The sequence below is a fragment of the Pieris brassicae genome, chromosome 11 (genome assembly GCF_905147105.1).
Source record: "Pieris brassicae chromosome 11, ilPieBrab1.1, whole genome shotgun sequence".
Classification (NCBI taxonomy): Eukaryota; Metazoa; Arthropoda; class Insecta; order Lepidoptera; family Pieridae; genus Pieris; species Pieris brassicae.
Window position 1 is genome coordinate 5,253,929 of NC_059675.1, and position 60,948 is coordinate 5,314,876.

Consider the following 60,948-nt stretch of genomic DNA (forward strand, 5'->3'; position numbering starts at 1 on the left):
AGGTGTTCAATGTAAAGTATAAAATTGTGGTTTTCATAACACTTTTACGCTGAAAAAATGCGATCATTTCGAAGTATCAAGTGTGAATTTTAATATTATCGTCTCGATATACTTTAATTGTTAATAAATTAGTCAATAATAAAGTAAGTAAGTGTACTTTGAAAGCTAAACGTATAAAAGTTGATTTGAACTATAATGAACTGTTTGCTGTTTACAGTTACAAAGTATATGTATTTTTCTTTGCTAAATGTCAGAAAATACTCGGACTATCAGGAAATGTTCTGATCGTGGCAATTAGCTGTTGATTTTTCTTGTTGCTTTAGTTCATCATTGAGATTCCTTCTATTCGCTTACAGAATCATAATTCATTTTGACTCGATTTGTTTTGTTATTATTTAATTGTTTCATAGTTAGGAATCATTATTTAAGGAATAATAGTAGGAAAATTGTTACGACCAATAAGAGTAGTGCAAATACCTCGAGTGGGTTCGGGGCGCCATCTCGACTTTGGACATTGCCGGGAACGCAGGGCAGTACTGATTGAGTATTCAGTGGAGCATTCTGGTGTTGAGAAGTTGGGTTTAGTAGAGTGTGATTAAAAGTGAGAACGTTGCCCTGAAGTCACAGCTCGTTATAATTTAAGCTAAAGTGTTATTTGTAGTGTAAAAAGGAATCAATCTAAATTTAATATTGTACAGTCTGTGTCTTTTGTGCTCGGACTTTACCCACATGACGCTCACTAAACCCCCTAATGACGATGTCGTGTCGGTCTTTCCCCGATACATATGCATATCATAGTATATTCAGCCAGAGTTTACTGTTTTTATATTGCATCAGCACCCGTCACCGATGTTTTTTGTAAGACAAACAAACAGAGAAATTATATTGAAATTAAATAATAATACACATATATATCAGGATTTAACGCATTGCATGTGTGTGCGCATTTAACATTCGCTCGAATGGTGAAGGAAAACATTGTGAGGAAACCGGCTTGCCATAGACCCCAAAAAAAGTCGGCGACGTGCGTCACCTACTTACCTATTAGATTAACAAATGATCATGAAACACATACAGAAATCTGAGGCCCACACCTAAAAAGGTTGTAGCGCCTTTGTTTTTTTTATAGGGAGTTATTTTTATTACGTTTATTTTTCAAGAATATTAATTAGAAATTAAACACTTACTTTAAAAAAATAGATCATTACTTCCACTTCTTCTAGTCTTTGTTCGCACATAAAGTCACAAGTATGAGGGAGCATATGCAGGGGAAAATAAGCGTAAGTTGTTACAATGAACTGTGGGATTATTGAATGTTTCGTAATATTTTCCTACTTTAATAGGCGGATTAAGGGGAAGTTTTCTGATCCAAAACTTTTACATGATAGTTATTAGCGAAAACTTATGTGGAGTCTTAAGAAATAAGGTCGGCCAAGAATAATATACTATATTAAATTACATTCTCTACAAAAGGGAATCTAAAGAGCAACGATCTTATCAAAAATATTATCCTTAATTATGCGCCTCGATGTGATATTGAGATATCATAATCTATCGTACGTAATCAAACCAACATACTTAAGTTAATTAATTTATTCGAAGTATGTTTTTACATTTATGCATAAGGTAAAATTGTAATTTGAAGTAATAGAGGATACAATTAAATATCCTCCACTGCTGCAACTAAAAGCGAGCATGGCTGTAAGTGGTAAACGGAGGGCTGGAAGTTTTTCGTTTCAGTGGCAAGGAGATATTTTAGGTCAAAGGAGTTCGGTGTATGAGAGGTGAGGACACAACTAACACCTGAAACTGAGATATTTCTTATGTGTCACTTATTCATTTAACAGTGTATTTGATTATACTAGGATCTTTATCATCAGGGCGTTATTCACTGAAAAATAATGTATAAAAACTGAACTTTCCGTACATCAATAACAAGCCTAGTGTTAGTGGCAGGGTCGTTATAACGAATGTACAAACCGATAACTTTGTAATTGAAATATGTCAACGAATGTTGTTACAGCCAAGAGACGGATGTCTTTGTGTTCCCGGATGATGGACAGATAGTACGTCATTCAGAGTACATCCCTGTCATACGTTGACCATATTCGCTGTCCACATTCCATTTCCGCAGGTGCTTATTGCTTTCGAATTTTCAGTTTTCAAAAAGGTTCGACAGTTGAAAGTCATACCTTAATATTCCTATTATTTATATATTCATTATAGTGTCATAAAGTGATAAAACAGTCTTATAGTTTATAAGAAATATGTATTAAGTGTTTAATGAACGAATGAATAACAAAAATCTAATATTTTTGTACTAAAATAACATTCCTTTATTACTATTAATATAAAAACAACATTCCTATCGTAATATTCTAGCAAAAACATGATAAGATTTAACCTTTGTACATTGTTTAAACGTTGAAATCGTTTATTGTTTCGTCATCTATTTACTTATAATCAAACTGGATTTCGTTAACACTTTAATACGTTAAACTATTTATACTAACGAGTCTCAACTGTAAGGCTTCTAAATATTATATATATATATATCTATATTATTTGGTTTTCTACTCTGTGACATAAATAAAAGCACTCGCACGTTAATATAAAAATATTTGTGTTATACATCCTAAAGCAAATATCGTTTTGTTACGATGAGTTTATCAGTAAAAGTTAAAACAATACTTAAGCCAGCAGTCATAACTCCTGCGGCTATTTATATTCAGGCGGCGAGTTACTGAGAGAAGCAAATTTTTACAATTGAATCTTGAGAACAAGCCAGTTCCTGATACCCACTTATGTGCTGAATTCGTATTTTTAAAACTAAAGCATGTGTTTTAACAATAATCAATATTTTTATTATGTCCTCTACATTATTTATCTGATCGGATCCTATACGAGTTGATGCAAGCTATCATTTATTTATTTACACTTCGTTACCATAATATACAAAATCATACATATAAAAAAAACAAAGAAAGGAGGTTACATAAGTTAGTAGGCAACGGGCGGTCATTTCCGTGAAGTTTAGTCTTCTTCGACAATTTTTATACTGCAAGTGTTTAATTCCCACTTTACTTGTATTCCTAACAATGTCATGTTAATAATACCTATGTGTCGTACACATTAGTCAATGTACAGTAAGTATAATTGTATTATAATTTAAATATCTAAGAAGATTTACGCATAAATACCATAACTGCAGATATAAAGCTGTTTTAATTTCGGTCCTATAATGAAAGCAAATTACCAAGCTAATTAATGAACAATATATTATTATACATAACTATAAAATGTAAGATATTTTATGATTCATTAACTCTCCCTCTTATTATGTACTTTCCCAGAAACGATTTAATGTCTTAATTTACCTCACAAAGAGAAATTAAATAGCTTGTTAAAAGCTTGACATGACAAAGTGCTCGTACAACTTTTAGCTTCATGAGCCTAACGTACATAAATTCTGTTAATTACGCTCGTCACTTAGTGTTAATTATTTAGATAAGATTAGAGTCTTTGAAGTTTTTAATGTATATTGTTAGTGTGTCTCACTTTAAATTATATGAATTTAAAAAAAGGAATCGCTTGATGAAGTCAAAAGACGAAATAGCATGCACGTCATCAAAGTCTGGGGATAAAAAGAATTCCTGAAAGTAGAGATACAAATATACTTAATGAATAAGTAGATGGTATATTATTCGAACACAAACAAAAAAATACTTGTCGAGGCGGAATGGAAAGTAATATTCTAGTGGAATTTAAAACTAAACGACAAGATAAGATCTACAGAAATAAGACTGAAAACAAAAGGTATTGATGCACTATCCCATTGCATAAAACTTAAGAGGGAATGACACACCGCTAGGGTGAACAATGACAGATGGAAAAACAGGGTAACAAGGTGCACGGTGGTCTGACAAGTTTAAAGAAGTTCGGTGGTGGCAAAATAATGCTCAAGAGAGAGAGAGGTGGTGGGAGGAGGCCATTCCTCTTTAAGAGGGCCTTGAATGAAAATTTACCTCTAAAATAGGTAATAATTCCAAAGTTTACTAGTGTACGGAAATCAATTATAGCCAACTTAGATCAGGCCACGCAGCTGATATGCAAATTTCTATAATATCTTCTAAAGCATTTACCTTAATACAGGTACCTAGCTTAATGCGGCAGTTAAGCTTGGAATTTAATTCTAGATTTGCTCGAGATTATGACACGTACAACTTTAGCAAATAGCTGCGAATGCATTACACAACGCTTAAGGATTAACGCGACGGTAGATAGTTTTGCTAAACATTTTATAGATCTTTTGTTTCTGGCTACGGGCTTCTGGTATTTTCGGAGACAGTTGCCATTATTTATTTTCATCCATACGCTTATGGATTTTGCAAATATGTCTCGTTTAATGACAACATGACAATGAGAAAACTGCCTCAGTGTGAATTTGACTTCAATTTATAGTTTTTGTAATGTATAATCGAAATCGAATCGAATAAATATACAATATTAAATGAACGTGAAATAACTTTACTTGTAACCAAGAAGCTAATTAGCTACCACCATACAGACGTTTATATCATAATAATATCTACTTTGCTGTTGCGAAACTCACAGTTTCCATCAGAACTCCATATTTTTCAACTAAGTGTAGTCTGTTGTTACGTGCCAAATTTCATCCAAAATTGTTTACATGTTTTGCGACGAATGAAGCACGAGTGGCATTGGTAGAAAATTGTTAAGCTTTACCACGTTAAAAAGCTAACATTTTTTTCCAAAAACTTTTAAATATTCATACAGATATATAGTAAGCCATTAACAAACGTTTATACCCGAAAGGTATTATCAATCATCACAGGTATTGATTAAAACGGAAATAGTCTGAAATATGTAGATGTATGATAACCAGGCTCCACATTGCACTCCATTTTATTCTATTTATATTTTTTGAGAGAAGAATAAAGCATAACATTTTGAACAAGGATTTCATACATTTCGCTTTAGTAAGTTAACTAATTTCACCTATTAATGTTTTATGTACATAATTGAGTAGGTGTCTACTGTATATATTCTACTCAAACCGCTCGGCAAGCAAATGTTTTAGAAGTATTTGCAAATGTACCGATTTTCATCGATATACGCTGTCAGCGTATTTTTATTTGAAGATTTAGTTTCGATTGTCCAAATCTACTAATATTAACAGAATATATTATTTCCCACGCGTCTTTGTTAACCTGGGAACATCAAAGCTAATATAATGATCTAAACGAACAAATGAGACTCGAATTGCATAATGTATAGTATTGTAATGTAATGTATTTCTATTATATTATTTATTATTGAAACTCCATTAATTCTGTAGTATTATTTAAAAGATCCATCAAATTAAAGTAATCTTGTTACTGTCTGTTGGAAACATCGAAAAGAATGTGCCAAGAAAAATTAAACCTAACTATGTATCATGGACTGTTACCAAGATACTTAGTCAGGTTTTTATACTGAAATATTTATAGTTAGCCAGATCATTAACGCTTAATAATGTGGCGTCAAACGAAAAAAAAATTCCACCGGGAAAAATACTCAATGTCCATATTCGTGGCCTTCAAATTATATTAACGTTAAAAGTATAAAAGTGACATCAGTACTTTTCTTAAAATAGAACAACTATACTGATTTAAGTTGTAAGAATTTAAATTAATTCCTAATTAAATAAGTATTCGATTTTGCGCTAGGTTTTTTCTTAACTTATTAATGGCTTTCCTCTGCGTTTTTAATAAAACAGTTTTAAATTAAGCATGAAAACCTTTACAATAGATGCTGCCTAAAAATTGTAATTAAGTTTATTTTAAGAAATAAAGTGTCTATTTTTAATGAAAGACGCAAATCTTTTTCTGTTTCGAGTTTGTGTATACCGTGTCGTATTCAACTCGTTTCCTAAAATTCAATTTTGGGAATTTGTTTCCTCTCCGAGAATGCGGTTCGGAATACTGATGCGAACTCTGAAACTCCGTAGCTATATAAACTTATGTAAGTCTATAAACAAGGCTTTAACCGTAGATAGTAATACTTTTTTAATAAGAATAGTCTGCAAAAATGATTTTATGTATCTGTTTGTAACTTACTTCGCAAAAGAATTGTATAACTTTTACATAGTATAAAACTGCTGGATAAAATATGTCGCAGATTAAACCAATATATGCATAAATATTGGTTGAAAATTTTACATTATTAGTACTGTTGCCTTAATAGTTTAAGAGTGTTACTCTCAACCCTGAGGTCGTGTGTACGAAGCTCGCCATTGCACCAATGGAATTTTCTTTCTAGGTCTAACATTATGCGGAAATTGGCATGTTTTAGATTGGACTACAGAGAAGAAATATCAGGTATAGAAGGCTGATCACCTACTTTCTTATCTTTAAAATAAAAATGATGAACGTCGTCGACCAAGAAGAAGTAGGTAGTAGCGCTACTGGAATATTTATTATTAATGCAAAAACATTTTTATAAACAAAATATTTTTTTTTTTTAATTATCTATCAAACAATACATTGGAATAAGAGCGTTGATTCACCTTGCGTAGTAATGGAGTAACCATACTGACTTATTTTAAAAATTATTAAAATAGGAGTAGTTTACCAACCACTGGAAAGTTAGAGTATTGAAAGAATGTGTGTTTACCGTGTGTATATCAAATATATTAGGAATTATGTGTGCATCATTAGATAAGATTAATTAATGAGTATGTCACAGTACTCAAAATACATAACATTTTTTTCTATGTTTATAATCCACCAACAAATAAGTGTGTTCCATATTTAAAATGACCGTTAGATTACTGGGACACAATTTATTAGAAATTCAAAACTTTTTTCCATTATTTAACGATGATAATTACCCAAAATGCTTTGTCGTGTTGATTAATTAATTGCCTAATTAATTAGCGGCTTATAACTGGGTTTAGGGCTAATGACAAGTCATTTGCAGTACATTATAGTACGTCGTAATATTATGGAGTTATACTTAGCTTTGGCGTAATGAATGGTCACTGCAAGCCATCTGAGACCACTATATTACACACCTAAATTAATACAAACGTATTAACAGTTCACGATTCACAAATGGGGCATAACTGGGCGTCAATATACCTATATATAATATATATATATATATATTCGGGGAAAACGCTTAGCTTACTTTGTAACAAGCCTTCGAGACTCACAATACACGTGTACGAATTTGAAATGAGTAAATTTCAATATTTTTACACTGTAATATGTATTTTTAAACTTATAATAAGTATCATGCAATTATGGGCTATTTGACAGTATGTAATGTAATATAAATTATTTTTAAAAGTAGTATATAACTATTAAATAATGAAGAAATATGTCATTAAAATTATTTATTGATATACGACCGCGAAATGACTAAAACGATCACAGATTAATCGTAGTAGCGCGTGATTGAAAATAATATGACAGAATGACAATTAACACACATAAAACTTGACGTTTACTTACGTGTATAAAATCACGGTACGTTGTAACAACTGGTGTGACGCAATGAAGCAAAGAAAAGCGTTTCGGCTGGTAACTCAAAATATGAATATTTAAACCTGTGATGTAATGTTTTTTAAATCTTGTCTAATAGCCCATTTTTCTGGTTAGTCGCTCGAGTAATACGAACAAAATAAAAAAATCTATGTAAATACAGCGATTTTTATGAAATGTCAGGTTAGCGAGAACTTTTTCCGTACCAGTTTATATTTTATCAATATTATCATAGAAGGGTAAGCCACTCGAAGGGTAGATAAGGCTGCATCATAAACACTGTTACATAGTGACAATCGTACACTCTCGTAAACTTTATCAGTGAGTTTTCCCTTGTTACGTTTTTAGGCAATATATTACCGAAAGAATATTATTTAAAATATCTCAAGAATGTTCGTTTACTTTATGAGTAACACTCATTTAATAAATGTATAATCGTAGATTAATTTTAATTAAATTATTATGAATCTTGTTGATCTTTCTTTGATATATAAACGTTCAAATTCGTCCATTAGACAATTGTATAAATGTAGGACACATTAAAAAGCCTACAATGATATAAGAAAAGATAGTTAACAATTATTTACAAATATATTAAATGAATCATTATTTAGACAAAGGTTACATATCCATTGCACTCCCTTTGCCTCGCATAACCAATACCATTATAAAAGGAAATGGACAACATATATCGGCAGCTTTTGATCTGATACCTTAAATCGGACCGGTCAATTCTCAACTAGTAATAAGTCTATAATATAAATAATTGATCGTGCATCTCATATCGGGCCGATTCAATTTTCATATTTAGTTAAGTGCCAATTATTGTACTAGTAATTAATGGACGCAATTAAAATACCTTTTGGGTGTTTTGGTATTAACCGCTGGCCCTCACTTAATTCAAATAATAATATTTGTATAAACAAAATCAAAGTATAAACACGACTAATGTAATACAATAGAGGCTTTTAAATGATAAAATATTACAGAGGTTTCTGTAATTTTTCGCTTAACGACTGAACTGAAGTTTATATCAACTAAATGTGGGAAAGTTAAACACTGTTTTCGTATGAAACGTTTTTAAATAAACCAAAAATTTCGGGACAGTTTTATCAGTTACTTAGTGAGAAACTGAAATTATGCAAATATGTTATCTTAATTAAAGTTGATTTTTTCAACGCCCGGTAGCGCCAATAAGTTTTCCTTTAAAACTAAAACAGAACTTTCTAGACATCAATGGTCTTTTTCGTTCACTAAAAGTCCAGGAGTTGTTCCGGTTATCTTCTTTGAGTTTTTTCCTGAAGAGGGCGGAGTTATTAGTCTCTTTGTTTGTAAAAGCCCAAGTTTGAGAGGACTCTCAGTCGTGGATGCAGGCGCAACTTACAAGTTTTTTTGGCTTGATTATTATGAATATGACGTGCGCTGGTAATAGATATTGATGTTTGTACAAATAAAATGATAATAGTATCATTTAAACTATGATTAACTATAAATAAACAGCGAACATTCCAAACATTTTTTTATTGTATTGTGATCCCGATATTTTATAAAACTAAAATAACACTGTACTGTTTCAAGGTTGGATCTTGGTTTATTCAATGGCTATGATATTATAGGTTTTATTATGACAATTAATATGAAAGACAAATAAACAGTGGGTAGCGATGCTGAGTAATGCGTCCACCTCTAAAATAAGTTAATTTTGTACGACGACTCAATGGTAAAACTATCCAACGAATTTTTTAATTTAGGAGTGTATCTAAACAGGATTAGTATGGTGTGTTGGGAAAGCACAAATTTCAAGGGACAGTTGCATTTACAGCATACTTTTTTAAAATACAAAAGGTTAAATAACATACTGAAGTTATTGACAATACAGTGTCGCACCAAATCGTTTATTATATTATCATTAAAGTTGTGTTATTAACTATGTATAAAAAACCATGTCTGATTGCTCGATGCCAAAGGCTTGTTCATCATTGCAAGGCTGTGACGGTAGATTAATATTCATCCACTAACCTACCCTCACTTTCTTGTCATACGAAGGCAAACCTCTAATTATGATTTGCTCTAGATGCCGATAACTTTTTTCTGTTATCGGCATGTAGTCACATGTGTTTGTAAGCATGAAAAATCATAGATGCTGACAACAAAAATGTTAAATATTTTTATATTATCATGCCACAAGCATATACATAATTTAATACATTATATCTCTATATATATAAACTTCTCGTGTCACAATGTTCGTTCCCATACTCCTCCGAAACAGCTCGACCGATGCTTATGAATATTATTTTTTTATGCATTTTCAGTAAGTCTGTGAATCGGCTACTATCGATCTTTCAAACCCCTAAGTGATAAGGGGTGTCCACCTCAAATAGAATATTTTTATTTTTTAGACAACTTTTTTTGTTTTTATTTGTTTATGATACAGCATACAAAAATACATACAACCCTTAATTGTTCCCGCTCTATGATTAAGCTCTATTTATATTATAGTAGATAGGCTATTTTTGTTTAAGTAAAAAAAATGTTTCCTAGAATATATATGGCAAATTGACGTTTTCCAGGTCAGCTAGTAAATTTATAAAACCATCTTATTTACTATGAATAGTAAATAAATCTGTGAAAATTAACAAAACAATTCTATTAAATATTTTCACAAGTGCCCTTATATTGTCAGCCAAGCCGTCTGCTAAGTTTTACCTTTGAAAAGTTTTTGTTACTCCTCATCAATAGACTGCTCAACACCGCGCCGCCACCAAATCTTCCAGCCAGCAAACTATTTATTCATAGTAAGATGATGAGGTGGAGGTAAATATATTTATGATCTTTCCCTCGCAATATATTTATGAAAACAAACATACGCATAATGATAATACTCGGAACAAACGCAGGCTGCAATTTCCGCAAACTAGACTTACTAAATTAGTAATTCTGTTTTGGGAAAAGGGATGCTTTTCTTTTATAAAATCCCAGAGACTCTTTTATCTCTACCTCTTAATAAATTTAAGAAATATATTATAGAAAAACTGTGTAAAAGGCGAAAAACGATTATCTTGTTGATAAAAGGGCTTGGGACTAGTGCTAAACAGGCCACTACTACACTATTTGATTTACAATAAGTGTTGTTTGCCATTTTGTATGATGATTTACTATTTTAAAAGTGAACCGATACATTTAGCAAACCTTTGTCTTTTTGGTGAAAACATTATGTATTCAATTTAAATATAGAATACTCTTACTTAAAGGTACTTTATATCATTTTCGATAGGGTTATTTGCGTTTATTTTGTAAAAGTTAACCATATTAGTTATACTAAAATAAAATGACTCGGCAATGCATATAAAAATACTTAAGCTTAAATTTTCTCTTCACTGTATTCTGATTTCAGCCGTCGGTCCTATTGTTGACAACAGGAACGAAAGTAGCAAACTTTATCGCTTTGTGTCGAATTAATTTCACTCTCAATTAGCATAGCTTTAAAATTTAGCAACTTTATTTAATTTGTTAAAGTATTTTATTAATACCACCATTATTAAAACTAGCTAAGTTTGTCGGTTTCCCTCATATTACTGAAATTTAAAATACAAATTAGTGGCTAGTTAATTGTTCCTTAATATTTTGTAAATAATAAATATGTTTTTAATTCCGTAGGGGCTAATAGACAAAAAACACGTTTAATAAAATCCTTTTACAGCCTAAAACCGAAGTAACTCACATACCTACTCAGGTCCAGTTCAGTTTTATGAGCGTGAACAATAACTAGGACACGAGGCAGATATATCTTTGCGTTTATTGCATTGATAATTTTTAAGGACAATTCAATAATTGTTGACACTGGAGGTTCTGGGTTCTAAGTGATCAGTGCCCAGTGTATTACGGTATACAATGATCCTATTGGATATAATAAGTGGTATCGTGAAAACATTAATACAAAAAACACAATTTCCCAGTCTCGGACAAAGTTAGTAGCAATTAAAGGTAACATTCAAACTGGTATAGCGACGTACTAAGCCAATGGAACTGTTAATAAACCTCATGTGCTCTAAGGTCTTAAGGGATTCCAACTAGATTTGTATCTGGTAATAGGTCGCCGTATTACCGGCTATTAACATTGATAGGATTACGCTTTATGAAATACAGCGATTGCTTCGTAATATCTGTTTAGGCTATTAAATATTTTTGTACAATTGAAAAATTTATATTATTACATTGTATATATCAGACTTCTGTTAGATTTCTGGCATTCTCCACCATAATGACTTAGGTGCCTTTATTATTTATGCGAATGAATTAGTACTTTAACGCATTTGATAACTATCTAATTTATGTTACAAATGGAATTTTAACTTTGTTAACATTTCAACACATACGGTTCAAAAAACGTTCGCTTCAAAAAAACGTATAAGTACTGTGTATAAATCAAATTTTATTAAATAAACAGTCTTTTTTCCAGTGTGACATTCTAGTGAATACGAAATAAAATTGTTTTTTTTACCTACGTGGCAATAAGGCTTATATATAACGACTATAAAACCTCCCTAACTACAGCTCATTTCTGAATGCAGTTTCTTAAAACAGTGCAACTCAGTATTTTGCAAGAATTAAAGTCGCGCGCCTTCATAATAACATAATTTTGCACTCGTATAACACTCGAGTTAAACCCGCGTTAAATTCAAGAGTTCATTTCCAGAATAAAGTACACGTTAACGAAAAATAAGCAAGAAAAGCTTGTGAATTACACTTAGCCGGCGGCACATTATAAGAATGAGGTCGGAATGTTGCTAAATCTCCCAAGACGCTATAGGAAATGTTCCCTTTATCTTACACCATCCTGTTTCCGAAGCCCCGTCTTCCGCTCTTGGCCTCCCCTCGGAATGTAGGAGGATTTATTAGATTAAATATTTTGAAATAAATTATAAAATTGTGCAATAATGTAAGGGAACCGGAAGTGAACAGTAAAACTTAATTTTGCGTTGTTATAATGATGACGTTACTTTTGCTTTTTTAAGCTAACTTGGTACAGGCAAAATTAAGCTTAAGCTTTTGCGTTGTTATAATGATGACGTTACTTTTGTACTATCAGTCGGGTAATGTAAGAATTATGTTATTATTATGTTATATTATAACTAGCGATCTGTCACGCCTTTGTTCGAGTTCGATCCTATTGTGGGTTTAGTATGATAATGAGTAATCAATAATAAAAAAACAGTGACACTATAACCTTCTGGTATTGGCCTCAAATTTCTGTATTGAATTCATGATATTTTTAAAAGACTTAGTGTGAGAATACTAGCTTGCTTTAGACCAAAACTTGTTTTTTTCGCTGAGACAACCCGCGTTCATAATATTTTATTTATTACATCTTTAATTACCGTTTACATTTTGTTTTCCTAAGATACTTTTATTTTTTCTTGACACAGTAAATATATTATATGTAACTCATATAAATAGATATACGTTATCTTTAAGAGGACATAGACTATTCGTAGATCGTAGATTTAAAATAAACAATTCCATATTACATTATTTTAATATATTTCTTAGGGCGAGTATTTACATAAATATTATTTATTTTTTAATACTTCGTTGGAGAAATGTAATATCATTGACATAATTAAATAAAAAGGAGGGCAACTGGCTAAATAAGGTAAGCAAGAAGTGCAAAAATAGATAAGACGAATAGTTATTTAGACAAAACTAATGAAACAAAACAAAGCAATTAAAACTTAAGTAAACATTAATCAGGGCAATATAAAAAAAACATATTATGTTTTTATTTAACCAAGCTATCTTGTAAATCTTTAAAAATAAAGATAAATAAGACATATTTGAAATGCTGTTTCAATTATGTCTTTCTGTACCATTAAAATATCTAAAGCTTTCAACAAAAAACAATTTTTGTTATATAAAAAAATATATCTTATATGTAGGCGAGCCAGGCTGTGTCTAACACTAAACTATATTTAACAAATTTACTAAGAACTTTTCAAGACTAATTAGTGACTTTACTGTTTCATTTCTCCCTTGTCATAGTTATAATTCTTTAAAAATATCGACATCGTTCTAGACCGACAACGCACTGATCTGGAAATCAAACCTTCATTATTAAATATTATTAGTTTAGTTAATTTTATATAAAACCATTAAATATTCAAAAGTTACACAAAAAGTAATAAGTTGTTTACATAGACTTAACTAGACTCATAATTCTATTTGAAATGCGCGTAACAAATACATCAATCAGTGTCAACTTTCATCATCCAAAGTTTTAAAACTATCGATAAAATGGTATTAATTGAAACTAAATTCAATTAACTATGTTTTATTAAAATGTAATGCAATACAAGATTTAAAAACCACATTACAGGACCATGGAAATGCAAACCCCAGATGAAACAATATCAAAATGTATAAGGTTGTCATACGTTACAGTAAATTTATAGTTGCCGCAGTTAAAATACCGTAGACGTATAATAAAAAGTGAATTTGTCACTTGTCAAAATTTTCGTACAAGTTTCAAAACAAATGTGTCATCACTGTCGTAAATAACAATAGACGATCGAGACAGTAACAAAACGATTTAGAGAGGAATGCAAGTGTATTGTTTTGTTCCCATCCAGATGGGCTGGGGATTATCATCAATCACCGGCTGCAATTGCACAAGGCCTTTCAGTATGCACACCATGCTATTTGTGTGCCACCGGTCAGGATTAGGCAGCATTAGTTGAATCGAATTCCGTGCTAAGCGCTCTGCGGCCCTATGTGTTACTGTGAAATGTGCCCGGGCTTCGGGAAATGCACTCAAACGATTCCCTAGATGAATTAATCACTAAAAACTTCGAAATCGAAACTTAATTTAACTTAACCGATTTACGCTTCCTCTTAAAATTGAGGCTAGTTACTGATAAAACTTAATTTCGGAAGCCGTTAAAGGTTAAGGACGAATGCTGCTTAAAAGGGGGAAATTTAAAAATAAGTTATAAATAAGTATAAATATAGAGATATTACAAATAAACAATATTCTTTACGACGTGTGCTATTGACCTAAATGGGTAGGTACAAATTTACATAAACAATTCTTCATCGGTATGTTCCAACCTAGCTGTATACAATTTTTAAACTACTCGTAGAATATGTTAAAAATACCGGCTGGTATAGCTTAATATAATTTAAAAAGACGCAGCTTTGTGTCCGCCTCATGACTCATTGGAAAGAACAGGTAATTAATAAGGGTGGTACAACCTCGTGGTAGGCGTTGACCACTCAGGAATGACGCTACGCTGCAGTTCTGCAGTGCTGCCATTTGACGTTGCGAAGTACTCGTCACCTAATTAAATGAACTAAAATTGTACTGCAAATATTCATAAATTCACTTTACTTGTCCATAAAGACTCCATTAGCGAAATAGAAACAATAATACAAGAATCTTAAAACATTACTTGAAGGAAAATCTATTTCTGAGAATATAACCTTTACAAAGATATCTTATAAACAATTTACATTGTGTTAGTAGAGATTTCTATGAAGTAGAAATTTAAAGTGAAATTTCTAATAGAAACTTTTGTTATTAAATAAGTTTAGTTTTTAGGTAATTTAGTAGACTTTTTCATAACTAACATAAGGCGAGTGAATATTTAACCGATATTTTTTAAGATCGGATATAATACGATTATTAGATATATCTGGCCCTTACCCCGCACTCGTCTTTAATTGATATTACTTATTTGGAATAGATGTGGCAGCGTAGGCAAACTGCGTATTCTTAATACATCTTTTTTTCTACAGTGCTGAGTGTTTTAGGTTTATTTTCGTTAAAGCATTTCAAATAACCATTCTTTAAAAAATAATATTTCTCGAAATATTGCGTTTATTTTTATGTATCACTTAGTTTGTTAAATTAAAGCTTAATTGTATATTTCATATTTAGCATATGTTAGGATTAAAATGTAATAAGTCGAATCTTCAAATATATATTTTTTTTATTTAGTTCGATTATTGCTGCAAAAATGCGTTCGCACAAAATTTATACATTGATAGATGTCGCTAAAGAGGTTGGTAAGTTAGATAGAAGGGTTATGTATATTCACCGCAATAATGGCGAACTTTTCGGATCATGTGACGACTGTTTAAGTCGTACAAAAAAATCTATGTCGTAAATGAAGCAATCTTAGTGGTGGCACCTTCCTTGGTAATTCCGTAGTATAACATCAACTTACTATTGGAGGTAAAAGACATTTTTAGAAATCGTTTAAATTTAATAAATAATAAAATGAATTTTGTACTAGGACATTAAAAATACTTCAGTTGTAAAAGACACGGTTAAAAACGTATATTTTCGATATTTATTTATCATTTTCGTTTTTCGTACGACGAGACAGTTAAATAAATACATTCGTTTATGTAAACACAGTAATCGCATATTTATTGAAAAAAGGCACGTAGCGGAAATTGAATTTGTAGTCGAAGGTTGATCTTATAGGTTTTGGATATTTTGGCCACGAGAACAGAGATTACTTATATAGCTCTTACTTTCCTTAGGATCTCTAAATGAAGATGCTATTCAGGGCGTAGTAATACAAATAATAAAGAAATCTAGCGTTTGTAAATAGCTTGGTTCAACAATATTGTATTGATTATAATGACACAGAACATCTATAAACAAAATAGACTTTAGAACAAACACATTTTTTAATTATAATTATTGTACTCTATAGTACGTTACAGAGACTGGTGCGATTCTTGTTAACAAACGTAAAAAATTTAACGTATCAATTATCTTTCTGCGATTGGGGTTACGTAACACGTGTATTATTTTTACATCAAAATCAGTCCCAGACGAAGTATATATAAATATTCCAAAAATATATATATAGATTAATGATAATGTACGAGTTATGTTACTTTATAATGTTTTTATAAAACCATGGTTTAGACAGATTACTCCTAATAACACTTCATTTTTTCTATATCGGAGGCTATTGCGTTGCTATAAGATTTTATTTAATACAATATTGTTTGCTATGTATTAGCAAAGATAAAATTCTAAAGTATCAAAAATAATATTTCAATACGAATTATATTAAGATAAATATTTTATCGGACAAGGGAATTACTGTATTTATCCATTCAAAATATTATTCTTGTTCTTGAAGTTATTGACTTATCTCTTCATATTAAAACTTGTGTAATTTTGTTTAAATTTTGTGCATTGACTTTCCATGTAACACCTATTCAGTAAGATATTTTCGGGTGATTTATACTTGCGAGATGCGACGCTCACGGTGCACAGAATTGCATGCATACTATTTGCTTTAGTTATAAATATATTTTATGAAACTACTAAGTCCACATAAAAGTAATGTTAAATATTATTCAAATTTTAGCTTCAACGTGTTCTTTCACATATCAGAAATATTTATTAATTAAGTTAATAGATTTATTTTATCTACCTTGATGATTCAATATAATTTATAACTTGATTATTCGTTTGCAAGAAGATAATTTTCCATATCAATAATCATAACCAAATATCGAAATTTGTTTAATACGTTTAACTTATTATATTGCTATAACCTGTTTTTTTTTCTTCAAATTATTTCATAAATGAAAACAGCCAGTGTCATTCAAGTTGAATGTATTGGATTATATTATTTGAAATCCGTACAATGCCAGTTTATTTATGATAAGCATCTCAATAATCATATAGAAAAGGTATTTTTAAATTATGTTGCAACGTTAAAGTAATAAAATCCCAGAACACGAAGAAATACTCATGTGGAGAATAATCCGTACTTGCAATATACGGAAGCGCCCTACAGATTTACAAGTTGCACGTTGCAATGAATACTCTGCGGGCTAAATTAAACCAAAATAATAATGTCCCTCTCTGAATATTTCAGCGTGTGTTCTCATTGTTTCTTTACTTTTTTATGCCTGTATTTGTTGTCCCTTGGCGAACCCCGAATATTAAATTACACTACTTTGTATACTCGTTTAACTGTGAAATTAGTTTTTATTTATTGTGTATAAAAAAAGAACGTGTGTAGACTGGAAACACTAGTGCTATAATATTAAAGACCTTAATTATTGTCAAAATGCAAATTAATTTTTCTAACATCCGAAACTGTAATGGTATTATAACAAAAAATGTCAATTTTTTTTCTTTATGATAGGAGTCTGCGTGATATTTGAAAACAATAACATGGTGATTTTTTTAGCGTAGTCGACCCTCAACAGGCTAAAATAGGTATCATAGGGCAGAAGTAGCCATTTATGACCGACCGGTATAGTTAGACTGTACTATAGTTTAACTAAGTGCCTATTTTAATCATAATAATGACTATCTAACATGTATGAATTAAAATCCGTAGAGGTGGTTTGAATTGTCTGGTTCAAAAACTCAATATTAAAATAATGAATTAACATTTTAAAGCGACTGTTTTTATATATTTTTTTCAAATTTGTTCAACCTATACAAAACGAAGCGAATGAACGAAGCGAAACCCACCCGCATTGTTTTATAAAATAACATACGTTAAATGTTAATGTAGTTTTTGTTAAAAATCAATCCATTTGTAGAATCCATTGTCCTACCAACAATAAGACCGACGACTATAGAGGCTTACTAAACACCCACTTATTCAGTTTACGCAGCTGTCGTTATTTGAAGGACGATAATGCTTATTCACTGGCGACTTTGACTTACAATGTAATTTTCACTGGATCTTTGTAGTATTTGCAAAGCGTTTTCGAAGGGCTCCCCACTACATCCTCTAACGCTTCCGGTGTGTGGCTCTCCGACCTGCATGAATCAGAATACAGCAGATAGTAACTCACACCTAAGCTACTTACTACCTCCCTTATTATATTAGCAAAATATATTTTAAAAATAAGAGCTTGTTAGTGTTACAGGCTGTAATCCCTAATGGCTGATGAAACCGGCGCAACAGCTATGACTAGTCATCAAATAATTTTTCCATTCATCATAGATGAAGCGAGCAATTTACATGTATCCTACGAACTATGACTGTCCCGAGAGATGTTGAATTAAACATGAGATTTCAAAACTGATCGGTCAGTTAAGCTTGGTATAATAGTCGCATTTTTGGAAGCTTAATTAGAATCTACATAAAGTTAGAGACTGTTCAGTAGTAGTTCTTTACAATTATGCAAAAGAATATTACATAGAATATTACACTTTCTCCGACTTAACTTTAATCTTTTTAAAATATTTATAGATTTTTTTTTAGTGCAAGACATCAAAATTAATACAATGTAGTTTATGGTTTTGTTCTCTATAATCTCATTTTAAGAAAATTGCTTGAGATAATTTGGTGTAACTCAATGAATACAAAGTTAGTCATTAGAATTAAATGTAAAACACACGGTAGGATTTATAATCATATTTCGTCAAATCAAATACAACTAGCATTATATATATCGCGCACAAATGTATCAAAAGTTTTGTTCGCTGAGTAAGTAATGTAATTTTCACCGACAAAAAATAATGCAACAGTATAATGAGGTTTCATTAATCTTTTTATTTTAAATTTTACAAACTTCTTGCTACTTATAGTAGTGCGTATAAGGACGTAATATATACACTCACATAAAAAGCTGAACAATTGCGTATAGATTCTCACTATTATAAAATAGAATTAATATAACGTTACTCGATTATATTTTTTATCTTCGCATCGCATCATTTCACATATCTATATTGACGACGATACAAAGCGTTTTTAAGTACTTTTACCCGCTTAAAAACAAATAGTGGCGCGGCTGTTAGGGTATTTCACTAATAAATCTTTGGACCTTTTATATAAAAACAAAACGTACTTCATTCTTGAAACCCACCCATGCACTCGAAGGCCCTGGTGTCGCAACAGTCCATGACTTTAACTATATTATAACTGACCTGCTAGCTTATTTCTCCCACGTTCGACAAAAATAATACTCTCCAATAATCTGTCTCACGCATAGATTTCTTAGAAACTTTGATTATTGTAACTAATGTGATTTCTTAACTTGATTATTTAAACATCTTCTGCGATTTCCTTTTTCTTTTTATAATATTGCAGTAACATATCCGGTAGCCATATAATCAAAAATAATATTAATAAGGCATTTTGAGCAGATATACATGCTATATAGTCTTCTGTGTAATCTCTGATCCAACCTAGGAAATACCCTATAGGTGGAGAAATAATGCCCAAGCATAGCATACCAAGTCCGACGGCAGAGGGCACTTGGTCGGCTCTGCAATGCTCAGTTATAGTCAAATTCCTTGCTACGATGACCATGCTCCGTCCGATGCCGTATAGTGCAGACAAAACTAATAAGGATGTCAAATCTGTTTGATATGCTAATACTGAAAAGAAATAGCTTTTATGAAGAATCTCATTTAAATTTATCTATCTCTATCAATGTTATCTTGTTTGATATAAATAATAATATTATTAATACTAGTAAAAAGAATATCGGCGCTAGCGCTTTCTTAATAGGCAAGATCACACAGCCGGGTCGACAGCCGGGTTTGAACCTGCGATCTCAGGACTATAGTCGCACACTGAATCTAATACTGTTTATACATTATTATAAATTATTATCAAACTTAAACTCAAACTAACTTTTTCATATAGGTAAATAAGTACACTTAAGAAGTTAAGAAAAGAAGTTAAATTAATTGTAAATTCACATTTAGTACCAGTTCGCAAGTCAAGGGCGTAGAGCGGGCAAGAACAACTGGCAAGAAACTTTCCGCCACTCTTTTTAATCGCCAAGTATTGAGTCATACAAATTCTTTGAATTTGAGTCATGCAAATCAATCCCAAAGATTAGGATCATTTTAATATTCGTCAAAAATAGTGTTATTATTATTATATCGTTAATTGTTCAATATTTATTTATATTTACTTCAGCCAAAAATATTGACCACTAAAAGAAAATATATTATCTACTTACATAAATACGCCTTTATAATGAATTAACTGGATTAACTTACTCTGCCTGGTTATAATTATCCAAATGGACGTTAAAAACAGCGTCAATCGAGCTGTCAATTTTAATCTAACTTGGACTTGTGGTACAATAAGCCTTCCAAAAATGTCAGCTAATGCCACAGCGGACATACATGTAGCCGTTTCATTTCTGCTCATACCTATATTCTGTAAAAACATAATATCAGCAGACGTTGATTAATTCGTTCTCAAAATTAAATAATATAAAAAAATAATTTTCTATTTTATATAATTTTTTGAACTTATAGTTTCTTTGGTAAAATAATCAATAAACACTAACCAGTAAGAAAAATGGGAACAACATGCTGAAATTCTGAATCGAAATGTACGTTAAGCCTATTCCTATAATAACATTAATGAAACGAGGACTTGATAATAGGGATATGTCAAATAATTCGTAAATTCTTTCCAATGCAGTTTTCTTTAGTTTCGTAGATTCATTTAAGGATCCTGTAAAGTCAAATAATATTAAAAATGAAGAATTACCTGAAATAGAAAGCAAGTCATACTAAATTTTAAACAAATGTGTTGTGTTAATCGATTGTGTTTCATAATGTATTGATTTCTATAGTGTGTTTCGGAGTATATTTAGATAAATTTTCTAAATAATTGTTGGGCATGTATATAGATTAACTTCTTTACCTTTTTTTGATATTTATCTTTTGTTAATTATTATGTACAATGTTTGGTGACACAATAAATGAATATGAATATGCAATAATTTAAGTTAAACTCTAAATAGATAATTAAATTAACCGAAGACTTTTATATTTAACTACTATAGTAGGAGATAAAAAATCGAACTAATATGTATAATCTATCGATAAAGATCATCGGAATCTTAATCTTACTCAGTCACTGTTCTGTAAAACCTGTCAATATATATATATATATATATAGATAAGCTTGACAAGTTTTATATATATATGTGTGAATATCTAATTTATTATTCTGATTAACAAGTACAGAATACAAGTTTATACATTCAAATTACTCTAACTTAGAAATGTTGAAAATACCTTTTTTGAAATCATCAGAAATACCATTTACAGATATTTTTTCAAGTAATTGCGATTTACATTCATTATTTCTATCTTTAGTAAACATTATTGCTGGTTTATCGTCCTTTATATCTTTTTGAGATTTATTAATTTCGATTCTTTCTTCTTCAATAACAACCATCTCTTTTATTTTTTTCATATGCCATTCAACTGGTTGCATTAACATTGTTCCACAAACCTAAATTAAGTACAAAATACACTATTAAAAGCATGTACTTTTACGGCAAAGAAAATGTGAGGAAACCGGCCCAGGAAACTACTTATTAAATAAAAATTATCAAAAAAGCTGAAATGAAAATCTGAGGTCAAGACAATGTTTTAGCACCATACTGGTAACTTTTATAATGCTTAATATGTATGTATTTGGTTCTCTCTTCATATTAGTTAGGGTTTTTTGTTTTAATACCAAAATACTAGTTTGTCCTATAACTTGATCATAAAAACTTAATAAATCAAACATTTGTTGATTCTTTCAGGCAATAAATAAAAATTAAACTTATTGGTGCTATGTTCACCAAGATATGTAAATTCAAAATTGAAATTATTATCATATTAATCGTAAACTTTCTAGCTCTAAATCACCGAAAAATACTTACTCTATAACGCCTTTGTGTTTAACAAGTACTACATTTAAACAAAACGTTTTCGCTGACTACGATTGTTAAAAATTTCTCGGAACGAAGTTACACAGATAATTATTTCGTATCTATTTTGGAGATTTTAATAATACCTACTCCATGTAAACACAGTGCAGAAAGAAACCAACATGCGCCTCTGAAGCCAAATTTATCCAAAGAATATTCCACTACGTGTGGCATTAAAGCTTGTCCAATCCCAGTGCCTGTCATTGCAATGCCCACTGCAATACTCTTTTTCAATTTGAAGTAGCTGTTAATGGCTACGAACGATGCATTTTGTATGAATCCTAATCCTACGCCTGAAATTTTTGAGACAATTTAGGAGTTTGACGCTTTATAGAGGTGAATTTTCATGGATTTAACTTGATTTTCCCCCGAGTTCCTAAAATGTATTACTCATTTAATTATCTAATTTCCAAAGGTACGAAACTATGTGTCTTAATTTAGGGTGAAATCCTAAAAGCCACTACTCGACCAACACGACCAACCTGTATTCAAAGTCATTTATTTGAAAAATGAATAGAAAATCTGTTTAAATTTTTGCACCTACTACCTACACAAAAAGCACGGAAATATAACATAACAAATTTTACTTGTATCTCGGACTGAGTTGCACTACTTCTGCAAAAATTTAATCCCATTAAGACTTCTTTTACCCATATGCATTAACAACAGATTCCAACGAATTGACTTTATATTATAATAATTAATCAAAAATAATGATGTCCTTAACGATATCAAACTTTCAACACATCATAGACTACTAAGAGCAACCCTTATTTTCTTTATCAAACCTTAAAAGAGTAGAAAACACTTTAAAACTTCTTCAAAACTCCTATATATACATTAATAAACATGTCTCCAATATATGCAGGAAAGCAACAAGCATTTACAATCAATTAGCAAGGGCGGCAAGAATTGACTGGGGTTTGCATCGAGATGTAATTCATATTATTTATACAGCAGTCATCGAACCCATAATCCTATATGCAGCAGCAGTCTGGGCACCAGCCACTGAAAAGCTAGGAATCAGAAAGCAATTAAATTCAGCACAACGAGGCATCGCACTGAAGCTCTGCAGAGCTTACCGAACCGTATCACTGAACTCCAGCTTGATCCTCGCCGGACTATAGCCCCTAGATTATTTCAGTCTGAATTGGAAGTTGATCTAGAGCAAAGAGAATCGTGGATGCGTATTCCTCATCCCTCCAAAGAACCTGATATCAAATATATGGCATATAGAGAACAGGAACCTCCTGGGATAGAGGCACCAGCAGAAAAAATATATAAGGACGGAAGTAAAGTAGACGAATTGGTCGGAGCCAGTGTTTCCTTATGGAAAAATGGCGACGAATTTGAGACTTATAGACTGAAACTATCTTCAGGTTGTTCCGTGTATCAAGCAGAACTGGTGGCTATTCTTAAAGCAACTCAAATCCTTTGTCACCCAGAAGCCACCTACGGCGTATATAGTGACTCCCGATGTGCACTCGAAAGCATTGCGGAGGGTCGCTCTTTCAATCCCCTTGTAGTTAAAATCCGTAAAAGAACATAAATAAAGCGCGTATCATCAGCAAAAAAATTGATCTTCTTTGGGTTAAAGCGCATGCGGGCGTGGAGGGGAATGAAAGAGCAGACCAACTGGCAAAGGAAGCTGCGCATCTAGAAGAGGTGCTCGTGTACAATAGATTCCCCATATCGCATTTGAAGGACTGTCTACGTGGAAACACGATATAAAAATGGAATCACAGATATCGAAACGCCGAAACCGCTGCAATAACTAAGTTATTCTTTCCAAACGTTATTTCGGCCTTTTCGATAATTAAACAAATAAAACCAACGCGCTTGATTACCCAGATGTTGACAGGTCACGGTGGATTCTTGTCGTATCTTTGCAGGTTCAGGGTTAGACAAAGTGCTGCCTGTCCTTGTAGCAATACAGCTGAAGAGACGGTGTTGCCTGTTCTGACCGACTGTCCAATGTATGCATACGACAGGTATAACACTGAACAAGCTATGGGCATGGAGGTGACAGAGGCGAGTTTGAGGGAAATAATGTTCAACATTAGGTTAAAAGGCATCTTTCTGGGATTTGCTGTAAAAGCCATAAAAAAAGTTGTTAATAGAAATAGATAGTAGTATTTAATCATCCAGGTTAGGAATACCATACATAAGCTATTAAATACCTTCGACGACTACATAGTCGGGGAATTATCTAGAATTTTTATTAATAAAAAAACAAAGTAACAAATGCAACAAAAGATGTCATACATCAGGCAACAACTTTCTATCAAGAAAGGAAAGGAAAAGGGTAATTAAGTAAATGCGGATGTCAAAAATACATATTATCCTACCAACACACAAATAATCAATCCTATTGCTGGATGGGAAATATACCAACAGTTGAAACAGTTAAACTCAGATGAAAGTCCCTGCACAAGCAACGTCAAACTAATATCCAGAGGAAATGTAATAAACATAGAGAAAGGAGTCAGATGACATAGTAACATTGACAAATATATTGACAAACAGGTTTAAATTACCCATCAGTATCATGGAAAAAAGTATAGGTAATGTCCTCACCTTGGCAAACAATTGTTATTATATAAATCAAATAATGAGGATGAACTTGAAAGATGGACTAACACAACGTGGCGGAAGTTCTGGTACTTCAAAGAGGAGGAAAAAGACATTACTCAATGAATTAAAAATAGTCAAAAACTAGGTGTCAGCTCACCTACAGACTTGATGGAAACAGATAAAGACCTGCCTATTGGCAAAGATAGAGACAGCTGAAAAGGGTTGGAGGAGGCCTTTCCCCAAGAGCAGGGTCAATATCCACAGGCAACTAACATATTACTACTAAAATTTTCTATAATTAGATACTAACAACACTACTCACAACATTTGAAATGAAAATTTAGTATAAAGATTTCTTTATTAAAGATTTTAAAAGGCTTCATTATTAATAATTTGAGGTAGTTTGTAAGTGGAGTTTTATTGTTATTTTAACAAAATTTCCATGAAGTAACATTGTGCATTTTTTATTTATACTCATAAATTCTCACAATTAACTTACCAAAAACAACTCCATAACTCAAACTCAGGTGGACTATGTTTGTCGAAAATGAACTCAAAAATATCCCAGTTGCACATATAAGTGATCCGGTGACACAAACGAATCTTGGTGATTTCAGTTTCACCAAAACCCCCACAAATGGTCCACCGAAGTTTATTACGCAAAGCATTACACTCATAACCATTGCTGCTCCTGTTGTTCGATGACCCATTTCTTTTAATTTGTCGCCATATAATAAACTGAATTGTGAGAACATTGCCTGGTTGAAAACCTATAAATATTTAAAATTAAAATTTTCTTATTGATAGGCACTGCATTGCCAATAATTAATTGTAATAAACATTACAAAAATACATAAAAATAATAAAATCAAGCCGTTATTCATAAAAACAAAACAATGTTTTTAATTAAATTATGCTGTCTATACATATATTTTTTTAAAACTTTAACCTAATAAACATTACACCATATTATATTTACAACATATGAACTAGTTCATTAACCTACATTAGTAACAGCACTGCCAAATAATACAATCCATCCCCAGCCTCCATCGGGTGGTACCAGTTTTGTTATGGTCTTCGTTTTAGACATTTTGACTTTTATTTTGGATCTAAAAAAAATTATTTAAAGCTTGTTAAAGATTCTATTATTAATATCACGTGCAAGAAATTACGTAATGTGTAGTAGAATAAAATAAATTAGTAAATTGTAGTAAAAATCTTACCCAAATAACCACACAATTCACATTTAGTACACTATATTATAGATGTTATATAATATTTTCGATACTCTATTCAAACATCCATACGACACGTGTCTGCGACAATATATGAAATTAATTTGATTTGGAACCTTTAGAATTAATTAAGCGTTATCTAAATGCTAATGTTTAAATATATGTATTAAATACAACATTTTCGTACAAAAAATTGTACAACAATATTATACAAGTTCAAAGTTTTTGACAGATCCCCTTTTCTTATCAGACTTTGAATCCTGTCTTATCAGCTTTCTTTTCATGAGTATTTTTAAAGGGTACTTTTGCTGGATCTAATTTATATTTATCACTTTACAACTAGTGAATCATCATAACCATTGCACTTAAGTAGGCTGCGAAAGATGGTGGCGATTTTAATTTAAATTTACTCAACTTACAATTGGGAAAACGCGTTCAAAAATTTGTGTTATTGTTAGATCATGTTTCATAATAACTAACTTTCATTAAAACACTTCAACTGTCGTGGATTATTTAAGCAACACTGTTTAATGGTTAAAAAATCATACGAATAATAATCTCTATGTACGGATAAATATCTGTTTTGATAAAAAGCTAAGTTCCTTATCAAAGGTCAGGTGGCTAAACCAAAATATTTTTAAACGGCGCCAGTTCTCAAGATATACTTGTAGATTGTTTCTAAAGCCCAGAAAAAATACTAAATTATTATTATTTGATCGGATTGAACATGAAGAATTACAAGAATTTTGAGTAATAGTAGTAATTTACCATATGTTTCGGATAAAATTGAAGTCATTAGTTATCAAGGTTCTTTAAGTAATCTATAATTTATAAAAAGCAGTGGTGCTTTAAAGCGTGAACAGATGAAATAAATACTTCCGTTTATAATCGATTTTAGTATGTCAATTATTTTAAAATATACTCAATTGTCCTTTACATTTTTTAAATACTGGGTAAAATCTTTCACAGAATTTTTGGGCTGCTTTTCTCAGAACAGTGTGAATTTATACTTATAAAGGATTTGTTAAAATTAAAAAGTATATTAATAAAAATAGATTTATATTTTGACAAAACATTTACTCCATGTAAAAAACGATATCGTTTTGTTAAATTCATACAAAAAATGCAGTAAAAATGTGTTAAATTTCATCTTCTTCTTCTTCTTTTAGTGCCTCTCCATTACTGGAGGTTGACCGTCAGTCTCTCGAAGAGTGTCTCTCTGTGCCAAATGCAGCAACTCTCCGCAGTCGCAATACCCGTCCACTATCACACACATTGCGAAGCCATGATTTCTTCCTTCTATCACCACGCTGTTTATCCTTCGTACTCATAGATCATCGCTCAACACGAACTTCATGAACTCATAGACGAGGCTGTCAGTATTGTCTGCATAGCGAATGTTGTTGATGTTCCTTCCTCTAACTTTCACACCAACCTTTGACCCCTCAATGGCTTCCGATATAGTTGCTTCGGATATTAATCACTATTTATTACTTCTGCTTAGAGCGTTTTGCATTAAAATTTTATTAACAAAGATTTCAAAGGCACCCTTATAGTTCATCTTTATTTGACCCATTCTCTGACTAATTGGTGGTCGTTATCGAGAGCTGACACAGTTGTTCTTGATATTGCTGCTTTAAGTTTCATGAACATAATTGTTTTGCTAACATTGTTTTGACCAATTATTATATTTATGTTACGGAAATAGAACTAGTCGTCAAGTAATTTTCTTTTTAAGAATTTAATCGTCTTCGTTTAAAGATTGTCTAAATTTTATTGATTTGCATAATTGGTTTAGTTTGATATATAAATCAATTGCGTTTTGTTTTTGCAAACGTAATGGAATTGTTTTTGTGAAATTGAATGTGTTCCCGTTACTAATATATTAGGTCCTTACATATGAAATTGGCGTTTTGAATGGGAGGAACAAAAAGTCGAATATTTTTAAATATAATATATTTAATTAATCAAAGTAAGAACCATTGTTTTCTCTGCACTTTTGCCATCTCATAGGTAGTTCATTGATCCCTTTACTAAAAAAACCAGTCGGACGGGCATCAATAAAATCTGTGAAGGCGATTTGGACTGCCCCATCAGAGTTAAATTTTTTCCCTTGCAAGAAGTTGTCCGAATTTCGAAAAAAATGGTAATCTGTTGGAGCAAGGTCTGGGGAGTACGGAGGATGTCTTAGACATTCCAATTGAAGCTCTTCTAATTTGGTAGCCGTCTGTTGTGCAGTGTGTGGTCTAGCGTTGTCGTGAAGTAGCAGTGGCGTGGAGCGATTGACCAGCCTAGGTTTTTTAGCCGCTAGCTTTTCCATCATGGTTTGCAATTGCGGAATGAACAATACCGGCACTAGTCCACCAAACGCTTACAAGTAACTTTTTTGGGGTTAATTTTCACTTAGGGCAGGATTTGGCTGGCTGGCCAGGATCCAACTATTGCGCTGAGCGCTTCCGATGATTCGGTTTAAAAACCTTCATTATTGTGCCGGTTCAGTAATGTAACGCAGCAGTCGACGCGCGTTTGCCGGTTTGCTTCAGTCAATTCATGAGGTACTCACCTTTCAAGCTTTTTAATCTTCCCAATTTGCTTCAAGTGAATTAAAACAGTTTTATCACTAACACCGCAGCCTGTAGCTAACTCGGACGTGGTTTGCGATGGATCCGCTTCCACAATAGCCTTCAATACTTCATTATCAACTTGGGTCTCAGGCCGTCCACGGGGCTTGTTCTGCAGGTCGAAATTTCCAGAACGAAAACGTTGGAACCAAAAACGAACTGTGTTTTCTTTTGCAGCATGACCGCCATACACATCATTCACCCTACGAGTCGTTTCCGCAGCACTAGTGCCACGGCGGAACTCGTAGTCGTAAATAATGCGATACTTTAAGTTTTCCATTTTGTAAAATGAGTGACGCAAACAGAAAAAAACAAATGAATGACGGTCATCGTAGCACAAAAACATGAGTAAATAGCTGTACAAATTTGAATTTGAAATTCCTAACCAAAGAGGAGGTATTTGAGGCCAATACGACAAAACCCCAATTTCATAAGGACATAATATTTACTTACCATGTGTCTGATAATAGGATCATTTACTGAAATATTATTGTGCTCATAGGTTTAGTATAAATAAAACTTTATTGGAAACAATTAATTATAATTTATTAGAATAGGTATCTAGAGGTAAATGGAATACTTAAGTTATAGTCTCTCTTCGCATAAAACATTCTCAGTCTCTATATAAATGCTCACTGGTTCACGTAGAACAAAATATCACAGCCACCGTGTTCTATGGAATTATCTCTATCAGATTATGCAAAATCTTGGCTATAATAATATCACAAGTTCGTGTGTCTTAGTCTTTACGTCATTTCGGTTTCTTCTACTTTCTCTTTTTTCTTTTGAAAGTACTGATGCAACATATCAGGTATCCACATTATTAGGAATATTATCAGTATTGAGTTTTGCGCACTGATACAGGCAATATAATCTCCTGTAAAGTCTCGGACCCATCCTAGGAAATATCCAATGGGTGGCGTTAGCAATCCCATACTCAACATCCCAAGACCTACAGCTGAAGCAACTTGCTCCACCTGGCATTGTTCAGAAATAGTAATATTCCTGGCCACAATTACCATACTCCGTCCGATACCATACATTGAGGATAATACCAGTATAACATACATATCCGTTTGGTACGCCAGGACTGGAAAAAAATAATCGAATAATGATTAGATTTCGTAATCGCAAATGTGGCAACAGTATTCCTTGAAATCTAATCTAGTTTATAGTTGTTATTTCAGTTTTTATGAGCGAATATTAATTGCGGTAATTTCTATGGTCAATTAATACTATTTATAAATATATAAAATAGGCGAAGGCTTTATTTATTTAATGATTTAGTTTTAAAAGATTCGTTATTTTTATCAACAGATATAGACGGATGTACAAATTGCATATATTATTAATAACTTATGCCAGTTAGTTTCTTAAATAACTTTATGCCATTGAGTCTTTTTTTATTTACCACATATATGTCTACATTATAAACTTTTCACTGAAAGCAAATGCGATTTACGATTATTGTTTTCATTTCGCGAAACTAGTTTTATATTTTAAAACAAAAATGCATTTGTCCGCTCATATCGTAAAATATCATTCAATTTCAGTAAAGAGATCATTTTACTAGTTTAAACCTTTTTCACATATAACTAACTACTCGCTGAAAACCAATGGAAATATTATTTTATTCGATCATATATCTTGCTTCTTGTGCTTATATCATGACATGATCAGGTGTTTCGTTGTAAGCACATTAAAGATATCGTTTGGCCTTTCCTTGAAAATACTTTGTCATATAATCGATTTTTATCTAAACATTACCATCATTTAAAAAGATAAATAGTTATTGTTTGTGATAACGGATTATTTTAGTTATGTATTAATTTTTAGAAAATTTGTTGTTCAACTCTATATTTCCTTATACCATATTTATTTCACACTCAATCAAACCCAGGAACATTGTGCGTACATAATAACTTCATCAGGTTATAATAATATAATATATTAATGTGTGAGAAGCAATGCAATTTACTTACTCTGTCTCACAATAAATATCCAAATGCAGGTTATTATCAATGTCATTCGTGCTGAAATGTTAAATTTAGCCTGAAGCTGCGGTATAGAAAGTCTTCCAATAATATCTGCGAACGCTACGGCCGACATACAATTGGCAGTTTCTTGTTTATTCATACCTGCTGCATTCTGTAATATAGGTAAATACAGTCAGGTGAGATGTAAAACAAAAGACGCTGTCACGTTTCTTTTGTTTGTTATTGGTTGATATTTAAGACATAATTACAGTCCAATCACAAACAAGCACTAATCAGTATCATTTTCTCCAATCATCCTATAAAGTAAGCTGCTTTTAATATCTGAATAGGTCATTAATAGCTATAAGACATTTACAATATGTATTGTAAGTGATATACTCTATATATCACGTTTTAATAAATGATTAGATATTAAAACATTGTAGAGTTTTAAGTCAAAATTACAAATTATTTATTACGCTACCAAAATAGCACTATTGCGCTTGGTTTTAAAAGTAAAAATATAAGACTTTCAATATACGAGAGTAAAATATACCTGTAAGAATAATGGATACAACATGCTGAAGTTTTGTAATGAAATAGATGTTAAAGCGGTTCCAATAATAATGTTCAAGAAACGTGGATCTTTCAAAAGAGATATATCAAATAATTCATAGATTTTTCTTAAACCGCTTTTCGTGTTCTGTGGGCTTTTACTGGTTCCTGCAATTTAATATTACGTCAAAGATTAATTCAATTTCTATAATAAAAGGAAGGTAAAACATTTTGCTCAACTTTTTAAAACTATAATCTGATCTGTTCAAAAATGTATATTAAAAATCTTTGATTAAAAACTTAAAACACATATTTACGAATAACGATATTTCGTTAAGAGAATAGAAACAAAAGAAAAATCGTCCCTATCCTCATCACAGGGTGTTGCGTTTGACGTATAACAATCAAAAAGTTAAAGCGTCGCTTTTTGATTCAGTTAAATTCTAGGCCCGCTAGAATTTGAGGATCCTTACCAAATACATAAATAAACAGGCATAAATAGCTGTTTAACAATTAAGACTATATTAAACAGTTACTTACCATTAAGATGGACATTTGATTTACTATCTCCTAATGATTTTAGAGACTTTTGACTATAAAAATCAGGAACTAGCTTATGTTTGCCGTCATCATTTAAAATCGGCAAAGTAGCGCGTCGCGTTGTAGTATATAATTCGTCTTTTTTTTTACTTTCCTCCAATAAATTCACCTTTTCATCAACCACTACTTCCTCTTCAATCTTTTTCATATGCCATTCAACCGGTTGAATTAGTAACGTACCACAAATCTATAAATAATATCAATTATTAATTACACGGTTACCGCTCTGTTAGACAGTCAGAAACTGGTCAAGCGTATCAGTTTCTGATTGTCAAACAGAATGCCGTGATTTATGTCTCGTTTTGTATGTGATCACAATCTAACACTTTATCAGAAGAGAGTGAAACATGCTATGATAATCACCCCGTGTAAACTCATTGCCGAGAGCAGCAAACATGCACCTCTAAATCCGTAGCAATCTAACAGATATCGGACTACATGAGGCATGAGAGTCTGACCAATCCCCGTTCCAGTCATAGCGATGCCAACTGCAATACTCTTTTTCAATTTAAAGTAACTATTTATAGCTACGAAGGACGCATTTTGTATAAAACCCAATCCAGCGCCTGTAAAATAAATATTAATTATTAATCTCAGAACGTTGAGGCATTCTATGCATTTAACGCATATTGCTCTATTAAAATACGTATAAATCAATCATTTTAATATACTAGTATCCTGTTTTTTTTAAGTTTATGAGACGGTCCATAAACGAACCAAAAACTTACCCAAAAGTATCCCATAAGTGATAACAAGGTGAATAATATTAGTAGAAAATCCACTTAAGAAAATTCCAACAGTGCAAATCATAGATCCCGTAACGCATACAAATCTGGGTGAAGTTAGCTTAACTAGGACTCCGGCGAATGGTCCACTACAGTTACTTACACATAACATAGTATTCATTACTATAGCAGCCCCAGCTGTCCTATGTCCCATTGCCTCTAATGCATCCCCATACAACAAACTGAATAGGGACAACATAGACTGGTTGAAAATCTAAAATGGATAATGATATGACTAGTAAATGTAAATAACAATGACGAATGTTCATTAAATTGCAGAGACAATTGAAATTTTGTCAACTTTGTTTTAAAAGCACAAAATTTTAGTTAGGTAAATAAAAACAGGTCGAAGCCTTGTTATGACAGGGATCGCTTATAAATCATAAAAAGATAATTCGTAACTAAGTTCAATAAAATAAATGCAGCCCAAGAGGAAATTAGAATTTAAAAGAAAGGTTAAGTTGCACAATCAATAATTTAATAAAAACCTCTTACATTTGAAAGACCAGTACCAAGTAATATCATCCAGCCCCAGCCCCCATCAGGTGGCACTAATGTTACTATCTTCTCAGTTTTAGTTAAGGAAACTAGGGAATTTTTCATTTTAATAACTTTTCTAAATAAATATTAATTATATTCTTTGTATTCTGAAACAATAATTCTAATTTAGGCTTATATTCCAATTCCTATGACAAGTGCGATACTCATCTACAATGTTTAGAAATAATGGTTTTGCTCCTTTGCTTCCGAAACTTGATAAAATTTTGTTCGTCGTTCTAGAATACGGAATATTAGGGTTTTAAATAAAGGATAGTTTTTAGTATATTACTTAGAAATAACATAAACATAACTTAACATAAGGAACTCCTATAAAACATATTAATATTAATGTAATAAGAAGTATAACTATTAAATAAATACTAAAGAATAATATATGTAGACTTCACTATGTATGTATAGACGTAATTTAAAAACCTATAATTTTAGACGTGTCACTGAGAATAATATAACAATATTATGTAATACGTAATAAAATGATCTTATTAATAGAATGGGTAAGCAAAGTAGGTCATGATGCGTAGTGCTTTGTAACATTTCTTTTTTCAAGCCAAAACAATTTATTTAGCCGGAAATAGAACTCTGGATTACCAATCTTCGTTATAATCCTCGTTCTGTAGCTAAAGTAAGCTGTGTAGACAACAACATTGTGCTAAACATTATGAATTTACATTGCGGACATAAACGAAATGTTTGCAGACAAAAATATGCTATATATAAATGTAGTTTTAAATATATATATTTAATATAATAAATATATTTATTAAAAGTATAAATATCCAACCAGAGAAATCGTTTTTCACATACAATGATACACGTCAATTGAGTCATCACGTTTTCAATTTGAAAAATCAGGTCATCAATCATCACGATTATTTACGTAGTCTTTAGAAAAATGAGTTTTGCTTTAAACTTAATTACAAACAGTTAAAATATAATGATTGCAAATATATTAGGAGAATAATGATTAGAGTGAATTCATATGAGGTCGATATTCTCATCGAATTGATTTTTAGTTAATTATACCATCACCAAATAATCACGTATAATATTCACTGTAAACAATTAAAGAAAGTATATTACATTCATATACATAAAAAATCTTTCATTTAAATGATGGTTATTTTAGCAATGACGTGATAAAAAATCAAGTGTTATTGTCATAATAATATGCTGTTTACAATGTCCAGTTATCAAAAATGACTGATTGTTTATTGAAAACTGTAGTACTATTCCATTGAAAGTATTTTTCTTACTCGAGTGTACTAAATCGTAATAGAGATGATGCGAAAAAATATAATTTCATTTGATTGTTAGTTATATTTGGGGAGTATGGGGAGAACTTTGGAAACCAAAAATCCGGGGGGAATCGTTGATATTTAAAAAAAACTATATTAAAAAAGACATGATCATCGCCAATATTTTTTTCAGTTACCACGCTTATTGCATACTTGGACTGTTTCAATGGGCAACATACACATACTCAAACAACTATTAAATCACACTTATGACACAGGTGACCAGCCAACCGAGTGGTTAAGATATATAACTTAAGATCTAATTTTATTAGCTCCTTGTAAATGAAAACTGCTAATCTATCTGGATAAACGTTGGAACAAGTGCAGCAATACAGATATTTGGGAACTTGAGTTAAAAACAAGTGAAATCCTAATCAGGAAATTACGACTCAAATTGAAATTGCCTTGAAGATCTTTCAACAAAATAGAGAATGTTTTGTGTTGTCGTCACTTGACCATTAAACTCTGAGACCGTGTTCTCCTTTCTTACATTTGGCCAATTATTCTGTACGGCTGTTAAGCTTTGACAGTAAAAGATAATACCCGCCTGCCCTTATAAGCATTTGAGATGTGGTGTTTTCGCCGCATGCTTTTTATTGGCTGGATCCAGAAGTTCTCTAACGAGAAAGTTCTTATTCGACTTGGAATGTCGTAAAAACTTATGCATAACATCAAACAACGGAATGTTTCATTCCTAGGCACGCTTCACGTCTTCAACTATCGTCCAATAGCTATAACCCCCTTGTTCTCCAAAATAATGGAATCCATTATTAATGGCCAGCTCTTGAGGTATCTAGAGGGCCACCAGCTAATTAGCGATTATCAGTACGGCTTTCGTCGTGGTCGTTCGGCTGGTGACCTTCTAGTATACCTTACACATAGATGGGCAGAGGCAATTGAGTCCAAGGGGGAGGCGCTAGCGGTTAGTTTGGACATAGCGAAAGTCTTCGATCGGGTGTGGCACAGAGCACTGCTCTCGAAGCTTCCAGCCTACGGGCTTCCCGAGAAATTATGCGACTGGATCTCCAGCTTTCTGGCCGATCGGAGCATCAAGGTCGTCGTCGACGGAGCATGTTCCGACCTTAAACCCGTGAATCCCACAAGGCTGTGTTCTATCCCCGACCCTGTTTCTTCTGCATATCAATGCAACTTAGCAACATTCATTGCTATGCGGACGACAGCACTGGGGATACTTTTTACACTGGCCGGGCAGGTATTTCTCGGGCAGTTGTCGATGAGTACCGGAACAAACTTGTGTCTGAAGTCGAAACTCTACTACGTGGAGTCTCGGACTGGGGTAGACTAAACCTAGTCCAATTTAACCCCAAGAATACACAAGTTTGCGCGTTTTCCGCGAAAAAAATACCCTTTGTCGCTACTCCTCTTTTCGAAAACACTCTTCTTGAAGCCACAGCCAGCATCGGAATACTTGGCGTTGACATATCGAACGACGTTCAGTTTCGCCGTCATTTGGAGGGAAAGGCTAAATTAGCCTCCAAAAAGCTTGGTGTGCTCAGCAAGGCGAGACGGTACTTCACTCCGGGCCACCGCTTGCAACTCTATAAAGCGCAAATACGGCCCCACATGGAATACTGTTCTCACCTCTGGGCGGGGGCTCCCCAGTACCAGCTCGTTCCACTTGACCGTATCCAACGAAGAGCGGTTCGAATCGTCGATGACCAATCCCTCTCCGAGCGGCTCGATCCTTTGGCGTTGCGTAGAGATGTGGGGTCACTCTGCATCTTCTACCGCATTTACCATGGAGAGTGTTCAGAGGAGTTGTTCGGATTAATACCTGCAGCTGAGTTTCATCATCGGACGTCGAAGCAGAATACAAAATTCCACCCGTATCACCTCGACGTCCGCCGTTCCACGACTGAGCGTTTTTCAAGGCAATTTTTGCCGCGCACCACCGCTATGTGGAACCAGCTGCCCACTGAAGTATTTCCGAACCAATTCGACTTAGGGTCCTTCAAGAAAAGAGCGTACAAATTCTTAAAAGGCCGGCAACGCACTCGCGAGCCCTCTGGCATTGAGAGTGTCCATGGGCGGCGGTATCACTTAACATCAGGTGAGCCTCCTGCCCGTTTGCCCCCTATTTTATAAAAAAAAAAACCAAATAAACAGCCAACCTCCAGGAATAGAGAAGCTCCAAAAGGAGAAGAAACAATATGTGAAACAGTTTATCTTTCACAGTCAAGCGATAATTAAATTTATAATTTAAAAGGTAAATTTCAAATTAATTACACGCATGTTATATAATTAGTTGTATGCTGTACTAGTACTGATTTTATTTTCTATGCCCCTAACCGTTGTTATAATCTTGAAGTGGTAAGATTATCATTTATCTTGAATATTACATGTTCGTATCCAGCTTATCATTCCATTATAAAAAAATACTAAGTAAAGTGGTTGTCAAATAATGTTTTGTCACGTTTATTTATTTGTAAAGATACAAAACTATTGAATTAGCGTTTGAATAACACTTGATTTTATTATCAAATGCACCCGTTGCATGTATTATTTGGGACAGTTAAAATCTTCAAAAACATACATACTGTATTCAAAACGCGCTAATTATTATCACTCTTTTTTATTATTTATTAAGAAATATATATTATATGAATATACGTGAGTCACTGAGGCGATAAGTACAGCTACTGTACAGGTACTGAACCGGGAAACAAGATGATGCAACGCGGACTATACTTGTATGACGTATGTTATTTGTTATATTTTAGTAACTTTAGTGATAATTTTTTATTTTTAACGCGTCACAAAAGTTTATCATATATTTTTATGATAGTTTTGTTGATATTTTTAATTTCTATTGGGTAGGACTAACTTCGTGCTTAAAGGTTAATGAGAGTAAAACAAATATAAGAAAATACCGATACGGTATAGTCAAGCAATATAGCAAACAGTCGAATAATATAGATATAGGATAATTAAAAAAATATGACGGGCGGTAATTAACATTGTTGTTAACCAACAACTGCATACTAAAGAACTATTGATTATTTCAAATACAGCATGGAAATAATGAAATTTGGTTAATATTTAAATGATTGGAGAGAGAAATTTAAGTACCTAAGTCGAAATTTTTTGACTTTTGTATGTCTTTTAAACATTGATTACTCTAAGTTTAGTTTTTATACGCTTGATTAACAATAGATTATTATAATTTGATTTAGCCTCGATTTTTATCGATAAAGATAAAAACAGTGACCCAATTTGTACAGATTTGTTCTTTTGCCTTATTTTTGACCGACAAAAATATTAATATTGATTATCTTAATTTAAGAAAATATCAAATAATGATTATTATTATACTACTAAATATAAGTTTGATTTTGGTAGTTGATTAAATGCGAAAATTCTATTGATTTCAGGTGCAACATGTTTTGAGTTATATGATATTAAAATCTGATCATCTGTGACAAAAACAATCGATATTTAATGATTGCCAAGATTGTGCTGTCCCCCAAACGGCCCGACACACATACTTACATATAGTTTTGGTGTTTTATTTTATTTAACTAAAGTAGTATAACAAAGACTACATGTAGGAAAATAATATACACAAGCCGGCGTCGTAACAAAACCATTCACGGAAGTCGATCAATAAATGCAATCGATGAATACGATAAATAAAACATGATTAACATCAACATCTTACCAACTTTTCATTAAGGAAAATTTTCACCTTACACGTACACTAATACACTTTGTTTGAGGCAACCGTCTGATGCGAAATTCAAAGCATCAATGAGTATTTGACACTGTATCGGAACAATTCGTAACATTATCTATGCGTAGACACATGTCATGAAAATTATACGTCATTGATTTATCGTGTTATTAGTAATCACAGGCGAGGATGTTCCATTCCGATGAGTTGACTGTTAAGCTTTTCAAGGGTAAGAGCCACTTGGTTGAATAGAATTTGATAAATTACTTTTTGTAATAAAATTATCCAATAAATAGTAAAAATATTGACATAAAGTACTGTTTTTGAGAATAATGTAAGCATGTAATGAAAAATAAAACTTTTAATTTATAACTAGATTTTTGATAAACATTCTTCTATTTTAACATTTTTAACAAAAATTATAGAATATGTCATTATGTACAGTTTAATTAAATTGAATTAATATATTCGTGAAATTATTAATAATCTTTAAGTTACGCACGTCAATATTAATGTAACAGTTGATTTTACTTAGAGATTTTCGAGTTAAGGTACTATAACATTTGCGTTTCAATATGTATATAGAAAAACCAAATTGTAATACGAAATATAATTGTACAAAAATTTTCTAGTTACTTAAGGAAATCTATACATTGTCCGTGGGATACAAAATCAAAAAACTTTCATTTAGTATAGACGGTGTATGAGTCTTATGAAAATATATTGTAAAGATTTTGTTCATATATCACTTCAACTGTTCTTACAGCGGTCAAATAGGTCTGACGTCATTTCACGGAATTGAGTCATCTCGGTTCTTTACTCTACTCTTGGTAATTGATTTTATTCACAATCCTATAAGAAAACTAATGTTACATAACCTTGAAACTACGTTAGTTTACTTAATAGATTTAAATAATTGAATAACTAATATAAACTTTAGTCAATTGTGTTATGTATTTAATTTTGTAATTTTAATTCATTGTTAAATTACAATAAGAGGAAGTTTGCAATACTGTACGAAATAGTGGTGTATACCTTAAATGCCGGCAACACACTTGCGAGTCTTCTGGAAATGTGAGAATGCAGTATCACTTAACATATATATATACATATTGTGTATATTATGTGTTTATGACATTATCGTATTGGCATAATCTGTAAGGATAATGTATGTATTTCTGTAATAAATAAATAAATATCAGATGAGCCTCCTGCCCATTTGCTCCCCCACCTTTGACATAAAAGAATAAGTTACTGTTGTACATCAAATGGCATTTACGCATAAAGGTAATACAATGTACTTATGAACGTCAATAAAAACAATTAAATGGTTCTTAATTTTGTCGCTAACACTTAGTGCTCTATTTTTATAAGGTTGTTAACAGAAACACACCATCGAATCAAATATAATGACTGCTTAGTAGTGATGCAACATTTTGAAAAAGTAGCAAATTTTTTTGCAAATTACTTTTTGTTCTTATCCTATATAACATTAAAAACCATGTTCCAATTTAAAATGATTAAACTGTAAATAATAATAACAACGTTTTCTTTTCAGCAAGTCGCGTGCTAACGATGGGCATGGACAATAAAAAAAATATCGGTTTCTATAAAATGATTCAATTGATAATTTATGATTCTCAAGTAAATAGTGATATATATTTAGGTGAATTTAAGCAGATAAAATTCATAGTTTTGCAGTTTGTTGTTGTATTGCATTTTTACGAATTATTAATATTATTAGAGATTCTTTTAGGAAATTTGCTTATGACGGACAGCAAGATAAAATCTTTATTTAATTTTTAAATACACAATATATCGTAGCAGCATTTCCTCTTTTGTTTTTATCAACGTCAAAATTTTCGTTTTTATTTAATGTATATAATTGAATTTAAATGTATATATATATATATATATATATATATATATATATATAGTTTCTACGTGTGAGTATGCCGTGTAAAACGATTTACAGTTTTTCTGCTCGCAATAATGCAAATGCAAACGAACGATTTACGCTTCCAACACGCAATATTCAAATTTGTTATGTATCTTTAAATACTTGTATACAAGGTTTATGTAACGTTGTTTTTTTTATTGTAATCGCATATTAAAATTTAACAAATATCAGGAAACTTCTACCTAAAGACATTAGAAGACACATAACCCTATATAAATGTTTTTTTTTGCGTAAACAAAAGACTATTTAAGTTTTTTTAGCGTAAATTGGTTGCGGTTCTAAATAGAGATGCGGTGAAAAATAAAAGCTCAGTCAAAAAAACATCAAAATCTCATTAGTTCTCATTTCATGCCGAAACGACTCTACCTACGGAAGCTGTATAACTAATGTACGTAATAAACAGAGATGAGAAATGTCGTATTACTTTTTACAGCTTCTCTATTTCGTCCATTTTCTTTCAAACACATTCTTAGATGGAAATGGCCTATTTAGATGGACACTTTTACTTAGTGCTTTTCGTTGCCAGATAATTCAGATGTAAACTAATATGTCGAGCTAAAGAAAAATTGATAATATGCGATTGCAAATAATATAATACCGTAGATTATTTGCAATCTACATAAAGCACATTATTAAAACTTTGCACATCCTTAAATAAGTACGTCCTTCCGCTTTTTTAAAATCAGTTGAAAAGCACAGAGCAGAAAGCAAGTTCTGTTCTATGAACATCAGCCCCAAGTTTTTGAACTCACTGTCATAATTAATTTCGAAAATAAAAATGTTGGTAGAGATAAAAAGGTTCCGTAAATAGATTTTACTGTAGCTATTTAGCTATACCTAGGTAACACTGAAAATGTTTAGAAAATGAAAAACGGCTTAATGTAGAAAGTTGCCAATACTTTTATTATTTTTCGAAGTAATCTCCGCTCCTCATTACAAGTCGTCGTATTCGATGGAACCACTGAGAAAAGCAGTGGGCCCATTATACCTTAGGGGTCTCTTCTATGGCATTTTCGCACGCTTTTACCGCATCTTCAGGGTTCGTAAAGCAAATACCTCGAATTTTATCTTTAGTTCTTGGAAATAAATAAATGTCGCAGGGCGCCTGGTCAGCTGTATGGCGGATGACTCGTTATCTCGACACCTGCCATAGTCAAATATTCAACAGTCCGTTTTGCGGAGTGCACTGAAGCATTGCCGTGGTGAAGAAGAACCCTGCTTCGAGGGCGCTGCTGTCGAATTTTTTCCAAGACAACAGGCAAACAGCGATTGACATACCAGTCTGCAGTAACTGTCCTTCCACCTTCTAGCACAACTGTCGCGAAATGACCTTTCTGACCAAAGCATGAGGCAATCATCTCTTTTCCTTGACTTCTTCCTTTCTTTACCTTAGTTGGTCGATTCTCGAAAGGAAACACCCACTAAGATGATTGTCTTTTGGTTTCGGGTTCGTAGCAATATATCCAGCTTTCATCACCTGTGACGATGACGACGTCGCGCAGCACTGATGTTATCTTCAGTAGTTGCTGTTAAAGGATGTCCCTCACGCAGATCATCATTGAGATTGCTACGTCCACGCTTAAACTCGATTGGCTTCATTAAGAAATGCTAATTGCAGCCTATCATAGCTTTGTTGTTGAGTAAGCCCACAACGAAAGTCATAGACCTAAAATTTTCTCGCGTTAGGTTCATTTTCACGTGTAACAAGAGTTTTAGATTTGCCGCCAATTCGCAAAAACAAATGACAAAGATATTAGGTAAGAAAAGAGTTCTGAAATGGAAATTCAAAAAAGTTTTCATTAGCAATGTTTCTAACTGGCCAGTTCTAAACATTTTCAGTGTTATCTACTGCGATTTTATATTTAACTAAACGACTCCGTGAACTTTGTATCACCTACATATTGAATACAAAATATTCGAAATTCGGCCAACTTTGGCTTTTATACAGGGCTTAAATCTGTTTGGCCACCAATCTATGAATTTACGCACTGTTTCCAAGGGAAATTTCACCACTACTTGCTTTAAAGATTTTTATTGTGTATTGCTGAGAGGTTTCACACTACGATCCCTGATATTGATACAATTTCTTTCCTTTCTTTTTCACAAAAATGTAGTTGCGAGACTCCTTGATAAGACACGCCCCACCAAACCATCACTGACTCATGATGATGACCACGATGTACATTTCCGACCACTTGAGCAGCCTTTTTAGAACTGTGAGCGTACACTTTATCATTTTGTTTATTGTAGTGTCCTTAAACCGTAAAAAAAATCGATAAAGAGGATATTTGTGTGCTTTTGACCTGCGTATCGCGACAGAAGGCGTTGTGATCGATCCACTCTTTAATTGTAAAGATTGATTTGATTGATTTAGGGCATGTCCTATCGACGAAAAATAAATATGTCCTAGCGGGAATCTTTATTTCTTGCTATAAGATTTTTTGTTTCCTAGTGGGGTTTCGACGAATTCTTGCTTTAACAATATTAACAGCCTTTGTAGTTCTAACAGCACGTGGCCGCTCCGATCGTTTCTGGTCTTCGACAGACGAAGTGTTGTTGTATGTTGATAGTGCTACGGTACGATATACGAACATACAGCTGATACCAAGCTTTTGAGTGTCTGGAATATGACCGTCGGCTGCGTTTTTGCAAGGCGATTACTGCAATCCTATTTTCTGTGACACCCTATTTCCTTATTGTTTGATAAAGAACACGACAGGAAATGGCGTAAAATCGAAAGAAGTTTTTAAAATAATATTCGTGTTCCAAATTCAAAATAATTCAAAAGGTGAAAAAAAGATACGTTTTTATGTAACAGTATCGTTATCTATAGTAACTTGAGTTTTAATTCTCACGTGGATCTTCTCTCATGCAGAACTCGTAAACTCATTTACATCTTTAAAACTTTAAGACTTATAGCAGACAATAGAATTGTTAAAGTAGTATATCAGGCTTTATGTCAGTCAATTTTAAGCTATTGTATCACTGTGTGGGGAGGTACTTTCAAAACCAATCTACTAAAACTTGAAAGAGCCCAACGAGCAGTGTTAAAAGTAAGTCATTCCTTACCGTTTCTTTTTCCCACTAAAGAGCTTTATGCCCTAGCCGATGTGTTAACAATTCGTCAATTATTTATTCTCAACACAGTTTTAAAACAACATTATAAAACTAGTTACGACCCCGAATTAAATATAAACAAGCGGATTAAACATAAAGTTTGCTGTCGTATTACACGATGGACAACTTCTTTCTCGCAAAGATTCTTTGGTTTCCTAGGCTGTTACCTGTATAATAAATTAAATGAAAAAATTAACATTTACCCACTATCGAAATATGAATGTAAAAAAATGGTTACTAATTGGCTGAAGACGTTGAGTTATGATGAAACAGAAGATTTAATAACTGTTACTCTGTAACACACCCACTCGCCCACACATACACACACACGCACGCGCACACACACACACACACGCGCGCACACACACAGACACAAACACACACCAAATTTATTTTTACGACTCCGTTTCCATTTTTTTTTCCTTTAGCACTTGCTTATTTTCTTCTATTGTATCTTATGACAATGACCTGATTGTACGTGTTCTGGTCCGGTGGTGGAGAGGCTGGCTATCTGTCACTCAGGTCTCCTGTTACAGAGACCAGTCTCTCACATACACTTCAAAATGTTATCATCTTAGTTTAATCATAATAACCTGCTATGTATGTATATGTGAGAGAAGAAATAAAGATTATTATTATTATTATAGTATTTACGGCCAGACTAGTGACATACTACAGCTATAAAACACAAATTTCGAAATAAATATATGACTACAGAGTTATAATTATTTATTTCTAAAAAGACAAAAGACATCGTTTTTAGCATTTATGTTTTCTAGCGTTTAAATCTTCCCTGAACATCCACAAATATTTCATGATTATAATTAGCCAAATCGGTCTAGCTATTCTCGTGTTTTAGCGAGACGAACAAACAGGTATTTACATATATAGGTAAATCTCTTATAAATATTTGTCACTTTTAGATATTTGACACAGAAACAATTTCCAACATTTTCAAAATGCACATTGCATTAAATAATGAAACTAATTTTTGTTAATTTTATAACTAAAGTAAATGAGATTTCTTAGGCCCTTTGAAAACCTGAATGTAGGAATTCCACTACGATTAATTACGAGTAATGGCTCCGTAAAGTTCTTTGTCTAACGAACATTTCTTGCCAGTCTTTCATGATTTAATTGAAGGCTTCAATAAATTTTTGTGGCTTCAATTTACGATAAAATTACAATAGATCAATTCTTGTTAAATATAACTTTAACGATATTTTAACTATAATAACGTTCCGTCGAATTTATATATTATTTAAATAATGTTTGTTTAACATTTAAAATTTAGTATCTTTATTAAATTCTGGTAGACGGTTAACGGTTGAAAAGATACTGTTATAGTCTTAAAAATAAACCATAGGCATTTCCATAATCTGGGTGTATACAAATTTATGTTAAAAAACAGAATCAAACATTAATACACATAATAATGTGCAACATCCTAGAGATAAAATTATCACAACATCATAAGTATTCGAGTCCATATATTTTTTCAACTATATCTTTACTAAAAGTAAACGAAAAATGTTAACTAGAAGAATTTTAGTTAAAATAAGAAAATTAGTTGTGTATTGCAAAACTAACTGTCGAAGTGTATTGTTCTCGAACCTCAGCAGAACTACGCAAATATCCAAACAAATCCAATCAGCCACAAACGCTCCCTAGGAAACGAAACAATGACTTTAGATTTTTCTCGAATTTACAAAGCTAACGAATTTTATTTTTATCGTTCGATTTTTAAAATAAACTCAAAGCCAATGCTCATTTTGGTAGCAAACCAAAAATAACTGACAGCGATTTTGTAACCAACGATACAATGCTAGATCTAATTACAAACAAAGAAATATTCTGTCCCTCTCAGATTAACCACAACATGAAGAAACAAAAGATTATCAACACGTATCAGTTGACCAGACAGCTTGGTCTGGCTTGATTTATTCATTATTCCTGGTGGTGAGTTAGAATCTATTACTTAACTCAATTTTTTTTACCAAGTGTTGTTATAACGTTTGTATTTCATACTGAAACAACTAGCTTGACAGTTAGCGATGTCGCTATATAATTTGAAGTGAGTTTATTTTACTACCAATTAAAATTGCATAGAGTTTATTGAAATTTGTAAATGTTCTGAACCAAAACCTGAATACGTCACGGCAAAGGCAGTAATGGAATTCTCATGCTCTTGTGGTGCTTATACATACTTTATATTTGCACCGGTAACATTCGAGACTGAGCACAAAAGTTTTACGAACTTTCGATGGATTTAAATGAATTCTAAATGCGTGCTCGAATCTCAATTGAGTGATTAACCTCACATACTGTAAGAATCATTAAATTGTAATATTTATTTTTATATCGAATTTATGGAATATATAGGAGGAATAATACTTATTGCAACCATCTCCACTCTAAGCGTAAGGCGCCTACACTTAGTAAAAGTATCTTACTAAATAAAGAATGACATTAAAACATCTGTCTGAATTGAGATAGACTGAATGAAGAGAAGACAAAATGAAGATCGTCCACCGCTCTCTGCTCTATGGCACTTCCTGTTAGTTATGAAAAGTGAATATAATAAGAGTAAAATAAACTATTATATGACGTATTAATTGCAGTTGGACCACCGATGTCTTTGAATAAATAATTATATAAATAGGTTTGTACTTTAACCGACAACTTTATAAACAGATAAGAAAACATTTATAATTGTTAAATAAGTTGACCTTCGGAACGTTAAATATCGTACGAATATAAAAAAATAGAAAGGTAGAGGCCGATTGTAAGTTAAAAAAACTAATTTAACTTTTAAAATGTATCGTAATTATAACACAAAACAAGTATTATAATTTTAATTTTTTTTAAAAAGTTACTCGCAGATTTCAAACTTAATTCAATTCTTCGAGAATTTTATAATTTTTTCTTGTAAAAACACAATATTAACCTTATTTAAGTGATTACTGACTTACTTATTAAAGTTCATAATTTAAATGAGAAGGTTCACAATAATAAAGATCTTTTTAAACGAACTCCGGAGACTTGTTTCACTTTTTCACTCTTCATAATTCTTATTTTTCTTTTAATGACTTGTTACAGATAGGAGTTTTGCTTTTGTCTGTAAACAGTTTTAATTTAGATTGCACACAATTTTAAGAGTCTTAATACAGATATGATTTATGTATTTTATAAAGACTATGTAACTTACATAGTCTTTATAAAATACATACAATTTGGAAACTATCAATCTACATATCATAAACTTATGATAATAAATAACAATAAAATAAATGGAGACGATACCTTTTAATTCTGGGCGTCGGTTTCGGTTTCGTGAACATTTTTTTTTTCTAATAGGCAAGTAGGTGATGTGACAGAAACACTGTGCTGACTTTTTGAGTCTAAGACATAGTATAGCGCACAGTCGGAACCTATTACTACCTTATGGAAGAAACATGCACCCTGAATCCACTAGGCCAAGTCCGTTTAAAAATAATGTCCTAACTTCACATATTACTTATATAAGTACAAATCGCCATCTTTTCGATAAGCTTATTACAGAGGACAACCCACACAATAAAATAAGAGAAGGAGACGCGGTCATTTGGAAGGGAAGGCTAAAAAAATTAAATGTAAACAAAGAATGACATTAAAACTTGTCTGATTTTTGTTTTGAATTACATGAATATGACGTTCAGTCCTCTGGCTGTAGGACTCAAAATGAAGATCTTCCACCGCTCTCTGCTCTATGGCACTTCCTGTCAGTTGTGAAAAGTGAAAATAATAAGAATAAAATAAACTATTATATGACGTATTAATTGCAGTTGGACCACCAATGTCTTTGTCTTTGACAAATAAAATAAGGGACGCGGTCATTTGGAAGGGAAGGCTAAATTAGCCTCCAAAAAGCTACCGCTTGCAATAAAGCACAAATTCGGCCCCACATAGAGAACTGTTCCCACCTCTGTGTGGGAGCTCCCCAGCTCCTTCCGCTTGACCGTGTTTAACGAAGAGCAACTCGAATCGTCAAGGACCAGTCACTTTTCGTGCGGCTTGATGTCTTGGCGTTGCTTAGAGAAATGGGATCTCTCTGCATCTTCTACCGCAGTGTTCAGAAGATTTGTTCAAACTAATACCCGCAGCTGAGTTTCAATATCGGACGTGAAGGCAGAATCATTCGTCGTTCCACAACTGCGCGTTTTGTAAGGCAGCTGGAACCAGCTGCCCACTGAAGTATTTCTGAACCATTTCCTTCGGAACCCTTTCCACTTAAGTTCCTTCAACAACAGAACGTACCAATTCTTGAAAGGCCGGCAACGCATTTGCGAAGCTTATGGCAGTTTTAGCGTCTATCTATATGTCATCAGATGAGCCTCCTGCCCGTTTGCCTCCTATAACATAAAAAAGAGGAAAACATCTCTCATATATATGTGATGTAAATGTAAATAGTCTCCGCAACGGTAATGGTTATTTTGTCGTTGAATAAATAAATCTTCAATAGCCTTAGTATAACTATAAAATTCAACAATTTTTGTGCCTTCACTTTAATAATAAGTTGCCTTATAACTTATGTAACCTGTTTTTTATATGTATGATATTATTTATTATGGTAACGAAGTGTAAATAAATAATAATAATAGATGGCTTTACGTTTAAGAACTTTTAAAACCTGTGCACATTATTTCACTGCCCGAAGCTGTATAATAGAATACAGATACGACGTTGTGAACTCATAAAACCATATCTCTGTCTTATGCAGCGTTCGAATGTATTCTATGACTCGTGCAGGCTAGGTGAGTAGTTCTGCCAACCAGTGTATAGACCTAATTTAAATATGGAGAAAATAGTCTTCAAAGATTTTTAAAACTGTGTCCCTACAATAAGTAACAAACATATACGTTTGTGTAAGTGACGAGATAGTGTATATAACGATCAGATAAAATTTCTTTACGAAACAATATTTATATTTTCTCATAATTACTTACAATCAATGCCCATCCACTGAGCTAAATAGATAACAGTGATTTATGAGTACTCAACGTGCAAAATAAATTAATAAGATTATAATTTATATTTATAGAAATATAATAACCAATAATTAAAACATGTATATTGGAGGAAAATCCTACAGATACTAATATTATCCCAATCTTGCTTGAGCCAAATCGTGCGATTCACACTTTTATATTTTTATTGATGTAGCTCATACATGCATGCGTTTCTATATTCAAAAATTAAAATAATACTCTGCTATGAAAAAAATCTCTTCCACCTCTTGGATAAATCCATGTAATATTTTTACACCTTTTCCTACAAAACTGTAAAATTACTAAATGTAAGTATGAGTTTGTTACTCTTGATTATAATTGTTTCTTAGATTTTAAAAGAATCAAACGTCTTAAATCAAAGATTCCATTAATTTTCTTTATGAGAACTGAATCACGAAAGTATCGCATTCGAATCGTTGATTCAAGTGCACTCTCCGAAGTAAACGCTCAACCAAGAGGGTCCTGATTGAAGTACCAGCAACAATGACGGTCTTTGGCTTTGTAATACTTTATTATGTGCCGGCAAAGATCCCTTGACAAAACTTTATTGGAACATCGACTGAACGTTGATATTAGTTACTAGTTATGTATATTATTATGAGTAAAACCTTGAATAGGTCTTCGTGTCTGTTATAAATTTAGCCACTTTTTTATTTATTTGTTGAATTCATAAAATTTGGACACAAATTGATTTAAATGAAACCTTTTTACATACCTAACTGTCGCTACTCGTAAGATTAATACTAATATTTTCTTAACTCTTGCGATATTCGTATTAACTAGATTTCGTGCTTTGACCAAGCCAATGTCTATGAAAATAATTCTTACATAAGCCTAATGAATAGAAAGAAAAAATTCTACACATTGTACAGATATGTTTTTAAACGAAGTATAATTAATTAAATTATTTTTCTCTCATAATACGCGTTGCAGCCACTTAGGGGTTAATTAAAAATTCCAACCTTTCCTAAGTTCATGTTAGGTACACGACCTCCAAATTAAGGTGTCGACTTTGATCGTATGCAATTATATTTTAGAATAAGTGTGTAATCAGTGTTTGCCTGATATAGCGACTCTAGCGAAGGTTGATTAAACCACCCTTAGACCCAAAAATTTACCATCTGGCGCCTTTTCACTACTTGCCTATAAAATAATGATATTAATAAAAACAAACGCATCTGATCTTTGTCTAGGGTAATTGATCTAATAACTTCCAATTATAATCCGTCATATTTTTTCTTTTAATTTAGGAATCGACACATTAAGAATCTTATAAGTCATTAATTAATATCCGATTTGGTATAAAAGTATATTCTAAGAGGAAACCATATTCTAATTTCTTCTTTACAATAGCAATCGGCAAACTAGGTGGGCGCCAATAAGTCTCGACTAAGGGGACTGGAAAGGTTAAAAGTCAAAGCATTCATGCGAATACCATTGATATAAACGTATGGGAATTGAAGTAAGAGGTTGCAATTGTCTGTTTAAAGACAATCGATTTGTATAGTACTACAGTTCTCTATCCACATGCTAAAACATATCTGATAATTCATATATAACTTAATTGGTTAAGATAATAAAGTATGAAAGGGAAAAGGTTTGTATTAAGAATAGACCTTTTTATAATTAATACAATTGCTAAAAGGATCTAACTTTCAAGGACTGGTCTTTTTACACTGAAATCTTTCTAATGTTGGAAGTGACAATGGGCGAGGCATATATCGACTTTAAAGACAATTATTTGGAAAGGAGTAAGGGAGAGGGCAGCCTAGAACATGATATAATTTTTTTAAATTAAATTAATTAAATATAAGATTATTATTAAATAATATTTAAAAGCGTTAGCCGGAAGCGAAAGGAAAAAAGTCATGGATAGAGAAATTCAGAAAAAGCTGCTGGCTTTACGCGTGACGGCATTGACGGTACTGAAGTAAGTTAGGATAACCAGTAACAAGAAAAATATAAATATCACAATATAAAACCATATACAGTTAAGAATTTGTAAATATATTAATAAGACGGGCTATATTATTATTGTCTTTATTCAAACAGGTATATAACCATTGGGATTAACAGCGATATAGTAAATGCACTTTCAATATAGGTGTAAAATGTCGATGAATGATAAATATACTTATATTTATTTTATCATCTCATCATCATTTTATCCGTCCAAAGTACACAGTATCACAATTACAGCGACATGTAAAACTGAGATGATGAGTTAATATCCTTTTAAATACTTTTTATGCTTTTTACATAAATTATATTTAAATAGAAATAAGGAAGGGCCGGCATTTAAATAATGGTCTATGACATTTACAAAGCTATTGTAAGTAATTATCAAGTGTATCATAAACTAGAAATTAATGACTTGCAGACATTCCTTAGTTGATTCTTCGCCTTTTGACATTACCTTTCATTGCAACTTTCATTGCAAAGTATGATTCAGTGGAATCTAAGCGGTTAGTATGACTCTCGTATATGATACTCGTAATGGACATAGATTGGTCAAAATTAGCACCAAGCCACACATTTTATGCGCAGACATGCCCTAAGACATGCAGGCTTTTTTGCCTTTTTGCCCTCCACCGTTTAAACAAGTAAATTATGCATACAGAAAGAAAACTTCATTGGTACATTAGCGTTACATGCGTGACTTCAGTATTAAGAAAATCATTCTTACCCACTACTTTTTAAATACCATGTGTTGGATATAATTCGCAATAAATTGTTAGCTTCTAATATTTATTTAATTAAATTCTAAACATTTTTATGAAACATATTCTTAAGAAACTTGCTACAAGTGCGCATGTGCAATAGTTACTCATTTGACTCGTTCGGTTGTTTACGAGTTGTTACGAATTGACTCGACCATTTTCCCGAAGTGGGATGGTCGAGACGGAGGAGGGAGTTGTGATTATAAAAGAGGTTGTGACACATGCGCACGGGCCTTTTCTTCGTACAAGTTTGAAGTTATACAGTTCACGTATAATCAGTGAAGTAAATTATAGTGAATTAAGTCATCATTGAAGTGTTTAATTTCCTACCCTAAGAACTAAATCAACTACCGCTAACAAAATGATACAATAAATTTAATTGTTTTCAATATCGTTGCGATGGATCTAATTACGGAAGATTATAATAAAATAGGTAAAAGTTATGTGTATATTATACTAATAGTATGACAGAAAATATTGAAAGAAAACACTTTTTTACCGGATTAAAGCTATTTGTATTATTATAAACTTTTATTATTTTACATATTTTTTAATTAAAATTTTTCCTTTACTTTTATGTGGACCTAGTAGTTTCATAAAATATATTAATAACTAAAGCAAATAATAGTATGCATGCAATTCTGTGCAACGTGATCTTCGCGTCTCGCAAACATAAATCACCCGGAAATATCGTACTTGATAGGTAAATTAAAACCCCAAGACAAAACAATCCGCGAAAATAGAGGACATCGTGAGTCATTTCTGCAAAACCCGTCATCGTATAGTCGATATCAACTCCGAGGAAATAAATACAGATAACACAACTTTCTCTACAGCTGTGATACGTTTGACATTCAACACCTTTTGTCTTCAGTCACCGTGACCACGCACGCTGTAAAGCACGCAAAACGTCGAAAAAAAATTAAATTTAAAATTATGTAAATAATTATAAGTTTATAATAATAATACATAGCTTCAATCCGTGTAAAAAGTGTTTTCTTAATGTGAAAAGCTTTGTTAACAAAAGACAATACCTTAATTATTGTCGAATTATTGTCAAAATGCAAATTAATTTTTCTAACATCCGAAGCTGTAATGGTATCAAAAAATGACATTTTTTTCTGTATGATAGGAGTCTGCGTGATATTTGAAAACGATAACATGGTGATTTTTTAGCGTAGTCCACCCCCAATGGTTGGCTAAAATAGGTATCATTGGGCAGCAGTAGCCATTTATGACCGATTGATATAGTTAGACCCCTGACTTATTAAAAAATAGTTGGTAAGTAAATGCATATCTTGGACCCAAATAGACGGCGTGCGTCTACCAGGCTAATTACCTACTTGCCTGTTACGAAAAAATACCAATAACCAGATTTAAAGCCATTATAGACAAGAAAATTTTATTACCAAAATCAATCTTTAGCAGTCTGTTAAACTAATATGAATTTCTAGTGATTTTAACAAAGTGCCGATTTTAATAATAATAATGACTATCTAACATGTATGAATTAAAATCTGTAGACATGATTTGAAATGCGTGGTTCAAAAACTCCATATTAAAATAATCAAACCATTTTAAAGCGACTGTTTTTATATTATTTTTTCAACCTATACAACAGAAGCGAAACCGCATTGTTTTATAAAATAACATACGTTAAATGTTAATGTAGCTTTTGTCGTTGAAAGAATTTTTAAAATCAATCCATTTGTAGAATCCATTGCCCTACCTGCTGGTCCTACCAATAATAATCAACGCAGCTGTCGTTATTTGAAGGACGATAATGCTTATTCACTGGCGACTTTGACTTACAATGTAATTTTAACTGGATCTTTGTAGTATTTGCAAAGCCTTTTCTAAGGGCTCCCTACCTACATGAATCAGAATACAGCAGAAAGTAGCTCACACCTAAGCTACTTACTACCTACCTTATTATAAAGTAGCAGAATATAATATTTTTAAAATATAAGAGCTTGTTAGTGTTACAGGCTGTAATACCTAATGGGTAATTGATTATTTGAATAACTGTAATTAAAGATGATCATGAAATAGATATAGAAATCAGAGGCCCAGACCTAAAAAAGTTGTAGCGCCATTGATTTTTTTTTAAATTAAAGATATGTCAAAAAACGGCGCATCAGCTATGACTAGAAACCAAATATTTTTTCCATTCATCATAGATGAAGCGAGCAATTTCTATGTATCCTACGAACTATGCCTGTCCCGAGAGATGTTGAATTAAACATGAGATTTCAAAACTGATCGGTCAGTTAAGCTTGGTACAATAGTCTCATTTTTGAAAGCTTAATTAGAATCTACATAAAGTTAGAGACTGTTCAGTAGTAGTTCTTTACAATTATGCAAAAGAATATTACATAGAATATTACACTTTCTCCGACTTAACTTTAATCTTTTTAAAATATTTATAGAATTTTTTTTAGTGCAAGACATCAAAATTAATACAATGTAGTTTATGGTTTTGTTCTCTATAATCTCATTTTAAGAAAATTGCTTGAGATAATTTGGTGTAACTCAATGAATACAAAGTTAGTCATTAGAATTAAATGTAAAACACACGGTAGGATTTATAATCATATTTCGTCAAATCAAATACAACTAGCATTATATATATCGCGCACAAATGTATCAAAAGTTTGGTTCGCTGAGTAAGTAATGTAATTTTCACCGACAATAATGCAACAGTTTAATGAGGTTTCATTAATCTTTTTATTTTAAATTTTACAAACTTCTTGCTACTTATAGTAGTGCGTATAAGTACGTAATGTATACATACATAAAAGCTGAACAATTACGTATAGATTCTCACTATCATAAAATAGAATTAATATAACGTTATTCGATTATATTTTTATCATCGGTTCACATATCTATATTGACGTCGATGCAAAGCGTTTTTAAGTACTTTTACTCGCTTAAAAACAATTAGTGGCACGGCTGTTAGGGTATTTCACTAATAAATCTTTGGACCTTTTATACAAAAACAAAACATACTTCATTCTTGAAACCCACCCATGCACTCGCAAGGCCCTGGTGTCGTAAAAGTCCGTGGTTTTAAACTATATTATAACTGACCTGCCTGCTTATTTCTCCCACGTTCGACAAAAAATAACTAATAACTAATGTGATTTTTTAACTTGATTATTTAAAAATCTTCTGCGTTTCCCTTTTTCTTTGTATAATATAGCAGTAACATATCCGGTAGCCATATAATCAAAAATAATATTAGTAAGGCATTTTGAGCAGATATGCATGCTATATAGTCTTCAGTGTAATCTCTGATCCAACCTAGGAAATATCCTATAGGTGGAGATATAATGCCCGAGCATAGCATACTAAGTCCGACGGCAGAGGGAACTTGGTCGGCTCTGCAATGCTCAGTTATAGTCAAATTCCTTGCTACGATGACCATGCTCCGTCCGATGCCGTATAGTGCAGACAAAACTAATAAGGATGTCAAATCTGTTTGATATGCTAATACTGAAAAGAAATAGCTTTTATGAAGAATATTATTTAAATTTATCTATCTCTATCAATGTTATCTTGTTTGATATAAATAATAATATTATTAATACTAGTAAAAAGAATATCGGCGCTAGCGCTTTCTTAATAGGCAACATCACACAGCCGGGTCGACAGCCGGGTTTGAACCTGCGAACCCAGGACTAGAGTCGCACACTGAAGCTAATACTGTTTATATATTATTATAAATTATTATCAAACTCAAACTAACTTTTTCATATAGGTAAATAAGTACACTTATGAAGTTAAGAAAAGAAGTTAAATTAATTGTAAATTTACATTTAGTACCAGTTCGCAAGTCAAGGGCGTAGAGCGGGCAAGAACAACTGGCAAGAAACATTGCGCCACTCTTTTAAATCGCTAAGTATTGAGTCATGCAAATCAATCCCAAGGATTAAGATCATTTAAATATTCGTCACAAATATATTGTTATTCTAATTATATCGTTAATTGTTCAATATTTATATTCACTTCAGCCAAAGATATTGACTACTAAAAGAAAATCTATTATCTAGGTACATAAAGACGCCACAAGCGACGCGTATTCTTTATAAAGAATAACCTGGATTAACTTACTCTGCCTGGTTATAAGTATCCAAATGGCCGTTAAAAACAGCGTCAATCGAGTTGTCAATTTTAATCTAACTTGAACTTGTGGTACAATAAGCCTTCCAAAAATGTCAGCTAATGCCACAGCAGACATACACGTAGCCGTTTCATTTCTGCTCATACCTATATTCTGTAAAACATAATATCAGCAGACGTTGATTAATTCGTTCTCAAAATTAAATAACATAAAAAGAAATTTTCTATTTTATATAATTTTTTGAATGATAGTTTCTTTGGTAAAAAAAATCAATAAATACTAACCAGTAAGAAAAATGGGAACAACATGCTGAAATTCTGAATCGAAATGGCCGTTAACCCGACTCCTATAATAACATTAATGAAACGAGGACTTGATAATAAGTATATGTCAAATAATTCGTAAATTCTTTCCAATGCAGTTTTCTTTAGTTTCGTAGATTCATTTAAGGATCCTGTAAAGTCAAATAATATTAAAAATGAAGAATTACCTGAAATAGAAAGCAAGTCACTTTATACTAAATTTAAAAAAATGTGTGTTGTGTTAACCGATTGTGTTTCATAGTGTATTGATTTATATAGTGTGTTTCGGAGTATATTTCGGTATGTAGATTAACTTATCCTTTTTTGATATTTTTGGTTTGTTATTTATTATGGACAATATAAAAATACTTTGACAATCATTATTCGGTCAACTCCCTATAATTAATTTATGCAACCGAAGACGATACCATTGTATTTACATTTATCTTCTTTGTTATACAGTAGATAAAAATCGAACTAATACCCGATGATCTTTAATCTGACTCAGTCACTGTTCTGTAAAACTCGTCAAACTTTGTTCAAAATCTTAACTCAGAATATCTATCTATCTATCTTTATATACTAGTCATCGTATTACTCTGATAAATACGTACAGAATACAAGCATATACATTCAAATTACTCTACTACCTGCTTTGAAATCATCAGAAAAACCATTTACAGATATTTTTTCAAGTAATTGCGATTTACATTCATTATTTCTATCTTTAGTAAACATTATTGCTGGTCTATCATCCTTTATATCTGTTTGAGATTTATTCATTTCGATTTTTTCTTCTTCAATTACAACTTCTTCTTCAATTTTTTTCATATGCCATTTAACTGGTTGCATTAACATTCCTCCACAAACCTAAATTAAGTACAAAATACACTATATATAACATGTACTTTTACGCCAAAGAAAAATATGAGGAAACCGGTTCAGAAAACTACTTATTAAATAGAAATGCTCAATGCTCAATGCTCAAAAAAGCTCATATAAAAATCTGAGGTCAAGACAATGTTTTAGCACCATACTGGAAACTTTTATAATGCTTAATATGTATGTATTTGTTTCTCTCTTCATATTAGTTTCGGGTTTTTTGTTTTAATATCAAAACACTAGCTTGTCCTATCACTCGATCATAAAAACTAAATAAATCAAGCATTTGTTAATTATTTGAGGCAATAAATAAAAAATAAATAAACTTATTGATGCTATTTTCAATCTGTTTTGAAGATTTTAATAAATACCTACTCCATGTAAACACAGTGCTGAAAGAAGCCAACATGCGCCTTTGAAGCCAAATTTATCCAAAGAATATTCCACTACGTGTGGCATTAAAGCTTGTCCAATCCCAGTGCCTGTCATTGCAATGCCCACTGCAATACTCTTTTTCAATTTGAAGTAGCTGTTAATGGCTACGAACGATGCATTTTGTATGAATCCTAATCCTACGCCTGAAATTTTTGAGACAATTCAGGAGTTTGATGCTTTATAGAGGTGAATTTTGATGGACTTTACTTGATTTTCCCTGTATTTCCCTGGTATTCAAAAATGTATTACACATTTAAGGTTAAGTAACTAATTTCCAAAGGTACGAAATTATGACTTAATTGTATATGTGATACGCTAGAAAAAGCCATAACGTAAAGCTTAAGCTTTAAGGAATAAAGAAAAGGAACTTTTCCTTAAGGAATAAAATAAACCTTCATTGAAAAATCAACATAATATAAATATTTAGTGAATACACGATGTCATTAATAAAGAGGTGAAGTGAACTAACAGGGATGTTAAAGGGAAAAGATAATGATACGAAGAAAGAAATAATTATACATAAAAACTAGCAAAACGATTATAAGAGACTATTGTAAACATAGGCAAAATATAATAATACACAATTTAAGCACACTCAGAAGCACAAAAAGGTCAAACAAGGAACTAAATCTGGGTAAAATAAGGATAGGATAATAAATATAGGATTAGAACTGAATGTAACAAAAACAAAAATAATGACAAACAGGTTCGAATCACCCATCAGTATTATGGGAAAAAGTATAAATAATGTCCTCACCTTGGCAAAAAATTGTCATTGTATAAATCAAATAGTGAGGATGAAGTTGTAAGAAGGAATAACACAACGTAGCAGAAGTTCTGGTCCTTCAAAGAGGAGGAAAAAGGCATTACTAAATGAATTAAATAAAGTCAAAAAAGAAGTGAACTGACGACTTGATGGAAAAAGATAAAGACCGGCTGCCTATTGGCAAAGATAGAGACAGCTGAAAAGGGTTGTCGGAGGCTTTTCCCCAAGAGCAGGGTCCATATCCACAGGACTAATATTTTCTATAAGTTAATACTAGTCACAAAATTTGAAATGAAAATTAACGATAAAGAAATAAAAAAGGCTTCATTATTAATAATTTGAGGTAGTTTGTAAGTTGAGTTTTATTGTTATTTTAACAAAATTATTAACTAAAATTTTGCATTTTTTATTTATACTCATAAATTCTCACAATTAACTTACCAAAAACAACTCCATAACTCAAACTCAGGTGGACTATGTTTGTCGAAAATGAACTCAAAAATATCCCCGTTGCACATATAAGTGATCCGGTGACACAAACGAATCTTGGTGATTTCAGTTTCACCAAAACCCCCACAAATGGTCCACCGAAGTTTATTACGCAAAGCATTACACTCATAACCATTGCTGCTCCTGTTGTTCGATGACCCATATCTTTTAATTTGTCACCATATAATAAACTGAATTGCGAGAACATTGCCTGGTTGAAAACCTATAAATATTTAAAATTAAAAAAAATATATTGATAGGCTCTAATATAGGCAGAATACCAAAAATTAATTGTAATAAACATTACAAAAAACATAAAAATAATGAAATCAAGCAGTTATTCATAAAAACAAAATAATTTTTTTAATTAAATTATGCGATCTACATCTATACATATTTTTTTTAACTTTAACTTAATAAACATTACACCATCTTCTATTTACAACATATGAACTACTTCATTAACTTACAATAGTAACAGCACTGCCAAATAATACAATCCATCCCCAGCCTCCATCAGGTGGTACCAGTTTTGTTATGGTCTTCGTTTTAGACATTTTCACTTTTATTTTAAATCTAAAATATTTTACTACTTTAAAGCTATTTAAAGATTTTATATTTAATGTCACGTGCAAGAAATAACGTAATGTGTAGTAGAATAAAATATATTAGTAAATTGTAGTAAAAATCTTACCCAAATAACCACACAATTCACATTTAGTACACTATATCATAGATGTTATATAATATTTTCGAAACTCTACAACTCTACAACAAACATCCATATGACGCGTGTCTGCGACAATAAATTAATTTATTTTGTTCTAAAACCTTAAGAATATTTTTAGCGCTATCTAAATGCTAATGTTTAAAGAAATGTATTAAATGTAAACCTACAACTACATTTTCTTAGAAGAAATTGATACAACAATAGTTTACAAGTTTAAAGTTTTTTAAGGGTACTTTTGCCGGATCAAATTTATTTTAATCACTTTACAACTAGTGAATCATCATAACCATTGCACTTAAGTAGGCTGCGAAAGATGGTGGCGATTATAATTTAAATTTTCTCAATTTACAATTGGGAAGATATCAGGGGGCCTACCATGAGCTCTTATTGCGAGCCTATTGACAACCTACAACTGAGATGCATGGCATCGAAAAAACTATACAGTTTAGGTTTCCACGTGACTTTAGAGGTTATCAGATTTCGTTCGTTCAATTTGTATGAAGATTCGTACCATGACCGCTGAACTGAGATTTGACAGTTGCGCCTTCCAACTATGACAGAATAAGTGATTCTAAAAAAGTTACTTTTTACGTTCAATAATATTTATTTAATTAATTAGGCAGGTTTAAAAAAATTATAATTCCCCAAATTATAATATTTTATTTTAAATAGCGTTGGTTTCGTCTATTTTACCAAATTCTCTTCAAACTTCTTCAACGATTAATCAGTGTATGAAAACATAGCATAATTATTTACACACCTTCATTAGGATTCTGTGCTATAGGTAAATACTGCAAAAATAGCTTTTTATTAATGTTTTCCTCATTATGTTCATGAATTGCATTATTCTACTCTGCTTTTTTCTATTTAAACAAACATAGGTATTTTTCACATTTATGATAGGTAAATAATAAGATGTCTTCAAGTAATTTTGCAACGACTCCGTTTGCAATGTTTTCTTTTAGCACTTACTTATTTTCTTCTATTATCTTATATATAATATCTTATGACAATGACCTGATTGTACGTGTTCCGGTCTGATAGTGGAGAGGCTGTCACTCAGGTCTCCTGTTATAGAGACCAGCCTCTCACATACACTTCCAAATGTTATCATCTTAATTTAATCATTATAACCTTGTATGTTTATGTGAGAGATTATTATATTGTTCAATTGGATATAAACATAGATTCATATTGTCTCTCCATTCAGCGAATTTGTCAGATTAAGCTGCAAAGAAAATATAATTATTTGTATTATATTAATTAGTTAACCTATAAACTAATTTTCTACAATTGGAAGGAATTCATTTTTATTATAGTTTATTATAGTACTTATGATTTTCAAATTATAAGATGACTTGTAATATCTTTTGCAAAGGGATAGGGAATCAGAAATACCTTCCATATAGGTATTTATTTTTAGACTACAAATTAGTAAACAATACTTACCGCATCATATTTATAAGTTAAACAATTTGTAAAACTATATTTATAAAACTGACATTTTGTAAACACCAAGATATTGAAAGCTCCTATCAAAATTTGACGGAAACGTTTAAAAATAATAGGTGTCAACTATCAAAGCACCAGAAAACTTTACGTTTGAAATATATCGAAAGAATAGTCTTAAATTAAATATAAAGACATAATTAATTTTTTGTGATCGATGAATTAATAAAAATAATTTTATATTTTATTTATTTTTAAAGACACATCCGTCGAAGCAAGTTCGACAGTTAGGTTTCAAAACTTACATAGAAACCTCAAACAAGATTATCGTTCGTTCATTCGGTCTTACGATGCAAATATGTTTCAGCTTATAGGAGGTCATGGTACGAAAAAATGCTTTTGACTTTAGGTACCTAAACTCAACTGCATCGCAACTGGATTTTTTTAATACAGTTCATGGTAGGCCCCCAGGTGGCTAAACCAAAATATTATTAAACGGTGCCAGTTTTCAAGATATACTTGTAGATTTTTCTAAAGCTCATTTTTACGTATAATTCGTGCCGTTAAAATACTAAATTATTATTATGTGATCGGATTGAACATACAAAATTTTAATTATTTTGAGTAATAGTAGTAATTTACCATATGTTTCTGATAAAATTGAAGTTATAGTAATTGTTATATTTGTTACGGAAATAGAACTAGTCGCCAAGTAATTTTCCTCACTAGTAATTTTCTTTTTAAGAAT

The 60,948-nt window shown here is 31.9% G+C and overlaps 3 protein-coding genes across 4 annotated transcripts; all 3 read right to left on the minus strand.

Moving 5' to 3' along the window:
* Positions 1 to 19,076: 19,076 nt before the first annotated feature.
* Positions 19,077 to 26,626, minus strand: LOC123716668 (monocarboxylate transporter 2-like). 2 transcript variants are annotated; one of them, XM_045672512.1, is made up of 9 exons: positions 26,512 to 26,626; positions 26,081 to 26,173; positions 25,861 to 25,966; positions 25,354 to 25,624; positions 22,371 to 22,573; positions 21,595 to 21,814; positions 20,856 to 21,025; positions 20,560 to 20,722; positions 19,077 to 19,926 (listed from the first exon to the last, which is right to left on the minus strand). In XM_045672512.1, the coding sequence occupies exons 3-9, from the start codon at positions 25,945 to 25,947 to the stop codon at positions 19,592 to 19,594; spliced, it is 1,449 nt and encodes a 482-aa protein (XP_045528468.1). In that variant the 5' UTR covers positions 25,948 to 25,966; positions 26,081 to 26,173; positions 26,512 to 26,626; the 3' UTR covers positions 19,077 to 19,591. The 2 variants fall into 2 exon arrangements, with proteins under 2 accessions (XP_045528468.1, XP_045528469.1); XM_045672513.1 differs by lacking the exon at positions 26,081 to 26,173.
* Positions 26,627 to 29,242: 2,616 nt separating this feature from the next.
* LOC123716681 (monocarboxylate transporter 12-B-like) lies at positions 29,243 to 38,248 on the minus strand. Its single transcript, XM_045672529.1, has 8 exons — positions 38,165 to 38,248; positions 33,125 to 33,276; positions 32,573 to 32,843; positions 32,208 to 32,410; positions 31,785 to 32,031; positions 31,246 to 31,412; positions 30,696 to 30,861; positions 29,243 to 29,803 (listed from the first exon to the last, which is right to left on the minus strand). Exons 2-8 carry the CDS (start codon positions 33,230 to 33,232, stop codon positions 29,460 to 29,462), a joined length of 1,506 nt encoding a protein of 501 aa, XP_045528485.1. The 5' UTR covers positions 33,233 to 33,276; positions 38,165 to 38,248; the 3' UTR covers positions 29,243 to 29,459.
* A 15,832-nt stretch (positions 38,249 to 54,080) lies between these two features.
* LOC123716233 (monocarboxylate transporter 2-like) lies at positions 54,081 to 58,787 on the minus strand. Its single transcript, XM_045671869.1, has 8 exons — positions 58,716 to 58,787; positions 58,492 to 58,597; positions 57,974 to 58,244; positions 56,707 to 56,909; positions 56,100 to 56,319; positions 55,432 to 55,601; positions 55,138 to 55,300; positions 54,081 to 54,519 (listed from the first exon to the last, which is right to left on the minus strand). Exons 2-8 carry the CDS (start codon positions 58,576 to 58,578, stop codon positions 54,185 to 54,187), a joined length of 1,449 nt encoding a protein of 482 aa, XP_045527825.1. The 5' UTR covers positions 58,579 to 58,597; positions 58,716 to 58,787; the 3' UTR covers positions 54,081 to 54,184.
* Between the last annotated feature and the right edge of the window lie 2,161 nt (positions 58,788 to 60,948).

What these genes read in the sequence shown, in the direction of transcription:
- LOC123716668 (XM_045672513.1), bottom strand. Translation starts at nt 25,947, where the DNA reads ATGTCTAAAACGAAGACCATAACAAAACTGGTACCACCCGATGGAGGC. An exon ending in TTCTGATGATTTCAAAAAAG is followed by an intron (nt 21,026 to 21,594) that starts GTATTTTCAACA and finishes TTGACTTTACAG; the next exon opens with GATCCTTAAATGAATCTACG. An exon ending in GATAATTATAACCAGGCAGA is followed by an intron (nt 19,927 to 20,559) that starts GTAAGTTAATCC and finishes ATTTCTTTTCAG; the next exon opens with TATTAGCATATCAAACAGAT.
- LOC123716681 (XM_045672529.1), bottom strand. Translation starts at nt 33,232, where the DNA reads ATGAAAAATTCCCTAGTTTCCTTAACTAAAACTGAGAAGATAGTAACA. An exon ending in CGGCAATGAGTTTACACGGG is followed by an intron (nt 32,032 to 32,207) that starts GTGATTATCATA and finishes TATTATTTATAG; the next exon opens with ATTTGTGGTACGTTACTAAT. An exon ending in TGTATCCATTATTCTTACAG is followed by an intron (nt 30,862 to 31,245) that starts GTATATTTTACT and finishes CCTATATTACAG; the next exon opens with AATGCAGCAGGTATGAATAA.
- LOC123716233 (XM_045671869.1), bottom strand. Translation starts at nt 58,578, where the DNA reads ATGTCTAAAACGAAGACCATAACAAAACTGGTACCACCTGATGGAGGC. An exon ending in GAGTTATGGAGTTGTTTTTG is followed by an intron (nt 56,910 to 57,973) that starts GTAAGTTAATTG and finishes CAAAAATTTCAG; the next exon opens with GCGTAGGATTAGGATTCATA. An exon ending in TTCTGATGATTTCAAAGCAG is followed by an intron (nt 55,602 to 56,099) that starts GTAGTAGAGTAA and finishes TTGACTTTACAG; the next exon opens with GATCCTTAAATGAATCTACG.